Source organism: Myxocyprinus asiaticus, chromosome 7 (genome assembly GCF_019703515.2).
Source record: "Myxocyprinus asiaticus isolate MX2 ecotype Aquarium Trade chromosome 7, UBuf_Myxa_2, whole genome shotgun sequence".
In the NCBI taxonomy this organism is placed as follows: Eukaryota; Metazoa; Chordata; class Actinopteri; order Cypriniformes; family Catostomidae; genus Myxocyprinus; species Myxocyprinus asiaticus.
In genome coordinates, this window is record NC_059350.1 from 26098562 (window position 1) to 26152789 (window position 54228).

The 54228-nt window shown below is 37.3% G+C and overlaps 1 protein-coding gene across 1 annotated transcript; it reads right to left on the reverse strand.

The window, feature by feature from the left end:
- Positions 1-20530: 20530 nt before the first annotated feature.
- On the reverse strand, positions 20531-52816 carry tm9sf2 (transmembrane 9 superfamily member 2). Its single transcript, XM_051702488.1, has 17 exons — positions 52503-52816; positions 50435-50502; positions 45726-45819; positions 43447-43574; positions 43193-43322; positions 42490-42614; positions 34014-34125; positions 33424-33503; positions 32329-32437; positions 31482-31614; positions 26703-26822; positions 25571-25628; positions 24782-24941; positions 24454-24605; positions 24188-24299; positions 23827-23998; positions 20531-21550 (listed from the first exon to the last, which is right to left on the reverse strand). The coding sequence occupies exons 1-17, from the start codon at positions 52656-52658 to the stop codon at positions 21483-21485; spliced, it is 1977 nt and encodes a 658-aa protein (XP_051558448.1). The 5' UTR covers positions 52659-52816; the 3' UTR covers positions 20531-21482.
- Positions 52817-54228: the final 1412 nt, after the last annotated feature.

A 54228-nucleotide genomic window follows, 5' to 3' on the forward strand; every position in this document is an offset into this window, starting at 1 on the left:
TGAGATCATCCGATAAAGATCTCATGTTACATGAGGCGAGGAGTAAAGGAAAGCTCTCTTGGAAGAACCACAGCATTTTCTTGTTCCCAGACTTTGCGAATTTGACAAGAGAGAAACGTGAATGATTCAGGGAATGCAAGAAACTATTACATCAACAGAAGTTTTGTACTGATGTTTCTGGCCAAATTTAGAATTAGACTCTAAGTACGCCCACAGCAAGCATTATCCTACATAAAGACATTGGAGTGAGTAAGCCATTTGGTGATTTTCATGTTGCCACCTAGTGGACCTGTCTCACTGAACATAAACTCGACTGTACAAGGAAACTGAGCGCCTTTTTCATTTCGTTTTGTGCTGTTTCCACATAGTGGCTGGAGTTTGTTTTGTGTACAATCCTTTCTTCGGGACAGCTTGTGGATGAATCTGCTCGTTTTGGGTGCTTATGCCTCCTGTTGGCTGGAGTTGATTTTGTGCAATATTTCTTGCAGGACATTGGTGTGAGTTTGACTGCCCGAAGAATTGAACGGCCCATTTATTTATTTTTATTATTTTTTTGTGCTGGTTATGCTAGAGGCTGGAGCTTGTTCTGTGGAGGCACACACCTTCGAGACAATTAATTGGATGAATCTACATGTTTTTTTTTGTGTGTGTTTATTCCGCTTATGGGCGTGAGTTTCTTCTGTTGTGTAATTCTGAATTACAAATTTTTGTATAGAGGCACCGGACTAGAGCAATCTGATGGCAAAGTTGTCACGGGGACTCTTGTAGGCGTACATGGACTGTTTGAGTTTAGAGGGATGGACACCGGTTGGCACAGTTGTGCGCAGGTTAATGCACATGTTTTTCTGTTCTGGGGGAAGTTCGGGGGTTGATTGTTGCATCAATGTGGAATGTGGTTTTTATAATTTTATTTCTGACACACAATCTAATTTCTCTAATATGTCAAAATGTCAAATGTTAATATGAGTGGATTGTCTCTCTCTGTGTGGAATGTGAATGGGTTGGGGCAGCCCATAAAAAGAAGGAAGGTTATTTCTTTTCTTAAACGTAAGAAATATGATATAGTGTTTCTTCAAGAAACGCATCTTTCCCCGCAGGAAGCTGAAAAATTTGGGAAGATATGGGGTGGACATCTTTTCTTTAGTGCTGGCTCAAGTAAGAGCAGGGGAGTCATTACATTGATAAGTAAGCATCTACAATTCAAATGTCTCAAACAGATTAAAGATAAATTAGGAAGATTCATTGTTGTTTTATCAGAAAGACAGGGGCAAAGGTTGATTCTGGCTAATATTTATGCACCTAATGCTGATGATCAGGGCTTTTTTATAGATCTTGAAGGGATGTTGCAAGCCGCTGGCACCCCTCATGATATAATATTGGGAGGAGACTTTAATCTTTTGATGGATTCAGTCCTTGATCATAGTGAAGCAAAAGTGTGTAAGCCCCCTAGAGCAACACTGACACTTCACAGGATGTGTAAAAATCTTGGTCTTACAGATATTTGGAGACTTTTAAACCCATCTGGGAGAGACTATAAATTTTTTTCATCAGTTCATAAGATTTATTCTAGAATAGATTTTTTATATATATCTAAGTCCCTCATTTCATCTGTTGTTGATTGTTCTATTCATCTTAGTCTCAGATCACGCCCTGGTGAGTTTAGAGGTGTTGCTACATTGGGAGAAAAGGAAATCATATAGTTGCCACTTTAATGTATCCTTTTTGCAAAATCCTGAAGTCCAACAAATGCTAAAGGCTGAAATCAGTGTCTATATGGAGACCAACTGGTCCTCAGTATCCTCTGTGAGCATGGCTTGGGAGGCACTTAAGGCAGATCTTAGGGGTCGGATCATACAGTATGCCTCATTTATCAAAAAAACCAAAGCACAAGAACCCATGGAGTTGGAAAGGAATATTAAAAGTGCCGAGGTAGAGCTGAAGTGCCGAATGTCATCTGATGGCCTCAGAGAATTGACCTGATTGAAATACAGATATAATACCATTTTGTCGTGGAAGGTGGATTTTTGTTTATTCAGGGCAAGACAGTCATACTTTGAGTCAGGGGACAAGGCAGGGAAGCTTTTGGCTAGATATATAACGCAGAGAGAGTCTTTTTCTACCATTCCCTCAGTGAAATCTGCTGGTGGTGAAATTTTTACCTCAGCCATTGATATTAATAATGCTTTTAAAGAATTCTATCTTGATCTCTATAGTTCCACGTCTTTGTCTATGATGAGGATATTAGAAACTTTGTGGAACCATTAGAACTCCCTAAACTGATGACTAAGCAAAAAAATTCTCTTGATTCTGAGATAACCTTTGCTGCTTAATTTTTTAGATCTTATGCTACAGAACTGGCTCCACATTTGTTAGAAGTTTATACAGAATCATTAAAGAATTGAAAGCTTCCGCCAACCATGACACAAGCCCGGATCAGTCTGATTCTTAAAAAAGACAAAGATCCAAGCGAGTGTAAGAGTTATCATCCAATTTCCTTGATCGAGCTAGACATTAAAATATTGTCAAAAATTTTGGCTAACCGATTAAGTAAAGCTAATGACATCTCTTATACATATAGATCAGGTGGGGTTTATTCGGGGCAACAGCTCTTCTGATAACGTCAGGCATCTCATCAATATCATGTGGTCAGTGGCAAATTAGCAGACTCCGGTCGCGGCCATCTCACTTGATACTGAAAAGGAGTTTGATATGGTAGAATGGGATTCACTTTTTAAGATTTTGGACATATACGGATTTGGGAATACTTTTATTGAATGGATTAAGTTACTTTATAGACACCTGGTAGCGGCGGTACAAACAAATGGATTAATTTCAGATTATTTTACTCTGGATAGGGGCACCCGCAGGGTTGCCATCTTTCCCCATTATTGTTCTGTCTTGCCCTGGAACCATTAGCAGCCGCAATAAGAAGTGAAGATGATTTTCAGTGGTGGTGGCGGGAGGTGTGGCGCATAAGCTTTTGCTTTATGCTGATGATATTTTATTATTCATCTCCGACCCCACTAGATCTATGCCTTGCCTCCACAGAATTATTAATTCCTTTTCTAAGTTCTCAGGATACAGAGTTAATTGGTCTAAATCCAAAGCTTTGGCACTGACAGCGTACTGCCCAGAAACGGCTTTCCAGCCAGGCACCTTCCAGTGGCCCAAACAGGGCATAAAGTATTTGGGCATTTTATTCCAAGCAAATTTGTATGATTTAGTTAGTATGAGTTAATTTTGATCCCTTAATAAAAAGGTTTTCAAGCGATGTGGGCAGGTGGGCTTCATTACATTTTTCTATGATTGGGAAGGTTAATGTTATTAAAATGAATTGTATTCCAAAATTTAACTACCTGCTACAATCTCTCCCTGTAGATGTCCCCCTCTCTTATTTCAAGCAATTTGATAGCATAGCGAAGTCCTTCATTTGGAATGGTAAGTGTCCCAGATTACATTTCAATAAGTTACATAGGCCGATTGAAAAAGGTGGGCTAGGCCTACCCAAGATTTTTTTTTATTATTATGCATTCGGTCAGATATTTGGCTCATTGGTCGCTTCCACCTGAGAGAGCCCCTCCCTGGTTTGGTATTGAACAGGAAGTTCTTGCCCCTATTTTGCCATTGCAAAGCCTTTCTATCAAACTAATCAGAGAAGTTAAGTTACACCCCCATTATCTCGCATTTGCATGCGGAATGGACAAAAGTGTCCAGAGTATTTAACTCGGACATTTATTTAACTGTTGCCTGAGCATATGTCAGAAGCCAAAATTATGTATTAATAAGTCCCCTTTCTGCTGCTCAGACTGGATCGTGAGGGAGGTTAATACGCTCGGTGACCTATATGAGAGTGGAGAGTTGAGATCTTTTGAAAATTTGGTTCAACATTTTGGGATCCCCAGATCTCAGTTCTTTAGGTATTTACAGCTGCGCCACCTGCTTTGTACTATTTTTGGGAGTAGCATACACCCCCCTAAAGCGGCAGATACTCTGGGAGTGGTGAATACTGCTTTTGGAAAAGGTCATGAGGCATCAATGTATTACTCCCTGCTAATTCAGAGCCTGGGGGATGGAGCTTTAACTTCTATCAAGAGATTAAGGGAGAAAGAACTTGATATTGGAGGAGGGAGTGTGGGCTAGGATTCTACAAAAACATCAAGTCTGCATCTAGAGATGCAAGGGTGCGCCTTATGCAATTCAAAATTTTACATAGATTTTTATTGGACCCCCTCTTGATTGTATAGGATTGGTCTTAAAGACACACCTGCCTGCTGGCGATGCCATTCGGAGGATGGAGACACGGCCCATGTTTTTTGGTGGTGTATTGAGATCCAGGAATTCTGGTTGAAGGTTTAGAGTTTTGTATGTGACGTGGTGAGCACTCAGGTTTCGTTTTTCCCCAGACTCTGTGTTTTGGCCGATGGGGCAGTCATCAATGTGTGGAATAGTCACATAGAGAATTGGGTTCTGACCTGTGTGATGATCACCAGGCAGATTATTTTGAGGGGTTTGAGGTCAGCTGGTGCGCCCCCCCTTTCGGGAGTGGTGCACGGAGATGGGGAGGGTGGCGGCTTTTGAAGAGGTGTCATTTGGAAGGTGGGGTAACTTAGATTTGGGAAATGGGGCAATTATTTGGAGTTTTTGGAGGGCTCTCAGGGTGGGGCGTGGAGAGAGTAGTATAGATTTGGTTGAGTATGATTAATTAATACATATATTTTTGTTTGTTTGTTTGCTTTTTTCTGTATATTTACTTGTGTAAACACAGGGATGTTTGTTGGGGCGGGGTTGGGGATTGGTGGGGTGGTGGTGGTTGTGGGTTTAAATGTTGTTTGTATATATATATATATATATATATTTTTTTTTTTTCTTTATTATTGTAAGATTTAATAAAAATGTTAATTACAAAAAATAAATCATTTATCTTAGGAAAGAAAACAAAACACTATGTAACAATATAATGCTTTTTTTGTGATTTAACATTTTTTATTGATTCATACAGTAAACAAAAAAAAGCAAAACATATACTGTATACACAGAATCAACATTTAACCCCCACTATTACCCCTCCCAATCCCAACCCATCCTGACCCTCAACAAACATTCCTGTGGTTACACATGAGTGTATATATATATATATATATATATATATATATATATATATATATATATATATATACTTCCTCAAAAGCCACCACCCACCCCATCTCCATCCACCACTCCTGAAATGAGGGCGCTCCAGCTGACTTCCATCCCCTTAAAATAATTTGTCTGGCAATCATAAATCTGGTTAGGACCCAGTTTTTTTATTGATGACCACCCCATACCTAAAATACAGAGTCTGGGGCAAAATGAAATTTGAGTGCCCAATACATCACACATACAACTCTGAACCTTCAACCAAAATTCTTGTATCTTAACACACCACAAAAAACTTGGGTTGTGTCTTCATCTTCTGATTGGCATCGCCAGCAGGTGGGCATTTCTTTAAGACCAAGCCTATACAGTCTAGAGGGGGTCCAATAGAATCGATGTAAAATCTTGAATTGTATAAGGTGCACCCTTGCATCTCCAGATGCAGACTTGATGTTTTTTTAGAATCCTAGCCCACACTCCCTCCTCCAATACCAAGTTTAAATCTTTCTCCCATAATCTCTTGATAGAAGTTAAAGCTGCGTCCCCCAGTATCTGAATTAGCAGGGAGTAATACACTGATGCCTCGTGACCTTTTCCAAAAGCCACTCCCAGGGTATCTGCCACTTTAGGGGGGTGTATGCTACTCCACAAAATAGTACAGAGCAGGCGGCGCAGCTGTAAATACCTAAAGAACTGAGATCTGGGAATCCCAAAATGTTGAACCAAATTTTCAAAGGATCTCAACACTCCACTCTCATATAGGTCACCGAGTGTATTTACCTCCCTCTCAATAAACTCTGAGCAGCAGAAAGGGGACATATTAATACATAACTTTGGGTTCAGCCATATGCTCGTGAAAACATTTAAATAAATGTCCGAATTAAACACTTTGGACACTTTTGTCCATACCGAGTGCAAATGCGAGATAACGGGGTGTAACTTAACTTCTCCGATTAGTTTGATAGAAAGGATTTGCAATGGCAAAATAGGGGCAAGAACTTCCTGTTCAGTACAAAACCAGGTAGGGGCTCTCTCAGGTGGAAGTGACCAATGAGACAAATGTCTGAGACCGAATACATAATAATAAAACAAAATCTTTTGCAACTTACTGAAATGTAATTTGGGACATTTACCATTCCAAATGAAGGACTTCGCTATGCTATCAAATTGCTTGAAATAAGAGAGGGGGACATCTACAATTCATTTTAATAACATTAACCTTCACAATCATAGATAAATGTAATGAAGCCCACCTGCCCACCTCGCTTGAAAAACTTTTTACTAAAGGATCAAAATTAACTCTAACTAAATCACACAAATTTACTGGGAATAAAATACCCAAATACTTAATGCCCTGTTTGGGCCACTGGAAGGCACCTGGCTGAAAAAGCCGTTACCGGGCAGTATGCTGTCAGAACCAAAGCTTTGGATTTAGACTAATTAACTCTTAAGAATTTAGAAAAGGAATTAATAATTCTGTGGAGGCAAGGCATAGATCTAGTAGGGTCGGAGACAAATAATAAAATATTATCTGCATAAAGCAAAAGATTATTCACCACACCTCCTGCCACTACCCCTGGAAAATCCTCATCCTCCTTCCTTATCGTGGCTGCTAATGGTTCCAGGGCAAGACAAAACGATAATGGGGAAAGAGGGCAACCCTGCTGGGTGCCCCTATCCAGAGTAAAATAATCTGAAATTAATCCATTCGTTTGTACCGCCGCTACTGGGTGTATATAAAGTAACTTAATCCAACCAATAAAAGTATTCCCAAATCTGTACATTTCCAACATCTTAAAAAGATAATCCCATTCTACCATATCAAAGGCCTTTTCGGCGTCAAGTGAGATGACAGTGACTGGAGTCTGATCGTTCACCACTGACCACATGATATTGATGAAATGCCTAATGTTATCAGAAAAGCTACGGCCCCGAATAAACCCCATCTGAACTATATGTATCAGAGATGTCATAACTTTACTTAATCGGTTAGCCAAAATTTTTGACAATATTTTAACATCTAACTGGATCAGGGAAATTGGATGGTAACTCTTATACTTGCTTGGATCTTTGTCCTTTTTAAGAATCAGACTGATTACTCCACAAAACAATCTCCAGCCGCTAGGTGGAACCAGCACAAAAACAAACAGAAAAGGTGCTCAGTTTCCTTGAACAGTCAAGTGAATGTTCAGTGAGTCGGTCCACTCAGCTGCAACGTGAGTACCACAAAATAACATATTCACTCCATTGACTTTACGAAGGACATCACTTGCTGGGGACATGTGAATGTTTTATGGCCATCCTTAGCATCTATTCTCAATTTGGCCGGGAACATCAGTGCAAAAGCGACCTTCTGTTGATGTAGGAGTTTCTTGCGTTCCTTGAATTGATCACGTTTCTCTCGTGTCGAATTCGCAAAGTTTGGGAACAAGAAAATGCTGTGGTTCTTCCAAAGAAGCCTTCCTTTACTCCTCACCTCACGCAACAATAGATCTTTATCAGATGATCTCAGAAATTTGTCCAGAATTGATCGGGGCCTGTCTCTCTCATCGGATCGCCGAGCTGGAACCCTTTGAGCTCACTTGATTTCCAGCTTATGGCCTGTTATGTCAAGCAAATTCAGAAAGAGCCCAACCAGGAATTTCACCATATTCTGACCCTCTTCGGCCTCAGGAATTCCGACGATTCGGATGTTATTCTGCCGGCTACGGTTCTCCATGTCCTCCAACTTCTCCCAGACACGCAGATTATTCCCTCTCAAATGACTCCAGATAATCAATCAGTTTCTCGACATCCCCCACTCTTGTAACCACCTCAGTGAATTTCGTCTCCATGGCCGAGATCAATCGACATATTACAGCAAGATCCTCCAAGTCATCAATGACCTACGTCAGCATTGCTGACATGTTCAACATTTCTTGCCAAATTTCCCTCATTTCTCTGACCAAATCAACTCCCGGGCTCGGGGCTTGCTCAGGGGTGTCAGCTTGAGCACATAAGTGTCTTTTAATGTCACCAGAGCACAAGGACTTTGAATTCTTTGACATATTGTCCTCCTAGAACAGTTATGGTACAGAGTGTATCGAATATCACCGGTTTATGTCATTAATATCGTTAAAACTAGCAAAGTGCACAGAGCTCGCCGTTCACACGTCTGAACCTCGCATGGTGTCACGTGACCCTCAATATAATGCTTTATTAACATTTTCCAAACATAGCATTCCATAGTATAAAGATAGAAATGCACTAAAATAGCACCAATTCAAGTAACATTAAACATTTCCCATTGTCTAAGTATGAGTTAGACTAATTGAAAGAACTAGTCCCCCCATTGGTTGCATTTTTATTGCAATGGGCATTAATTCTCTTAAACTGTCATTCTCCACAATAATCAGCCGGCAGACTGTGGCTATCCGCTTTGTTACAGCAATCGTGAAATTGTACTCATGATTTGCGTTAGGGCATCAGCGGCAAGCACCGCTTTGAGCTCCACATGCAAAGCGCTTGCAGAAAAAACGTCTCATTCTGCGTTTTGGTGATAGTTAAGACTTGACTTGCTTTTTTGGTCATTAAAATGTGCCTTACATAGGCTGAAAAATACTTGATTTCTATCACAAGTCCCATGTGGGCTTGTTTTGTACATCAAAAAGGGTAAGGGCTCCTTTCTCCATCATTTTATCACAGACATGAAAGTACTGTTGTGTGTGTTTTTGTGAAGTGTGCGTCAGTGTAATGAGTCTGGGCAGACACATCGCAAAGGTTCCGCCCTTCCAACCAGTGTTTATGCTGGTTTATGCTATATTAACGGTAAATGTGTTAATTGTGATTAAGACAAATTAACGCATTAAACTTTTTTAATTAATCGCATTAATTCTGGCAGCTCTAAATTAAACTTATACATTTGTACTAAATATAAACGAATACAATTTTTTAAAAACAGAATATTTTATATAACCGAGTTGAAATATAGTGATAAACAGCAGTAATTTACTTAATATTTTGATTGAAAAAAGAAGAAAATGACTCCAGACAAAGTCCCTTGAAGGCTGCATAGGGCCCACGGTCACATTTTTGTTTGCTGTTTACACAGTCTAGTGCTGTCACAGAGACTGGTGAGATATCTCACGACATTTATTTTAGTGATATCTTTCAGGAGAAGGAACATTATCTGCATACCATTCCAAAAAAATACAAAATAAACCTTGCTTACACCACCTTTAATGTCTTTCGATTTAACACTATTTATTTACTTATTCACTTCAAAGTAGTGAGGAACAGCATTTTTTTATTTTTTTATGTAGCGGAGTAAAAAAGTCAAATATTATGCTTTTAAATATAGTGAAGTAAAAGTACAAGTTTGCTAAAATGAAAATACTCAGAAAAAGCACAAATTTACTTAAGTACAATAACAAAGTAAAAATACTTATTTACGTTACTGCCCACCACTGACAATTTGTGATGCTACACCACTGCTTATTAGAAAAAGGTAGCTCATTACTGGAAAAGCTACACAATTGTTAAAATAGCAGACTTACTTTCACACTACTGAAAAATGTAGTTAAGTAAGAAGTGTTGCTACTTTTAGTTAGTTCCTCCACAAAGCTGTCCATAACAGACCTTCAAAACATTTGTGAAAGGAAGGAGGCAATAATAAAATGGAACAGAATACAATCGAGCTTTATTTCCATAATCAATTAACTTAATGTTGACAATAATCAATAGAGATTAGATAGGCCACAGTTAAACTGGGATAGTAAAAGTGATGGATATGTGTCCTACAGCTCTTAAGAGGCTTTAAATGAAGCAGTTGATTGCAGCTTCTCTTGAGGGTGTCAAGGATCGTCAGTCACTTCAACAGAGTCTAAATCCCATCATCCACGCTTCCAACCGCCCTACAGCGTCAGTCAGAGTCAGAGTTAGTTAGAGTCACTGCATAATTAACCCCTTGCTTAAATCTAGATAGAACAGAGATTAACTGTATATACACATACACTAGCCCTATGAGGTTCTTATTCTTATTTACACTTCAGTGGCGCCATTTCTATCCAGTCACAAACTATTTGAAAGGAAAGCAAACCTATAAACCAATCCCAAGCAAAGAAAACGACTGAAGTCTTAACAAGTGGAGTCATTAGACAGGATTAAGGCACTGCAGTGTATGAAACAGGATAAAGTGGGATTAATTAACTTCAGGGGTCTAACTCTAATCTGATGTCTTCTAAAGGCCACTTCAACCTTGTTCAAAGGTGCCAGTACACACAGTCTGCACTTATTCAACACCACCAATTGTTGTAAATTGAAAGACAATGGAAGAATTCAATCTAAATGTTTTTCAACTCAAGAGATTATTCCAAAATGCAGAGACACTGTGAGCATTTGTGCATGTGGTTGAAAAAGCATCCAAATCTAACAGATGGAATGAGTCAGTCCTCTAATTAGTGAATAACCATCCATTCATAAATAAAGCAAATGAAAGAGGACGAGAGACAGAAGGGACTGATCTGAAGGAGGACCTGTACAAGCACTGGGAGGAGTGCGGAGGCTGGACAGGGTCATCTTTTCAAGGCCTTGCATTTTTACTGACTCCTGGCAAACCAAATAACCAGATTGTGTGATCCGTTATAGACACAGAGACATTGTGGGGCAAGTGAGGATTGGACACGGACACACTGGCATTCCACGGCCCTATTGTGACCTGACTGAAAGAAGACAAAGAGACACCCCGCTGATCAGAATCTGACGGGACGCCCCAAGAGACACAGGGCCACAACTGACCCTCTTTTCCAGGTGAAAAGGGGGTGAAAGAGGGAGGAAAATAAGAAAGACAGCAAGAGAGAGAGAGAGAAAAAGGGTTGAGGGGGGAAAAAGCAGAAGGGGAGTGACGAACGTCTGCGGTGTGACAGAGGGACAAAGACTCCAGAAGACCCGTGACGGGAAAAAGAGTGTGAGTGGTTGTAGTGGGTGGAGGAAAGAGAAAGAAAGAGATAAAAGAGAGAGATGGAGGACAAAAGTGTTTGGTCAGGCAGAAAAGCAAAGACACTATATGCCAGTTGGTCATTTCCAGACCAACGCGAGCTTTAGATGGAGTTATCTTAAGTGTTGAATTGTAGAACAGTGTAATATAACCTGACAAGTAGCTTTAAAACTGGAAATATTAAACTAGGATAGGAATTTGATGTTTTATAAAATCAAAAAGATTGTTGATTACAGACTAGCATGTCTTAATTAGTCATGAGTCATCCTTAATGAGTCATGTGTCACAGTCGAGTTCTGTAAATGAATAAACCTATATAAATTAGATACATCATAATAAATGTATTTAAAAAAAAATAATGGTAACACTGTACAGTTAACTCTTTAGTTAACAACATTAGTTAACATGAACTAACAAATGAACAATACTTTTACAGCATTTATTAATCTTGGTTATTGTTAATTTCAACATCGTAATACATCTTTTAAAATCAAAAGTTGTATGTTAACATTAGTTCATGCACTATGAACTAGCACAAACTAACAACTGTATTTTTATTAACTAACACTAGCAAATATAAATAAATGCTGAAAAAAATATATTGTTAATTGTTAGTTCATGATATCTAATGCATTAACTAATGTTAATGAATGGAACCTTATTGTAAAGTGTTACCATTATAATAAATGTATTAATCAAATCAAATTAAATGAATAAATATTAATAAATTGTAAAATAAAAATAAAAATCGCTGGGTGTATTCAATAATTACAAATAAAAAATAAATTCAAGCTGAATTAGTACAGTGGCAATAAAAAGTATGTGAACCCTTTGCATTTATGTATATATTTGTTTTAAAATCTGGTTTAATCTTCATCTAAATTACTATAATGAACAAACACAATCTGTTTTAACCAATAACACAAAAATAATTGTATTGTTCTTGTACACATTGAATACATCATTCAAACATTCACAGTGTAGGTTGGAAAAAAGTATGTGAACCCCTGGGTTAATGATGTTAACCTAGGTTATTTGTCTGTTTAGGACCGTGTGTGTCCTTAATAAAAATATATGTGTATATATGTATGTGTATATATATATATATATATATATATATATATATATATATATATATATATACTTTTTTCTTTTCAATATTTATCTATTTTTTATTCAATTTTAATTATTTAAGACAAATTCCTTGTATGTGTAAGCATACTTGGCAATAAAGCTCATTCTGATTCTGATTCTAAAGCTTTGATGATGTCAACAAAACCAAATTAGAGTCAGGAGTTGGCAAGACTGGCATCCAATTAATGAAAAGAGATTAGAGGTGTGGGTTAGAGCTATTTTGACTTATAAAAAAAAAGCACTCAAACATTTTGAATTTGCTATTCACAAGTACCATCTATTGATGTGGACAATGCCTTGCAAAAAAAAAAAAAAAAAGAGATCTCAGAAGACCTACAAAATTGTTGCTTTGCATAAAGCTGGAAAGAGTTGCAAAGTTATCTCAAAGAGCTTAGATATTCATATGTCCACAGATAGACAAATTGTCTATAAATGGAGATGATTTAGTACTGTGGCTACTCTCCCTTCAAGTGTCCAACCAGCCAAGATGACTCAAAGGACACTCTGCAGAATGCTCAATGAGGTAAAAAAAAAAAAAAAAAGAAAGAAAGAAAGAAAGAAAAAAAGAGATCTAGAGTGACAGCAAAAGAATTGAAGAAATCATTGGAACTGGTTAACATCTCTGTTCATGAGTCTACTATACAGAAAACGTTAAACAGGCATGTGTCCATTAGCGGTGTGCAGCGAAGCAATTATCTGTATTTGTATCTGTCTGTTCATATGACAAAATTATCAGTATCTGTCTCTGTATTTGGATAGAACCGGGTGTGGCCGGGGCTTAAACCGGAAGTGCGTTAAAACTAAATGAAATGCCCATTTGTAAGTGTTACTGTTATATTTATAGTTTCTATTGATAAAATATGCCTTGTATATGCATTTTCATAACAATAGCCTAATCATAATAATAATAATAATAATAATAATTATTATTATTATTATTATTATTATTATTATTATTATTATACAATTATTATTTAAAAAATATATTATTTTATTCTTCTTTTTTTTTTCTTTCTTACCAGATGAAGCTGAATTTGTAGGCTACATTAACTGTGGAATATGTTGTGGTGTTTCCTGGTATTTCAGATATAAATATCTGCATGAAACAGAATTTTCATTTGTCTGTGCATGTATAACAACATTATTCTGAAGGCAGGAGGTCCCAAGCAAAATGTGAAATGTCAAGCACACATTTTGCAGTGAATAATAAATACAAATTCAAACATTAAAAAAGAAATTAAAATAAAATAATTCTATCCTACAATAAGACACCATTATATAGTTAAATAATAATAATAATGTTACATTTATATAGCACCTATTTATATATACCAGAGTTCAAGCACACTTAACATTTTCAAATATAGCAGTTTAAAGAAGAAAAGAAAAGAAAAGAAAAGAAAAGACGGACTTTCAGTTTCTTCGTTTTACATAAGGAGGAATATTCCGAATAGATGAATAATCTATGGAGCATTTAAACCTATATGGAGCATTTTAAATTTTTTTCAGAATAAAGTCTTAACTGGTTAATAACCTTAATCGCTGATGTGGATATAAATGTGGTCAACTTTAAAAGACGGATAGACGAGCTCCGACGTGAAATCATCACTTCAGGTCAGTAATTTAAAATCACGCTCAAATTTAGGCTATAAATAAATACACAGAAATCACGTGTGAATTGTGTGATACAATAACATAGACATTTCAAGAAGAGGAATGTGTACATGATGTCATATCTTAGTTAATATTACACTTGACTGCAAATGGAGTCGAGACCGCGCACATCCGATCTGAGATAACAATGAGTGCATTTTCATTCATAAGGTTTACACTGTAGAACAATTGGCTGCACAGATTCAAAAATCTTTGTAATTTTGGATATGTTTATTTAAAATGTTGCTTTATCCTTGTGCTTTTTGGATAATCAGCCATACAAATATTTTTTATATTATTCGGATGAATCTGTCATTCGGTTTGAAGTCATTATTCGTGCCTTTCCGAATAAAGTATAAGGCACATCCCTAGTGTCCATGGCAGGACACCACAAAGGAAGCTGCTGTTTCCAACAAAAACATTGCTGCGTGCCTGAAGTTTGCCAAAGACCACCTTGACATTCCACAACACTACTGGGAAAATGTTTTGTGGACTGATGAAACTAAGGTTTAATTGTTTGGGAAGAACATTTACATTTATGCATTTGGCAGATGCTTTTATCCAAAGCAACTTACAGTGCCCTGATTACAGGGACAATCCCCCTGGAGCAATCTGGAGTTAAGTGCCTTGCTCAAGGACACAATGGTGGTGGCTGTGGGGATTGAACCAACAACCTTCCACTACCAATTCAGTGCTTTAGTCCACTATACCACCACATAAAGCGTATGGTGGTAAAAAGTGCACCGCATACCAGCATGAAAATATCCTCCCAACAGTGAAGTATAGTAGAAGGAGAATCTAAGGGGCTGCTTTGCTGCTTCGGGGGCCTGGACCGCTTGTCATCATCTAGGAAAAAATGAATTCACAAGTTAATCAAGATATCCTACAGGATAATTTTATGGTGGCTCTGCGCCAGCTGAAGCTCAGTAGAAGTTGGGTGATGCAGCAGGACAATGACCCTAAACTTCAAAGTAAATCCACTTCAGAATGGTTTCAAAAAAAGAAAATCCACCTTTTGGAGTGGCCTGGCCAGACCTCAGACATTAACCCAATAGAGATGCTGTGGAATGACCTCAAGAGAGCCGCTCAGAATGGTCCCAAATTCCACATACTTTTTCTTGCCACTGTATAATAAAGGTACCATGCACATTCTGAGAGATTAAACAGCCTCCAGCAAATCACCTCATCAAATTTGAGGTACCACAAAAAAGAGTGGGAGAACAACAGAGAAAAAGAGAGAGGGAGACATAAGACAGTATGAAAGAAAGAGAGACTTGGTGTCATTGGGTGACAGACATTCTTTGCATTTTAAGACCTCATCAAAGCCTCTTTAGTGCTACAGAACCGTGACAAACTTAATCATTTAATTTGGATTGGTTTTCTTAGGACACACACAAAAGGATATATAAAAAAGTATGATTTATTAATGTACATAAAAATCCATTTGTTATTAAAAACTGACATATAACCATTAGTAAAAAAACTACGATATTCCAGATGCAAAAATGTGAATTGAATTTACTTACTCTTACTTATTAATTACTGATAGCCAGAAATGGTTCATACGACTGCTTTAGCATATTGTATGTGCCAATAAATCTTCTCTGGCCTGCAGCAGAATAAAAGTGCAAAGTGGGAATTTAGACTGAAGTACAGGTTTTCATGACAGGCTGAGAAGCCAAAATAAGCACACTATGGTTTTTCAATCACAACAGGCATCTGAGTCCCTGCACAGCCAGCAGGGCGCAAAATAAAAACTGGTGTTTCCTCGACATTGGGCACTTTTAGCACTGTGGACTTCTAGAAAGTAGTCTCGTTAAAACATTTTTCAGATACTTTTTTAAATTAAGTCTCCAAATGGATATGCATCATAGAAGATTTTAGGCATTTTTTCTGAAAGTCATGAAAATACCCACCACAGTGTCATTTCCACCACATCTCAAATTCTGTATTGTGTTTCTGTTGTGGAAATGAAGGTGAAGGAAATTGCATTTTTAATGTTTTTTAAATAAAATGGCTAATTCAATTGTCATGCTAAAACAGTCAAAGCCATACATAAAAGGTATAAGAAAATACAGAAAATAACATATGAAGGCCTGGTAAAAAGTTGTTTTAATGTGACCTTCATTAAACATAAATAAATCAATAAAATAAAATAAAGTTTAAATCTGTTTATTTTAATAAAGATCAACCACTGGGACATGAAGGTGCCTGAAGTTGCAGGAAAACCCCCAATACTGACAAGTCACACTGATAAACAATCAAGTTATAAAGTATTCTTTAATATAAAGAACACCAACTATAAAGAAGACCAAAGTCTCAAAGATTTCAGCAGTCAGACACACTGCAGTGTCCAATGAGAAGATATAGGCTAAACCTTTTAATGATCAAATTATTTTCCATCACCACTCTAAAAATCTTAGTGAATAACCTGTGTGTGATTTCTGCAACACTAGCCTCACTAAACAGAATCGCTAAAGTAAAGTTGTTTTCAAACAGATATTTGAATAAACCCTTCCTCTAACATTGGTCGAAAAAACAGATAGCCCTGCCCCAAACTCATGGCCTTGGTTGAGCCGATGTTGCTGTGTCAAACTGACCGGGCCTCACAAATATTCAGAGCAATTTTGAAAAACGCTACAGCATTTACACTTTTCAGGGAAACCAACCTACTAATGGCTGACTTATAGTTATTTCTACATAGTATGACAGGATAGGAGAAAGCATTTTAACATAGAAAAAATTACACACCACCTTTAAGCTGGGAAGATACAGGGATAGTTCACCCAATAACCCCTGAAACGTTCTTTCTTCTGTGGAACATAAAATGAGATGTTAGGCAGAATGTCAGCCATAGTTGCCATTTACTTTCATTGCATTTTTTTCATACAATAAAAGTGAATGGTGACTATGTCATTCTGCCTAAAATCTCCTTTTGTGTTCCACGGTCGAAAGAAAGTCATACTGATTTTGAACAACATGAGGGTGAGTAATGATGACAGAATTTTCATTCTTGGGTGGACTGTCTCTTTAAGTTTATATACAGCCTCTTGATTCTTGATGCTATGCTTGCAAGAAAAACCCACAAAGACTCTTTTATCTTTGTTGAATGTGTTCATTAAACAATTGAGACTGGTCTTATTCACTCTTAAAGACGACAACACAGCTGACTAACACTGAGCTGTCCCAGCAGACACACTCTCAAAAGTTTTTATTCTGTCCTTAAAAGAAACCACTCAAGCCTTTGATCCAATGAATAGACTTTCCCTCATTTGGGTGTCTGAATACGAACAAGAGCCCCGAAATGAAGCGTTAAGCAAGCAGGATTAGAATAGAGGGTGATTCAGCTGTGAAAATCCCTCTTTTTAATGGCTGTTGATGAAATTTGCACTTTATAGCTGAATTAAGCGCAGTTGCGCAGGTTGTGTGACTCAGCTGAAAGCAGGAATTTGGAAAGCACTGGCTGATCTCAGATCAGGACAAAGTGGTGAAAACAGGAAAGTGATCATTCATATGGAGTGAGCTTGAAAAAGAGAGGCTGTCCACCCACACTATTTATAAAGCACAACCTCAGTCTGAAATTTTTTAGAGGAACATGCTAACAAGGAGGGATGAAGGGGAAAAATCACAGTGAAGAGTAACATTGAAAAGAAAAATCTAGAAATGCTGGTGCAGCACTATCACTGCCAAAGATTCATTTCCAAAGTGTTGAGAAAGGTGTCAATATGTTTTGAAATAATTATTCCACCCAATATTAGCAAAAAGCGGATTCATCAATAAAGAAATTAATAAATTAGGTTTTGTGCTGAATAACACACCATTTTTTAATGTTAGGTTGAATATCACACAGCGTTTGGTTACATGTCCTGCTTTTGCTACACTTTTTGTGCAAAAAGGATCAATGATGTTCTCCGTAACCTGTCATCACTCATGCTACACAGTGGATACATTTAGGAAATGGGTGTTAGTCAACTAAGTCCCCATTATGTGGATAATGGTTTGAGAGTGAACAATGTAAACATTTGCAGTTTAACAGAGTAGGCCTAAAACATATGTGATAATTTAGCCATTTGAAATTTGTCTAAGTATAGAAAGTTTAAAACACTGTCTGCCTAACATTTTGTGCAGGATATGTCTTTTTGTCAGGTGTGGAATATAGGCCAGACCTATTACGAGAAGCCATAAAACTCTCGTCTCCAGCAAATGAAAAGAAACACAACAAAAGAGAGACTGAAGCAGCCATCTGGAAGGGATAAACAAACAAGGTATGCGAGCACGCGCACACATACTGTAGGTTCTAGTGCCTTATTTTTTTCGACACTACTGATCAGAATTGAAAACAGTGCCATCTGTTGGCTACAAAAATAAAAAATATAAAAATTCTAAAGGGACAGTTCATGCATATACAGGTGCATCTCAATAAATTAGAATGTCGTGGAAAAGTTCATTTATTTCAGTAATTCAACTCAAATTGTGAAACTCGTGTATTAAGTAAATTCAATGCACACAGACTGAAGTAGTTTAAGTCTTTGGTTCTTTTAATTGTGATGATTTTAGCTCACATTTAACAAAAACCCACCAATTCACTATCTCAAAAAATTAGAAACTGTACTGTACTTTACTGTAACTCAGTAAAAATTGTTGCATGTTGCATTTATATTTTTGTTCAGTATATATATATATATATATATATATATATATATATATATATAATTTTTTTCCCCATAATTTACTCACCCTTATGTCATTCCAAACCTATATGAATGACTCAGCATGCGTTATCTAATAGAATATCAAAAGTCACTCTTTTCTATACAATGAAAGTGAATACTGACCATGGCTGTTCCTGGTCCCCATCCACATTCAAAAAATTAAAAAAAATAATAAAAAAAAGGCAGCTTGAAATTATGCTAAATATCTCCTTTCGTTGTTCCACACAAAAAAGTCATACAAACAGGGTCAGAAATTAACAGGTACTTGCTGCAACATTGCCATCGTAAGTGACAAAAATAACCCAGAAACTAAAAATGTGGCAGCCAAAAAATAAAAATAAAACAAATAAACTCTGTAATGCATTGTAACATTTGATAAAGGTCTTAGTACTCTTTTTTCATATTTTATCCAGATTTACTTTATTGAATTGATTAGATTAAAATAATTTGAAATAAAAGGATGAAAAAAAAAAAAAAGCCCCTGAAATTTAAATACAGAGGGCAAATATTGTGCCTTAAAGCAGGGGTTTTCAAACTGGGGTCAGCAAAACTTTTTAGAGAAAAACTTTTAAAAAAAAATGTTGATTATTCATTATAACAATTTCATTCCGAATTCATTCAATAAATCACGATTATTTTATTGTACTAAAAACAGGAAAAAGATTTGGCGTAGAATTTCATATATTATGAAAAAAAAATTATTTGTAAGAAATAAGGGTTGTAATTCACTATTCCTTGAAATGCTGCTTTGAAACAATAAATATATTTAAATGCCTTAAATGAATATTCCAGGTTCAATACAAGTTAAGCTCAGACAGCATTTGTGGCATAATATTGATTACCACAAATATGTATTTGTACTTGCCCCTTTTCTTTAAAAAAATAAAGCAAAAACTGGTTACTGTGAGGCACTTACAACAGAAGTGAATGGGGACAGATTTTGAGGGTTTGAAGGCAGAAATGTGAAGCTTATAATTTTATAAAAGCACTTACATGAATTCTTCTGTTAAATCTCATGCATTACTTGAACTGTAAAGTTTATATCATTTTTACGATAGTTTTAGGGTTTGTTGACATTACATCTTCATGGTAATGGAGTTGTAAAATTGGCTATATCTTTACACAGAAAAGGCTATTAAGCGATTTTATCACAATAAAATCATGTTTACACACATTGTTTACATCTTGTGGCTATACTTTTAAAACGTGTAACATTTTTGTATTGGCCCCATTCACTTCCATTGTAAATGCCTCAGTGTACCCCAAATGGTTGCTTTTATTTTTTAAAGGGAGGGACAAGTCAAAATACATTTCTGTGGTAATCAATATTATGCCACAAATGCCGTCAACTGAGCTCAACTTGTATTGAACACGGAATATTCCTTTAATGGAAAAGTAAACTTCTGCCAATGGATCAACATGAGCACAAATAAATGACAGAAGTTTAATCTTAAGGAGAATTGTCCCCTTAAACTACACAACTGGTTAACAGAATAAAAAAAAAAAAACAATACAAAAAAACAACACTTTTTAACATTTTCTATGACTTATTTATAACACTCATGGCCCACTGCATGGCTGTTGGGAGCTGTTCTGAATACTGGACCCATGTAGGCAGTGAGGTGGGATGCTACCATTGCTCAATCTCTGCCAAAATGCTCTACAGAAAATGGGCATTCTTGGAAATATCAACAAGACCAAGTATTGACACTTCCATTTCTCCAAAGTGAAATAGTGTAAGATTTTGTTTATTAAGATGCTGATGTGCCCTTGTAGAGAATATTACTCATTAGTTGCCATTTCATTTCTCAAGGCTGTACGTTCACCCCACAGTCTTTGACATAAAAAATGGTAGACCTCATAAAAGAGCAAATAAAAGGTAAATTCTAAGATCTGCTTCAAACATTAAAAGAAACGAGAAAACTGTTGGAGACAAGGTTTTATTTTTAACATGTTTATGTTTTTCTTAATGTCTCACTTCAAACTCAGAGAAGACAAAAACCAAATCTGGGTGGCCAACGAAGCTCATATAGTTTATGGATGCACACGTTTAAATGCTGTGCATATGTACAAAGGAAATCATTTCACTCCAGTTCCCTGTGTATGGACAGGACACTTTGAATTTCACAAACCTGTTCTTCACTCAAAGGAGCAAATGAGAAAAAAAAAGGTTTTCCCCTGTGATAATGAGGCACACAATGTGTTGAGGCATACACAGAGAGAGAGAGAGAGATAGATGAACAGAAACTAAGAAAAAAAAAAAAAAGAGAGCAAAATGACCAAACAGAAAACGATAAATAGACACCCCCCCCCCGACTGGTTATAAACAAGTATACGCAAGCAATAATTGTACAGTACCAACATGATGAAAAGAAAATAATTAACACTTCCCCACTCGAAATCACTTGTTTTTATCTCTATTTTCTTTATGCATTTATAGAAAATGCTATTTACAAAAACATACTTGTGACACGTCAACGATTTAATGACAAACTTGAGCTACTTATCTGTGATTTATGCATTACCCTTTCATTTGAATGTTAGGGGAAAAAAAGAAAAGAAAAAAGTAATATCTACAAAATACAAATTCCAAATCTCAATTACTTGTGTAAGTTGCAATGGTCAATGAGCATATTTGCTGTATTCAGTTCCAACTAAAGAACCTGACGTGTTGATTTCTTCAAACGTTTGAATATGCATTACTACTGCACACGTACACAGCAAAGTAAACGGAACTTGTAGTGTTGATTTAGAGTTGTTGGTGTAAAGCAGGGTCGCCATGAAAACAGATACAGTTAAACAGCGCTTAGGTCCCTCCATTTTGGGAGCTCTCATTGAGCGGAGAAGTGTTCAGTCTCATCTGAGATTGGTTTAATTTAATCCACTTTCACCACGCTGTATATCTTAGTGACAAACCAAAAGCAGGTGAAGAATCCAATTGTACCTGGAAGCAAAATATATAGAAATGATGCAGATTACTAAAACACAAAACTCAGTACATCACTACACAATATTATCTGAAGTGCAATATTATCAGCCTCCTTGCATCCAAAATGATTCTGTATGGAGACATTTTCTTGCATGCTTCGCTCAGGCCTCTATAATGGTTACCCAGTTTAAGAGAAACCTGAGAAAGTCTAGAGAAAGTTTCCAACCTGCATCTTCAATAATTCCTTGCATTACAGATGTCAAAATTACTTAGGTACAAAGTCCATACTAAATTTTAAAAGATGTAACGATACCAGTCTTTCTGCAGTACCATAAGTATTAAGTACAAACTCTATTCAGGATGTGCTCTGTCTGACTGAGAGGCAGCTTCTTTCTATGTGTGCACTTAAGAAAATGCAGATACACTGTCAAATACACTTCAAAATTCAGTTAAAATGCCCGTCTTGGTGAGGTATTAACGTAAACAGTCAGTTTCTAAAGAATGTAAACAGTGAATCTTTCAAAATATCAGATCTGTGCCACTGTCTAGTATGTCATTAATATTAATCAAACAACAAGAAAACCACTTACTGCTCTTGGCTGGATAACTTTAATAGCTTGAAATTTTTTTTATATTATTTATAGAATCATACAGTGAAGCAGAAAAAAAAAAAAACTATTTTCCATGACTGGAAAACTACATTGCAAAATTCAAGGTTTTCCAATACGTGTGGGAACCCTAGTTCTTATTTTATTACTGACTGTTTATTTGTGTTAAATAATTACTTTAGAACTTGAAACAATGTTAACTTAACAAATTAGTATTTGTTTTTGCTGTGGTATAGAAATTAATATTAAGAATCATGAAATTTCACTGGTATTTGTACCGACTTCTGAAATTTGTGGTATCGTATCTTGACAGCCTTAAGGCCCCGATATACTTTATACGAAATCGAAGAACAAACGGGTGTGATGTCATTTAAAACAAAATCTGGAAGGTGTTTTTGCATTCGTTTCAGTGGTTCGTAACAGCTCGTCTGGGCAAACTTTTAGAAAAAAATTATTTCCCGCTGCTAAACACCTTCTTACTGCCATTGGTCCATGTCATCAGTAGGTGTGACCTGGAGCTCCACCTACCTTGAGGCCAACAGCTAATTTTGTCTACATTGTTCAGTCAGTCAAGATCAGTCAACAAGAACACTCCGGCGTGCAATGTTATTAGCGAACTGGTGCAAACGTACCTACATCTGTACGATCGTCCTCTCAGAGATATTTTCCAAGACCGTGTCATGCAATTTATTTATTTTTTTGTTTAATTTAATTGTCAAATCTACTCAAATACTCTTGTGTGTCCATTCACTCATGTGCCATCTGCAGAGAAAGCCATTCACACATCTGCTCAAAGTAAGATATGCCTCATCATTCTTTTGTCTTTATTCTGCACATTAACACTTGTATACAATTATCTTTGTAGTACTATCAGTGTCATCATAAATTACAATAACAGTGTGTAACCGGTGCATATTATAGCTGCGTGTTAGTGCATTAGCGTCTTTAATTCAAAATGTAAACAAGACAAATTAATTTTCTACTGCATATATATTACTTTATATATTATCATCATCGAGTGGTTAAAACAGCTTCTTTTACGGACCTCATGAATTATTCTCATAGAAAAAGGCATAAAGTAATTTTAATGTCACATTAGTTAAGGTTTTACATGTAGCGTCCTCATATTTAAATGAACTTCTAATCACCTCCCACAGCGTTCTGCTGGGATGTCTGAATGTTTGCAAAACATTATATGGTTGCTCGGCTGTTTAGAACTTTAAACACTTTTTTTTTTTTTTAACCCCTGAATGAAGAACAAAGAAGAACTTCTCCATAAGTATATCGGGCCTTTAGTTGAAACTGTCACCTTTGGCCTGTTCAGTGTTCACTTTTGGTTGCAAGGCATTATTCTTTGTAAAGCTGCTCTGGAACAATATGTATTGTGAAATAAACTGCAATAACAATAATGAAATAAAGTACAACCCCACCAAACATTTAGATGTACATGACTAACAGCATCTATGGTTTCTTGATTACCACACCTTCTCTTCACTCAAAATCACTGATCTGACATTTAATGCAGCTGTGATAGATGAAGCATTTCTGTTTGTTTTCAAGCCCAACAAATTGTTTGTTTGTTCTTGTTCACCCCATTTAGACAAGACAAAGACAAAAACAGACATATGTATAGACACAAACACAGATCTCTCTAACCCTCTTAATGCTTAAATGCACACAGACCTGTGAAGAGGAAGAAGATGAGAGCCATAATCATGGTGTAGCCGAAGTAAAGGATAGTGCTGGCCAGTCCACTGATTTGCAACTTAGAGAAGAAGTAATGGATGGCGTAGACCAGGAAATAGACTGCTGTAAATCCACTGGTCAGAAAGGAACGCCACTGCCAGTGATAGTCCTAAGACATACACACACCGAAAACAAATAAATAAATAAAAACAATTACCCAAAATATGTCAAGTCGTTTGTTGGTCATTTGTTGAGATTACACAGACAATTGTGCAAAAAACACAAACATACAGTACGCAAACACAATGGTAAACAAGCGCATAAGAAAATAAAGTAAATATGAATTGTGTATTCTCACCTCAGCACACAGGTGGAAGTAGCAGAGGAGAATTGTGGCCTCAGAGCAGGTGATGACCAGGATGATGAAGACCAGGAAGAGAAAGCCAAACATATAGTACATCTGATGAGACCTGTAACAGCATTTCAAAAGAAATAACAACATGTTAAAAGGGGTTTGGTAAAGGCCAGGAACTAAAGGCTAAATGTAAATTAGATGATTTTCATGGTTGGGTATTCTTGGAAATGTATTAAAACTAGAGAAGTGATTTAGACATCAGTACTGACCAGATGCTGTTGAGGATGAAGAAGAGCTGGATGAAGATGCAGCCGAATGGCAGGATTCCACCCATGACGATGCCGGGAAGAGGTTTGGTGTAAAAAGACTGCTCTGGAATCTGTCTTGGGATCTGATTGGTCCGCACTGGATGTTCAATTCCCTGAAATGACACAGATTAAAAACAGCTCAATATTTATTACTTCAGCAGATGAAGAGTGAAGAAATGTAATAGGGATAACAGAAAGGGTTTGATACTGATAGGGTGACGAGAAGTAATAAGTAAAAAAAATATTGAGAAGTTCTTGGTGAGAGATTTTGACAGTAAATGAAGCTTACGTTCTTCTTAAAGCCGAAGTATGCTCCAATAAAGGTGAGAGGCACGGAGATACAGAACCACAGAGCCAGGATGGCCACCAGAGTGCCAAATGGCATGGCAGCTGATGACCCCTCACCCCACAAAATCAGATTCATTATGAAAAAATCTGCAAACACCACCCTGAAGAGTATACAAATTAAAACACATGAATACAGGCCACAATTACTCAAGCTACATGAAAAAGAAAGTCTAAAGCACTCGACTTTCTCAAGTCTTTAACCAATCTTCTAAAAGTTCAAGTTCAAAATTAAAGGTGCTGTAAGCGATTTTTTTTTTTTTTCCATGACAAGGTATGCAAAAAATGTTTGTACACCCTGAAAGATATCACTGAAATAAGTGTCATAAGATCTCAACAGTCTCTATGACAGCTCTAGACTTTCTTAACAGCAAACAAAAATGTGTCCATGGACAGTGGTCTCTGACGCTTTGACGCGTTCTCATAGTGTTGTCATTGCAGCGAATTATTAAGGCTTAATGCCATATTCCGATTTAAAATTTGTCTCTTTCGCTACGGTTGTGTTTGACAACCATGGGAACAGGCTTTGTGTAGGTTTCAGTGGTATTGGTGCTGTGTTTTGGAAAAAGGGGGCATGGGTAAATCAACGGCTCAGTCTTGTGGAAGGTAGAACGGCTAAAATCGCTTACAGAACCTTTAAGCAAGATCTGCCTTTGATTCCAATAATAAAACCGTTTAAGGAAACAAAATTCATCGATTTCTAATGAAATGATAGGTTTCTCCATTTACCCACCCTGGACACAGAAAAGCCGTCAACAGCACGTTGGTCTTCCACTTCTCCCCACCGAAGGCTGGACAAAGAGGGAGAGAGGGAGGGAGACAGAGAAAGAGAGCTCATTAGTTGACCTCATATCATCAAAGATTCAAACTTTAGTACTAAATCACAACGTTCCAGAAAGATCGAAGTAATGTAACAGTAGTGCTATCTGTTGAATAACAGGTGTTTCTCGATTTGTTTTGCAGGAGACTGACATTTATTTTAAGTGTTTGATAAGGTGCATTGTGAATCTCATTGTGAAGTAAGGACAGGAATTTGTATTTATTTTTTAAAACAAAAATCAACTGGTGGAAGTGTGTGCAAAAATATTCATCGATCCCACAGGAGTGGGGTTGATGTAATCGAATAATAGCAATCTTTTATTTTTTTTATATAAAAATATCGTGAAAATATTGCTTGCATATTGCCCAGCCCAATCTCTCTCTGACAGCCCTAATTCTACAGGAAGGTAAATCTTCAGGACCAGGACAGACTAAATCTAATGGCTGCTTCAGACTTGACTGTATCCAAAATTATCTCACCAGAGAGATATTCGCAAACATGAATTGTGGTGTATAAACAGTAAAGTACAATACAAAATATGCTCCGGTCAGAAAGAGGTCTATCTTTTTTTTTTTCCCAGTATGTCACTTCTCAAAAAGACTCCTTTATCTTTGTGTCTTCACTCCCACAAACACATTCAAAAACTACAAGCTTACAAGGATGAATATTCACAACGAGTTAACCTGCACAGTTAAGACAGATTCATGATTTAAACGTTTTTGAAAAATAGTTTGGAGAAAAAACTGACAAAAAGAACAGATGAAACATCTGTCAGATCACTGATGTTCAACAGATATCACTCAGCAGACTGATCTACAACGGATATCATAGCAGGACACGGCAGGTTGGGAAAAAGGGAACGAGGTCTCATTGTTTTCTGCACAAGCCGTTTACCACAACTAAACCAAAAAAGCAGCAGGGGTGTGTATGCCTGCCTGTTTGAGTAGAGGGCTCTTCTGACACTAATTAAATCTAACGAACTGCAGACAGCCCAAATGAAGTGAGGATCAGGAGGTGAAAGGTTGAACCCCAGGTGCGTACTTACATTTGTAATAGCGGGCGGCCACGTAACCAGCTGGGGTACCCAGCAGCACCCAAAGCACCACCGCACATGTCATCAGAGCTCCACGATTAGCAGGAGACAGGAAACCCAAACATGCAAAAACTACAGGAAGAGAGAGGGGAAACATCAAGTTCAGGGTTGCAGTTTAAGTGTTTCTAGCATTTTAGTCTGAGTGTGTCGATGTCACTCAAAAACTAAAAAAATTCTGTCAAATAAAACTTCAAAAATTTGAGGTGGAGATGCAACAAACATAAGAGCTCAAGAATCTATTTTAGACCTGTCCTCAAATCATGTCGATGAATTGTGTCAATCGCAAGGAGACAATTAACCATACAAAATATGTACATATTTAAGTACTGTAAAATATCCTGCTTATTTCACAGCTCAAAAAATATATGAGACTATATATACTGTACTTTAAAACTCAGATCTGTAGGTAGTAATGTAAAACAGAAACCAATAAGTCAAATAACTAACAATGGTTCTGTACGACAACTACATTTAAAAAGGTGCAGGGCCCTAAGAGATATAAAGGGAATCACTTAACATTATATTGGACAAATCATTGTGCCTGTGGCCAGAGTACATGTCACTTTAGGTACTTGTAGCTTTTACAGTACATCCAGAAAGTATTCACAGTGTTTCACTTTTTCCACATTTTGTTATGTTACAGCCTTATTCCAAAATGGATTAAATTCATTATTTTCCTCAAAATTCTACAAACAATACCCCATAATGACAACGTGAAAGAAGTTTGTTTGAAATCTTTGCAAATTTATAAAAAAATAAAAATAAAAAAAAAACACATGTACATAAGTATTCACAGCCTTTGCTCAATACTTTGTTGAAGCCTTTGGCACCAATTACAGCCTCAAGTCTTTTTGAGTATGATGCTTCAAGCTTGGCACACCTATTTTTGGGCAGTTTCTCGCATTATTTGCAGGACCTCTCAAGCTCCATCAGGTTGGATGGGGAGCGTCGGTGCACAGCCATTTTCAGATCTCTCCAGAGATGTTCAATCGGGTTCAAGTCTGGGCTCTGACTGGGCCACTCAAGGACATTCACAGAGTTGTCCCGTAGCCACTCCTTTGTTATCTTGCCTGTGTGCTTAGGGTCGTTGTCCTGTTGGAAAATGAACCTTTGCCCCAGTCTGAGGTCCAGAGCGCTCTGGAGCAGGTTTTCATCAAGGATGTCTCTGTACATTGCTGCATTCATCTTTCCCTCGATCCTGACTAGTCTTCCAGTTCCTGCCGCTGAAAAACATTCCCACAACATGATGCTGCCACCACCATGCTTCACTGTAGGGATGGTATTGGCCAGGTGATGAGCAGTGCCTTGTTTCCTCCAGACATGATGCTTGCCATTCAGGCCAAAGAGTTCAATCTTTGTTTCTCATGGTCCGAGTGTCCTTCAGGTGCCTTTTGGCAAACTCCAGGCGGGCTGTCATGTGCCTTTTACTGAGGAGTGGCTTCCGTCTGGCCACTCTACCATACAGGCCTGATTGGTAGAGTGCTGCAGAGATGGTTGTTCTTCTGGAATGTTCTCCTCTCTCCACAGAGAAATGCTGGAGCTCTGTCAGAGTGACCATCGGGTTCTTGGTCACCTCCCTGATGAAGGCTCTTCACCACCGATCGCTCAGTTTGGCCAGGCGGCCAGCTCTAGGAAGAGTCCTGATGGTTCCAAACTTCTTCCATTTATGGATGATGGAGGCCACTGTGCTCATTGGGACCTTCAATGCTGCAGAAATGTTTCTGTACCCTTCCCCAGATCTGTGCCTCGATACAATCCTGTCTCGGAGGTCTACAGACAATTCCTTGGACTTCATGGCTTGGTTTGTGCTCTGACATGCACTGTTAACTGTGGGACCTTATATAGACAGGTGTGTGCCTTTCCAAATCATGTCCAATCAACTGAATTTACCACAGGTGGACTCCAATCAAGTTGTAGAAACATCTCAAGGATGATCAGTGGAAACAGGATGCACCTGAGCTCAATTTTGAGTGTCATGGCAAAGGCTGTGAATACTTATGTACATGTGATTTTTTTTTTTTTCGTTTTTTATTTTTAATAAATTTGCAAAGATTTCAAACAAACTTCTTTTGCGTTGTCATTATGGGGTATTGTTGTAGAATTTTGAGGAAAATAATGAATTTAATCCATTTTGGAATAAGGCTGTAACATAACAAAATGTGGAAAAAGTGAAGCGCTGTGAATACTTTCCGGGTGCACTGTAGTTCCAATTGGTTGAAGAATGCTGACAACTAGGAACAGTTACAGGAATTGTTCACCCATAAATGAAAATTCTGTCATAATTTACGTACCCTTATATCGTTCCAATCCCATGTCATTCTTTCATATGCAGAACACAAAAGGAAATGTATTAATGTATATCTCTGTCTTTTCAATACAATGGCAAAATGATGATAAAAGTAGTCTACGTGACTCATGCGTAATTTCCCAAGTCTTCTGAAGACATATAATAGGTTTTGGTGAGAAACATAATTTTTAACAAACACAAGTGCCATTGTGCACTAAGGCTGTAAACTAAAATTCAAAATTCGAATATTTGTCGAATTATAAATTAAAAATGCGAAAACAAAAATTTTGGATGTGCGCCAAGCACGAATGACGACGTACATTCTTGGGCTAAAACAGACACAGTACAATGAACAAAACAAAATGTGGGTGTTTTGAGACATGATTTAAAGATTAAATTTCCTTATAAATTGACAAGAGTAAAAAAAAAACTGCAACGTTACTGAATGAGATGCTGAAAAAACAGCGAGACACAAGGCAACTAGGGATGTTAATTATTAATCGATAATCAATTAATTGTCATTAATAATTTCATCGATTAAGCTTATCGACCATCGATTCATTTCAGGACAAATGCATTCAGTAATCAAGCCAACATAAGTTGGCTGTCTATACAGTCATCCGCCACTAGAGGGCGCTTGCACGCTGCATGTCATGTCTTGTCTACATCACAGAAGAAGAACCGTTGAGTTGGAGCGTTTCTCTATAAATGAACATTATGTTTGCTTCTCATTTCCTAAACTGTGCATCCTTGTTTCCTCGCTTCTCATTATGGGTGCTTCTCCTCGTTTCCTCGAGCCTGTGACCCGGAAACCGATCAAAGTCCGTCATCACGAAGGATGTATCAGTTCTCTAAATGCACCGCCAGGCGGCAAGGACAGAGGAAAGAGGATGCTTACAGAGGACGCTTGAGCGAGGAAACACAAGAGCATACTATGTGGAAGACTTTTTGGCCAAAGCACTTGACGCACGTATTAATTCTCCTCCCCCTTTACATCTGACACAACGGTTTTAATTCATGCATCACCTTTGCAGTTTAAATAAGCCATAACTGACACGTACTTCAACAGTGCATCTTGAATTATTTGGATTTATTATGAATATATTAATAAATAAAGTTTCAATAATGAGGTACTGCAGCTGCGCAAAATCTGTCTTGCTTTGATTCCTCCGTCCTTGTTGCCTTTCCTTGGATCCTTTCCTCATTCCTTAAAAGGGTGGAGATAGAAAGCAAGGAAAAGGAAGCAAGGACAGGAAAAAAGGATGCACAATTTTAGAAATGAGAAGCACCCTTTGTTTACTGCACTCACCATAATAGTGTGGTAAAGTACAATATGACAACAAGCACTGTTGATCTGCTGGTCTCGTTTCATCCCAACCTACAATAATGCCAGTGATCATCAGGAAAGCATGAAGGCACATTCAGCTGACATCTTGCTAGCGCCAGAGAAACAGTATGTTTACACAGTGTAACGATTAGACTTATTTCAAATAAAAAAATAAGTCCAAACCCCCAAAAGTTAATTTTAATGAACTAATATAAGTATCTTAAGTTATTATTAACAGTAATTCATTAACAGTAATTAAACAATTCATAAATGCATACTAAGCAATATTTACATTTCTTAAGTGTATAAATTAAAATTATATTTAAACATAAGTCTACATGCACATATAATTTAGAGACCACAACGTAAGTTTTGCGGTATTAACATTAATGATTAATTGATCGTTAATTTCCACGATGATCAATTATGAAAATGTCTGAAAACTGACATCCCTAGACGTAATGGTCAAAGACGTCTGTCTAGCCTAGCGCATGCACATAGAAAAAGATGAACACCGAGTAAATTTCACTGAAAAATTACACATTTTAGGTTGTTTATCGCATGTCTTTAGAAGACTTGAAATATGAAGCATGAGTTGTATGAACTACTTTGACAATTTTGGGGTCCTTTTTTTATCTTTAAAATGAGGTACTACACACTGCCCTTTTATAGAAAAGACAGATATAGACAGACAGATAGACATTAAAATATCTCCTTTTGTGTTCGGCATAAGAAAATCATATGGGTTTGGAGTAAACGGGTGAGTAAATCCACAGAATTTTTATTTTTGGGAAATAATCCCTTTAACAAACCAGAACATCGTGAAAATTCCAACATTCTTAAAAAAAAAAAGTTAGGTACACACTGTTGTCATCATTATTATTCTTCATCTTTAATTGTCCAACATACTATTTTTATTGTCCCTCAGATGGTTAAAAGAAACCCTGTTAGTCAGGAACCTTGTGTTACTTGAAGAGCTAAAAAATGATCAATATTAACAATGAACAAAGACAGTTTTGATCTGCTATTTGTCTAGGAGGAAAAACTTAAACTCGTTCAATCCATTAGTGATTTAATTTTGATGTTATTGCTCAGAAATTGCTACCCAAACACTTACAGAGAGTAACAAAGGTCATGATGAAGATCTGTGTCCCAGAGCCCAGGAAGACAGACAGCAACATGCCTTTCCTGGGAGGCCTGAAGACATCTCCATGAACAAGCTTCCAGCCAAATTCCTCCTGAGCATCCTCCTGGAAAAGATGGAGTGGAAAAGCAAGGCTTTAACAATAGCAGGAGCTAATGGAACCCTGTCCGGAATGGGTTTGGGTCTAAAGCCCAATTACAGCAAACAAAGATCAAAGGGAAGACACCGGCTGCTGCTCAGAGCAATGATACACTGTGTCACTCTCAGTCTGCCCTTAATGAGGCTGCTGTGTGTGGAGGCGGGAGGGACCATGGGGCGAGAGAAAGAAAGAGAGAACATGTAAACGTGACGTGTATATCACACGTGACATGACTGTGCGAGACCTCGAACCCAAGATCAGGGTGATAGGAGAAATCAAGAGGAGGTGGGGCCAAGTATACCGGGAGATAAAGAGATCTGAATGGGAAGTGTGTGTGTGTTTAAGGAGACCCATGTCAAAGGTCAAGGCAGCTGTGTGTGCGCTTGTCAGTCTTAATTCATGTGACCCTCATTGTTGGCAGCAGATGATGCAGACCAAATAAACATGAATGACACACATACATTAACACACATTCTTTAAGTTATGCTCGTTAACTAACCAACCAAACACACTGGGTAATATGCACTCATACACACATGCAAACATAAACATGGCCTATTATTTGGAAGACAAAAACTGTGCTCTATTAAACACACACAAACACATACACAATACGTTATATGAGAGGAATGATCATATATACCAGACAATGACATGTGAGAGTTGTTGGGCTGAACTCACCACAGAGTCCATTTGGTTGTATCGGGCAATGTCTTTATGAAGCGTTCGGAGCATTATCATAGCAACCATCCCCGAGAGGAAGAGCACGATCACTAGAGAGTTCATGATACTGAAGAAAGAGAACATAACATCTGAGTTTTATTGGCTAGAAAACAAAATTAGTTTATTAGGATTTAGGCGCTAAGCCAAACAACTCCTTCAGCCCTTCAAATCCCCAAACTGGTTGATGAAATCGCACATATGTCCCTTTTCCAATGGAACCCAGTCTGGACCTGTTTTGTGTGTTTTCCCAACAAAAAAGGTAGATACTAATGTCCTCACCATGTAAAGTTTTCAAAACAACAATTACTCAGTCTGGCAAATCTGACAACTAATTTGCATATACTAACGCACACTTTAATGCAGATGTGACATATGTTCAGTTGACAGACATCCGGTAGACAGGCAGGCATCCCGAAACACGGGAACACCTCCAACATGTTCGCTCATCTGCAGGACAATCATGTCATGCAATTAAGCAAGATTAACTTCTGCTCGTTTTTCCAAACTGTTTTTGAAAACTGAGAGACAACTAGCTAAGTGACAACTAAGACAACAAAGAAAGTGAACTATTGTTGCCATTTGCAGATATTGTGTAGCTTGCTTTCAAGTGGCCGCAGAGTTCACTAAAACTCCGCTAGCTACAGTTTGCGTCTTATATTAATAACTAAAATGCAGTTGTAATCAGCTAATACAATGGAAATGTAGCACAATGTTGATTTCAATATTAAGTTCAAGCTGGAACGCAATGCCAACATACATCCCCCCCCACATATATTAAATTACATACAAATATTATATAACTGAATTGAATGGTTACATCAAAAGAAGTTTGTGATATCAAAGATGCAGAATTAAATTACTTTGGACTCTAAAATGTGTTTTCAAAACTCGCAAGAATCGTAAACAAAAGGCTGTGCAAAAGAACAGCACTGCGGCCAAAATGGAAGCATTTGTTAGCATCCTTCTGAATCACATCACTTTACGGATACGCATGAGCAAGTTTGCAATTCTGAACAGGGCCAAAGACTGTGTGTGTGTGAAACATGCTCTTACCTGAACCACTGAATGTTGGTGTGTGGCATAGACTCAAGAATATAATCCCATCGAGAAGCCCAGCGAATAGTTTTATCCTCCTAAAAACAGTAAATAACAGTTTTTCACAAAAACCCAGAGTACTTCAGCAGAAATAAGCCACTTTAAACATGATATTATACAAGTACGCCTCCTTGTGGGAAAAAAGGGGAACTCCACACTTAATTTGAAAGAGCAAGGAAAGGCATAAAGTTGTAAATTGTTAACATTAGTAAACATATTAGGTATCATGACCTAGCACTGAACAATGTATTTTTAGAATATTTATTCTCTTGTTAATTCACAAAAATGCAATTGTTCATTGTTAATTCATGCTAGTTCATTATGCATTAGCTAATGTTCACATATACAAGTTTTAATTTTAAAAATAAATTAGTACGTTAAATTAACATTAACCAAGATTAAGAGCTGTAAAAGTATTATTCATTGTTAGTTCATGTCAAATAATGTAGTTAACTGATGTTAATGAATACAACCTTTTATATAATATACTGTATATTATACTTTATATTCTTAATGAAAGATAGAAAAGATAGTAAAAGGGGACTGACCACAAACTTGACTGAGTAAGTATAGGGAATCTTGATGACTCCAGTAAACTTGTTGCTTAGGCTCATGGGAGGCCCTGTGCAGTCTGGGGTTTCCACGTTACCATGCTTGTAACTTTAAACAGACAAAAACATCAGACACATTTAGATATAAATGTCAATATTCTGTAATGTATTCTCTCCAAGTTGAAAACTAACATGTGACATTAAAGGTACTGTTAGTGTTTTTTATTTTTATAAAAAAAATTATACAGAAAATTTCCTTTTTCCATGAAAGATATTTATATAGGTGCCATGAAATATCTATCTCTGTGACAGCACTAGTCTCTTAACAGTGGAATAAAATTGACCCGTGGCCGCATTGGGTTTGATGGTTGCCAGTTTGAGAATGCCATTTTTCTACTGTTGCTTTTCACAACTAATGTCAAGATACCTATAAAAGGTTTTTTGGAAAGAGGGTGTCTGGTGGAAGATTAAGAATTGTTAAAATTGCTTACAACAACTTTCAATTGTTACATTTTTAATGCATTATCTATAAATGGGGAAATGGCAATAAACAACAAACTTTAGGTTGGCTTGAAAAATCCTAGTCTGAAAGTTTGCTACTTGGTTGCTTGGGTGATCTCATTTGGTTGCTAGGCAGTTATACCAGGGTTATACTCAAAAGGCTCCTTGCTAGCCTGAGTTAAATGAACCAACACGGAAGTCTCTATGATGATCTGGTGCAAAGATATGGTATTTGCAATACGGTTGCTATGGTAGGCCATCTGGTTGCTAGGCATATACCAGGGTGATACTCAAAAATCTCCTTGCTAGCCTGAGTCAAATGAGCCAACCCGGAAATCTCGACAATGATCTGGTGCAGAGATATGTGTTGACGGTGATACTAACAAGGCTCCTTGCCAGCCCGAGTAAAATGAGCCAACCCGGAAGTCTTTACAATGTTCTTGTGCAGAAATATGTGTTTTGCTACTTGGTTACTAGGGTGACCCCATCTGGTTGCTAGGAAGTTGCCAGGGTAATAATAAATAAGGCTGCTTTCTATCCCGAGTCAAATGAACCAACCTGGAATTCTCTACGATGTTCTGGTGCAGAGATATGTGTATTGCTACTTGGTTGCTAGGGTGAGCTCATTTGGTTGCTAGGCAGTTGCCAGGGTGATACTAATAAGGCTCCTTGCTAGCCTAAGGGAAATAAGCCAAACTGGAAGTCTATACGATGTTCTGGTGCAGAGATATTTTTTTTGCTACTTGGTTGCTAGGGTAAGCTCATTTGGATGCTAGGCAGTTGCCAGGGTGATATTAAACAGGCTCCTTGCTAACCTGAGTCAAATGTGCCAGTCCGAAAGTCTCTACAATGTTCTGATGCAGAGATATGTGTTTTGCAATACGGTTGCTAGGGTAAGCCCATCTGCTTGCTAGGCAGTTGCCAGGGTGATATTAAACAGGCTGCTTGCTGGCCTGAGTCAGATGACCCAACCCAGAAGTCTCTACGATGTTCTTGTGCAGAGATGTGTGTTTTGCTACTCGGTTGCTTGGGTAAGCCCTTTTGGTTGCTAGGCAGTTGACAGGGTGATACTAACAAGGCTACTAGCTGGCCTGAGTGAAATAAGCCAAACCTGAAATCTCTATGACTTTCTGATATCCTTCTTACCCAGTTTGAATGGAAGTCTATGAGTTTGGGTTGCTATGGTGCACTAAAATTGCTAGGGTGTGGCTAAGTAGTTTCCAGGATGATAAAGGCTGCTTGCTAATCTGATTCAAAAAAGCCTTGCCATAGTCTGCCTATGGGGAATTTTTGGGCCGGTTTTACCCCCCAGGTACACATCTTACCCCAATCTCATGTAATTCTCCAAAACTGCTTGCTAGGCCGAATGAAATGAGTCCACCCACATGTTTCTATGAAATTCCGATCCAAAAATACGATCAAGCAAAGTTCCGTGCAATGCAAAGTCAATGGGATTTTTTCGGGTCGTTTTTTGCCACCCAGGGGTGCACAGTACCACCCAACCCTTAGAAAAGTCATAGCACAGGTGTCCGCAATAGGCTGGTCGATTTGACACCTCATTTGTTGGTCTCCACCAAAAGATGCGGGACGAGCTAGATGCCGAAGTTTTGTACGGAAGAATAATAAGTATGTGAGATTATAATAGTGATGCTTTGCTTCGCAAAGACCACTAATAATACGTTTAAATAGTAGATCAGTAGGTTGGCTTTCTCAAGACAACCTAATTAACATAAGATAATTATTTATACAAATGCATTTTTAAAAGTTATTCCATATAGTCTCTGAATTAATGAGGTTTCACCAAACATTATGTCTCACAATAATGTTTGGTGAAACCTCATTAATTCAGAGACTATATGGAATAAATTTTAATCTATCACAAATGGATCTACAAAATGCCCAGATAATAGGGATGGGACGATATGGTTATCTCACGATTCTGTTTGATATACAATATGAGGTTCACGATATAATCTCAATTTGATAACACTTAAATGACAAAATATGACCGATTTGTTTTTTCTGAAAATATTTGAGCAAAATGCTCAAATTTCTTATAATTTCTCATCAAATTAAAGTTCTTTAATACACAATATAAATGCTAAAAGTTTAAATAATAAGAGGTGCTCTTATACCTTTTCTCTATAAGCAAAGATCACAAACAAATAAGCTTTCAAAAATAGTAGGCTATATTCAGGCTGATCAGGTGCAGAAATAGAACTGAACAAAACCTGTCCTGAAAGTGTATTTTTTTTTTCCTCCCCTTTTTCTCCCCAATTTAAAATGCCCAATTCCCAATGCGCTGTAAGTCCTCGTGGCAGCGTAATGACTCCGCAATCTCAGTTGCCTCCGTGTCCGAGACCGTCAGCCTGCACATCTTATCACGTGGCTTGTTGAGGGTGTTACCACGGAGACATAGCGCGTGTGGATGCTTCACTCCATCCACCGAGGCATCCACACACAACTAACCATGTGCCCCACCGAGAACGAACCACATTATAGCGACCACGAGGAGGTTCCCCTATGTGACTCTACCCTCCCTCGCAACTGAGCCAATTTGGTTGCTTAGGAGACCTGGCTAGAGTCACTCAGCACACCCTGGATTCGAACTCGCGATTCCAGGGATGGTAGTCAGCGTCTTTACTCGCTGAGCTACCCAGACCCTGTGAAAGTGTATATTTATATTTTAATAATTTGTTTGTAATCATTATTATAATCAAAATTTAACTTTGTAAAAATATAAAATTTTACATTATATTAATTAATGTTATACCATGAAATTGTATATATAATAATGATATGAGCTATCACTGTTTGAAATAATGTGTACAATTTACAAGTAATAACATTGAGTTTACATTCATTTGTATAAGAAACGCTAAAAGGTTACTGTCACTTTTAGGGCTCAACGAGCTGCTCAAAGTGTTTCAATTCAGCGAACATCAATGAGAATCTCTCAGTTTCTTTAGCGCATCCATGCTGAGTGAAAACATTTCTTTTAACTTTTTTATCTGACTGTAAAGAACAGAAAGGATACTAAGGGTACGTTTACACGACAACGATGTACTAAAAATGGAAAGGTTTTCCCTTTGCATTTTTGAAAAGTGTCATGTACAGACGACAACGTTGTCAAAACGATCCCCGTTCACACGGATCCGCGAAAACGACTAAAAACACTGTATTATGCATGCCAGGCCAATAGTTGGCGATGTCACTTTGTAAAGAAACTATGCGCCTGCGCACATAAGCATTCTTCCACAGAGATTTTGAGTTTATTGATAGCCGGTCGTAGTAGTGATGCAGTAAATCTACACTTAGCTGGAGAAGTGTCAATAAACTCAAAATCTTGAGCAGCACAAACACAGTCCTGTAGTCCGCCATTGTAGTTTTGAATGCTCGTGCGAATGCCTATAGACTGAACTCTCAAGATTATTCAATAAACTCTGCTCATTTTTACCACTTCATCTCCTGCCTTCTATATTCCCCCTGCTGACTCTTGGGCTGGTAGGAGAGCAAGTTAACATAACATAAGCTGTTGATGTTGACTGTTTTGGATATCAGACAGAACTCTGATATATGGATATCTTCTGATGGAGAGAGAGGTCTTGTGTACACTGGATCTAACATGCATTTTCATTGCCTCATGTTTTCATATTCTGAGCATATCACTGAATACTGTACATGGCATTACATCTCTGTCTACAGGCTATATACATAAGTGGTGGGTGAATAAATTGCAGGGTAAAGGTACATAAAATAAAATTAAGTAAATAAAATAAATAACATTTAAAATACAAATACATTTTTCCGATCTGAATCCATACATTAATTTCAAGATTTTCAAATTGCAGGTTCTGCCTACTGTACAATGTTCACACTCCATACAAAACACTCCAAATTAATAAATTGTTGATTATTGTTATTTGCACAGACACCAGTATTCATATTGATAATTATACAACTCAAACTGATGCCTATCAATCCATCATTCTTTATATAACACGTAATACGCGTGCGCATGACGTCATCATTTTCACAAGAGATGATAACGGCATCGTTTTCAAAAACATACACTTTGAAACCCATTTTTAAAAGTTTGTGTTTTCAGGCCCCAAAACACCGTTGTCATGTAAACGACCAGCCAAAACGCATAAAAAGTTTTCAGTTTTTAGTTGAAAATTTTGTCGTGTAAACGGCCCAAGGGGGCTTTCAAACTGGGCACGTTTGCTGCAGTCCGATTCCGAGTGCGATTGCTCCTGGTGCCCCCCGCAGCATTGGTCTGGTTTCACACTCACTTGATTCTGTCGAACCCCGGTCCATTTGCCTTCATCTTACGTCATCACAAACACGCTTGGAGAACACATAGCGACTCATCATACTTTTGTTTTTTTGTTATTTTGGTGCCATTATGAACAGCAGAGTGAACGACAACAGCGTATGTGTGCTTCATGGTGTAACTCATCAGATGTCCAGGGGAAGGCAGCTTGCTGAGGAGACATTTGCATCTTTGTTTACACTGCACGCTTACGCTCGTGTCCAAGGTGAAGTTATCGCCACAGTCATCTCCTATTATACGCTATATTTATAACCTATAATAGTATTTATATATAGTATTTATAAGGTGTATAGATAGATAGATGTCGTCATTGGCTAAAATGCATGCGCAGGTTACTTGAACGAGTGCGCACCTGAGTCCGAGCTGCTTTCACATTCACGCGAATCACGCTGCAGTTCCATTGCAACCGAACTCAGACCACCTCCTACAGGTAGTCTCGGGTTCGGTACCGTGGTTCGCTCACCGGTCTGCATGACAGCTTTCACATTACCAATTTTTCATGCGAACCATGCTCTGTTTCGAACTAAACTGCCAGTGTGAAAGCACCCTAAGACACAATATTCAGTGAAAGTGGAGTGCGCCTCATCTTTGATGGACACGCATTACACAGAGGAAACGATCCTCTTTAATCTCAAGCACTTTTCATCAAAACAAGACAATTTTCCAGGTTTTCCAGAACTTAAATTTCTAAAAGCTAAACTCAAGCACTTTGAGGAGCTTGTGTGAACCCTGTAAACAGTGTAAAAAAAGCCCAGTGGGGTAAATTCAAGCGATAGAGAGATTATGATGTTGATCACATGGACAGAAAACAATGTTGCAAATTTCGAAATATCGAGGTATGCCACGAGATGGTTCTTAATTTTTTTGGTTCCCGTTATATCGAAATTCGATATATTGTCTCATCCCTACCAGATAGTGTCAAATTTTCAAAGCATTTTCAAGACAATTAGAAAATAATAGAATATATTATGATGATGTTTGAGTTTTCATATATTGCCAACTGGCTGTCTAACACACTTTGAGATACACATATGACACAAGCTACACAGAAGCTACACATGTATTTTCTCAGGCACTTCTTGAGTCTAAATAGATGCACAACTTACATGATTTCAGTAGTACACCCAAATGACAATAGCCATGTCATACTGTTCATGTGTTGTACTTGCTATAGTTTACTTCCATGTTGTTTCTTCATCAAATAGCAATGTCAAATGTAGTCATTCACTTAAAATCACTTAATTTATAAAATGCATGCGTACACCAGTGATATATAGAACTGGATCGCTGATGCAATGATGTGTTCGAGCGGCCATCTTGGTATGCCAAAACTGTCATAAGCTGTGTCTCGTTTTGAAGGCTGAATGCTTTGAAGGCTGCAGTATACCGAGCATCCTCCTTTAAACAAGTCTCATTTAAACGAGATGGCCTTCGTAGGACAAATGGAAACGGAACGCAACATGGTTGCTATGACAGCATGCAACTCTTTAACAAGCGTGAGTGCTTTGAGTGAGAAGGGAACAAAGTCCCTTTAGAAGGGAATGTATGAGGTACATTTTAGGAGAGTTATAATGATGTAAAGAGAAAAGAAAATAGATTTTACAGGTGAACTTTTAGTCTAATATTTTATTTTAATTATATATTAATATAATTATACATATTATATACTCTGCACCGATCTACCAGAGGTACTTCAACTTCGGAATTAACATTACTTGCGTCTGAACATCATATCTACTGGATATCTACATATTTTTTTTTTTAGACATTTCCATTGAAGCAAAGAATTGTGGGCTGTGAGTGCCCACGAAGGATACACCTCATGCATCCTCCGAATTCCCATGAAAGAAGGTTGCATTCGAAGAGTCCTACTCGCTTTTATGAAACGAGACAGCCTCGATGACGTATGCGGCCGACAAATGCGACCTCCGGAGGACGCAGCCTTCCAAACGAGACAGCCATAGAGCATCAATGACTGACAGGCGAAAACACCCCCATTTCACTGTCTCCGACCTGCAGATATGACAGTTGCATTTCGCCCTCTAGTGACAATCATGTTTAATTTGCTCGTTCTAGATTATATTCATTATGAGGGAGAAGATATACACAGATCGCGATGCCAGAGTATTCACCTGCCCTGGTGTTCAGCCTATCAGTGCAGCTCAACAATCACCAAAGGAAGCGGCAAAACTGTACACAAGTTGTAATGCAAGTAGGAAAATCTGTAATATCTGCTTGTTTAGGGTGACAATACGTCCTTACCTCAAAAGGGACTTTAAAAAAGTCAGACCGGGATTTCTAAATCACCTTAAATGCCCGGGATTTGCTTGTTTTAATTTTAAAGTGCTCTCTGTAGTCATACACGGATAAATGTCATAAATACATGTTCGTTTGCCATTTAAACCTAGCGTATCAGTTTAATTTTCACCAACTTTGCTTTGCGTGTCTCCCTCTCTGCGCGTGACAGAGGGAGAGCGTGTGCTCTTATTCAAGTGACCGCGAGAAAATAAAAAGCACTTTTTGATGAAAACATAAAACAAGTAACTCTGAACAAACACTTAGATGTTCACAGTAAATAAGTCTGAAAATGTCTGTTTGTATCTTACCTCAGCTTCAGTTGTTTATAAACAAACACCTGTTTATTTTCAGCTGATCTGTTCACCGATGACGTTTGTTAGAGGTAGACTGTTTGATATGCATGATTTTTCTTTTTTATATATATAGATACACAACTTACTCGGGCTTTCAAGAAACAGGAAAAATTCCCGACTTTAAATATAGAAATAATTACATGTGTAGGACGTCTGCATTGTAGTGATGTACATGCAGATTTCAGATATAAAATCTGACTGAATGATTAATGTTTACTCACTGAAATTAGATGATTTCCTATTAAGTCAATAGAAACACTGGAATGTTTGGGCATAGCAATATGGCGGCACAGTGGCTTCACTGATATGACGTCATGAGCAATCCAGTTCTGTATTATATATCAGCGGTGTACACGCATATTGGATACTGATAATTCACCATTGTTGCACAGAAAATCAACGTGATATAGTATTTATTTGTATGAAGATGGTGTTCATTTGTCATGTAATAAACAAAGAAATAGATATCCTGTGATAGTAAACTTATATTGATATGAAATAATCAATAAAAAAAAAAGAGACAATTACATATATCTGGTCACTAAGGACAATTTTAACTTTTGGTAACTAAGCAATTATAAAAAATATTTTTTGTTTTGCAATTTTGGCATTTTTGTTTTTAGACTATTTATACGAGAAAGGTTGAGAAATACTAGAGGTGTGGCATAACTCCAAAAGATTGATAAGGTACAGGGGGTGGAATGAAGTTCCGGGTCAATAAAGACCTGTGGTATGCATTTAAGGATTAAGATAATTCTACTTGGTACAGTGACTGCTGTCACTGCTTGACATTTCATATCAGCTACACATATATTATGCTCTTAAATCCTGTCTTGAATGGCTAAACTGTACACTTTTCTGTTGCCTGTTTATTTATGGGGCAGAGTCACGTTTAGAACAATCTGCTGTACATTCCTTAATACAGCAAGAAGTTTTAGGGTCACTTCTGTTGAAAGTAAACAAAAATTTTTAGTGCCCGAAATACCTATTGGGCTCTAATTTAGCCGCGACCAGCCTGGCACCAGCAGCCTCGTTCTCCACCACATGATAGAAGATTGTGATGTCCACGTGGTTGAAGATGTAGAAGGTGTCTTTGTCATTGAAGTCAGCCTGCATGAAAAATGGTGTTAGAACAATCAGCTGTCTTCAAAATTACAGGTAGTATATGACTTATGACAAGGTTTTAAGTTAAAAGGAATTGTTCACACAAAAATAATTCTCTTGAAACTCAGTCACCATGTCGTTTCAAACCCATATTATTTTATTTTATTTTTTTTATTATTTTTTTGCAAAACACTAAAGGATATATTTTAAAGAATGTGGCAATTGTTGTTTCCATACAATAGCAGTGGATGGTGCCTCACTTTAAAAATACCGAAAAGTGCCATAAAATAATTGATTTTAGACATATTACAAGTCTTCTGAAGGCATACGGTCACTTTATATATTAACAGCCCGAAGTTTAACTCGCTATTCATTTTCAAATCAAATCATTGATCAAATAAAATGCCCAAATCAAATATGTCGACACATCAATATCCACTGATGTTGTATGGAAATCAGAGATCAAAATATTCCTTAAAATATCTCCTTTTGTGTTTTGCAGAAGATATAAAGCCATGAATTTGGGACGATGCATGAATATATTGCTTAAAGGTATTAAGTTTTAAGGTGTATGTTTTACTCACATTGACCACACAGGCATCTTTGGCCCGGCCTGTCTCTGTGACGTAGCAGCCAATGGGAAAGCCAGGATTACAGAACTTCTGATTGTCCTCCACATCATAACACCAGGTCACTGGCATATTATCGACAATCCTGAGAGAGACAGTTTACATTACACGGTACAGAACAACCAATTGTTGCACATAAGCTTTGAAAGCAAATAAAAGTGATGAGATGCTATGTGTTATTGCTGTTAATGTTGAAGTGATTGCCTCACCAGTGGTGTTGGTAATTAAGGAGCATGCCCTTCTTAAGGAAGTCCAGTTTGGCTTTATCCTCAGATTTTTCTGTGTTGTAAGATTTATCGCACACACTCTTGCACACCTCATTTTTCTTGAAGGAAAACTAGAAGGAAAAAACAAGCTCAGGATACTAATGCTATGATGAAATGTACCTAAATCAGCACTAAGGACAGAGAGTTAAGCCTCAGATATACTTCATACTAAATCGAAGAAAGAATGGGTATGACATCATTTAGAATAAAATCTGGCCAGAAAGAAGTGTTTGCATTCGTTTTGGTGGTTTGGAACAGCTCGCCTGGGCGAACTTTTAGAAAAACTTCTAACCGGCTACTAAACACTTTCTTGCTGCCATTGGTCCACGTCATCGGTAGGTGTAACCTGAAGCTCCACCTACTACTTTGTTTACTTTTTTCAGTCAGTATTCAACTTGAACACACCAGCGTGCAAGACCATGTCATGCGATTATTATTATTATTTTTGTTTTGTTTAATTAGTCTGCAAAAGTAAATCAACTCAAATACTCACAAGTGACCATTCAGTCATGTGCCACCTGCAGCGAAAGCCATTCTCACATCTGCTCAAAGTAAGATGTGCCTCTATCACCATTCTTTTGTATTTATTCTGAACATTAACACCTACACTGGTGGCCAAAAGTTTGGAATAATGTACAGATTTTGCTGTTTTGGAAGGAAATTGATACTTTAATTCACCAAAGTGGCATTCAACTGATTACAAAGTATAGTCAGGACATTACTGATGTAAAAAGCAGCACCATCACTATTTGAAAAGTAATTTTTGATCAAATCTAGACAGGCCCCATTTCCAGCGGCCATCACTCAAACACCTTATCCTTGAGTCATCATGCTAAATTGCTAATTTGGAACTAGAAAATCACTTGCCATTATCACAGTTGAAAGCTATATGGTTTGTCTTAAGGTCAAAATTAGGTCAAAAATGGCAAAAAAGAAACAGCTTTCTCTAGAAACTCATCAGTCAATCATTGTTTTGAGGAATGAGGGCTATACAATGCTTGAAATTGCCAAAAAACTGAAGATTTCATACAAAGGTGTACACTACAGTCTTCAAAGACAAAGGACAACTGGCTCTAACAAGGACAGAAAGAGATGTGGAAAGCCCAGATGTTCAACTAAACAAGAGGATAAGTACATCAGAGTCTCTAGTTTGAGAAATAGTCTCACACCTCACATGTCCTCAGCTGACAGCTTCATTGAATACTACCCGCTCAACACCAGTTTCACGTACAACAATAAAGAGAAGACTCAGGGGTGCAGGCCTTATGGGAAGAATTGCAAAGAAAAAGCCACTTTTGAAACAGAAAAAGAAAAGGTTAGAGTGGGCAAAGAAACACAGACATTGGACAACAGATAATTGGAAAAGAGTGTTATGGATCTTAACCCCATTGAGCTTTTATGGGATCAGTTAGACTGTACGGTGCGTGAGAAGTGCCCGACAAGACAGCCACATCTATGGCAAGTGCTTCAGGAAGTGTGGGGTGAAATGTCACCCGAGTATCTGGACAAACTGACAGCTGCCAAGGATCTGCAAAGCTGTCATTGCTGCATGTGGAGGATTTTTTGATGAGAACACTTTGAAGTAGTTTAAGAAGTTTTGAACATTTTTTTCAAATTGTAATAGTAATTTTTCATGTTATTAATGTCCTGATTATACATTGTGATCTGTTGAATGCCACTTTGCTGAATAAAAGTACCAATTTCTTTCCATTAGAGCAAACTCTGTACATTATTCCAAACTTTTGGCCGCCAGTGTATATTTGCAATAGTATCAGTGTCATCATAAATTACAATAACAAGAGTGTAATCGGCGAATATTATGGCCGCGTATAGCATTAGTGCATTAGCGTCATGAATTCAGAATCTAAACAAGAAATTAAATATTTTCTACCGCATATATACATATTACTTTAAATCATCGAGTGGTTAAAACAGCTTCTTTTACTGACCTCATGTGAATTCTACTAATAGAATGAGGCATAAAGTCATTGATAACACATTTCAATGTCACATTAGTTAAGGTTTTACATGTAGCATACTCATATTTGAATGTACTTCTAAACACCTCTCACATCGGTGTGGCCGGTGTCTGAATGTTCGCAAATACTATACCGTTGCTCGGCTGTTTAGAACATCTTTTTACCCCTGAACGAAGAAAGAATAAGAACTTCTCTGGAAGTATATCGAGGCCTTTAAAGCATGAGTGTATGTGTGTGATGTACCTTATATGGGGATGGCTCAATTCTCTCTCCAAACAGCACCTGACCCAAGTTCTCAGATGGACGTTTCTCAGCCTGATCAGCGCAAAAATCAAAACTGAAAGAGTAGAGATATGAAAAGGTAAGAAAAAGAGAGTGTAAAAAGGGTACTAAATGGTATAAATGTAAGGTAAAAAGATTTCAGGTAAAAATGCTAGGTAAAAAGATTTCAGGACATAATAAACCATCGAAACCAGAAACACAAAAAGGAATGTGCCTTAAATTTTTGTCCTAACATCACAGAATCCACCCTCAGAAACCAATTTTACAACTAATAACAGAAAGAAAACAAAATCCACTTGCAAGGCATGACTCATTTATCTAAATTGCTTTCAATGGAGGTGCTCTCTAAGAGCTCTTTTTTATTTTTTTATCCCCTTTTCTCCCAATTTGGAATGCCCAGTTCCCACTACTTAGTAGCTCCTCGTGGTGGCGTGGTTACTCACCTCAATCTGGATGGCAGAGGACAAGTCTCAGTTGCCTCCGCTTCTGAAACCGCCAATCAGCACATATTATCATATGGCTTGTTGTGCATGACACCACGGAGTCTCCGCACGTGGAGGCTCATGCTACTCTCCGTGATCCATGCACAACTTACCACGTGCCCCATTGAGAGCGAGAATCACTAATCACAACCACAAGGAGGTAGCAACCGGGCCAATTTGGTTGCTTAGGAGACCTGGCTGAAGTAACTCAGCACACCCTGGATTTGAACTCGCGACTCCAGGGGTGAAAGTCAGCATCAATACTCGCTGAGCTACCCAGGACCCCGATGGATTTATTCTTTAATAATTGATCAATTTCACTGCTGGTGATATGACTGGCATATTATCGACAATCGATAAACTGAGTGTTAAACCTTGTCTGTCACTCTTTTTTGTCTCCCTTTATTGCCATAGCAATTAATCACACCTTGCAAAATATGCTTTGGAAATGGCCATGAATAGCACACGCAGATGACTATAGATGTGTCCTATTTCCTATACAGTAGCCCATTGCTAATGTTCATCTGATAGGAAGTTAACTGATTATGAACAAATACGTTAAAGGAATATTCTGAGTTCAATACAAGTTAAGCTCAGTCGACAGTATTTGTGGCATAATGTTGATTACCACCAAAAAAAATTTGACTCGTCCTATCTTTTCTTTAAATAAAAAGCAAAAATAGAGGTTACAGTAGCTATGCTTCCATCCAAGTTGCGAATTTAATTTATGCGAAAAACCATAATATCGCAAAAACAAAGTGTGAATAAAGCCACGTTTCAATCCCATGTGTTCAAAAGAACAAAATCGTCACTTCCGGAGAAACTGTAACCATTGAGACTTTCTTCATAATAAAATACTTGTGGTCTTTTAGAGCACACAGACAAAACCATATCTGGGAGCGACAGCGTGTCACACAGTTTTGGTCGCACTGTATATGTGCGTTCCTCCTCCTGACTTTGCCATGTGGATCTAAAATATTTTTTTTTTTTTTATGTCAATATACCTGCTCTTCCACACAGTTCAAGTTTGTATTTGACTTATTTGCTCTGCAAACTCTTTGAAGGCTTTGTATTTTTTTTTAGGACTGTTATTTCAGGATGATCAGAGCAACATTTCAGATGCAATGATTGGTCCTTTGGTTAGTCCAGTTATAAATGAGTTATTCAGTCACATTACTTTTTTGATGCACATCTTGTATTCCTAATAAATTCAATAGGAGGTTATCCAGTAAATGTGTTTCTATCGTAGTTTATGTGCATTTCGTCTTACCTAATATGAGCGTATATGTTTTTATGCGCATTTTGGAGATTTTATTTGCATTTTGGTGTTTTCATCCAGCGTTTTTATGCAATATCCCAAATGCGCATAAAAATACATAGATGGAAACCCAGCTACTGAGGCCCTATTTTTCATCTATTTCTATTCATTGCTGTTTTTTATTGTTATATTATTACTGACTGTTTACTATTCTTGAATAATTACTTAAGAACTTGAAACCATTCTTCCATAATTAACATATTAGTTAGTGTTATTATTTGTTGTGGTTTTGAAGCTGGCATTGAGAATCGTCAAATTTCACTACCGACTACTGAAATTGTGGTGTTGTGATAATGTATAGCCTTTATTGTACATGGTAGATATTGCTGCAATAACATGATGAAAAATTAGATCTCACTCCATAGAAGTGTGAGCACCCCTGCTGTAAATGATAACATAAAATAATGACCATATGACAATAGCATCCTCTCCTACCCAGTGCAGTTTACATTTCTGTCACAGAGAACTGAGTTGATTGCATAGGTACACTATTAGATTGGGCATCGGTCATAATTTTAGAAAAACATATAAACTTTGACGTTACTTGGGCATGTAACTTAAATGTCCTTTTTTCTCTCTGACAAGTGAATCACCAATTTACTTGTCCGGAGGACAAGCACATGACAATGACTGATGTCGAGCCCTGCAACCAATGTGTTTGATTAAATTACTACTAGAGCACAAAACTGTTTACAAGAGCACAAAGTTCTTCATAGATCTAGCATCTTAATTTTGCTCTCAAAGTGCACGAGATTGATGCATTTAACTTTAAAATGCACAAAATTTTCTTACAGGGGACCATGCCCCCAGACCTCCCTAGAGGGTTTGAGGTCAACCCACCACAGTCTAACAAAATCCCATGGGAAACACTGTTTAATATATCAAAACGCTCATCAGCTTTAACATTTCTAGTATTATTCCAGAATCATTTTTCACAACACATGTTAAAACAGCTTATTTTCGCATATTATAGCTCATTGCTGCAGTGTTTACATTGTTGCAAAACTGTTTGATGTCATGATTCCTGGCTGACTGTACATTATCCCTCACATATAAAATAGTTTAACCTCATGCAACCCAGTGCACACACACGTGGATGTTGTATTTTGGCTTCGCTATACACAATACACCATTTAAATTAATTTAAACTGACTGATCTCAGTTCAGATGACTCATTACAATAACAAGAGTGTAATCGGCAAATATTATGGCCGTGTATAGCGTTAGCGCATTAGCGTCACAAATTCCGAATCTAAACAAGACAAATTAAACCTTTTCTACCACATATATATCGCTGTCAGTAAAGGGTTAAACTTTTGATGCACCGAGACATGTGACAAAACAGCATGGCGCCAATCACAGTGGAGTTTGTCTTTGGGATAAACGCCAACAAAACTACATCTGGTAAGAAACCTAATTAAGTTTTTACATTGAAACCTGTTTAAGTCAAATGATTAGAGTCTCTAATTTTATCTGATATGCCATTTTTCAAATTTGAGGGATTAATCGCGAAACGCCACGCTGATAAACACAAGTACACTAATGTGTACTTGAGTGCATTTTTTCCTTAGAAAACTTTTATATTTACTGTGCATTATCACATTGAGAAATGTTTCACTTTCAGAGGCTTTATATGGAGTTAGCATGAAAATAAGGTGCATTTTGAACTGTTCTGAGACAAGTGCAGACAGACACCAGACTGGAGGTTAAGCAAGGGAGCATCCTATAGCTCTATAAGCCACTCATTAATAAAATCCGACCAAAAGTTTAGTTTCAGGCTGCAGACTCAACATGTTTGGCAGACATGGGACAATGGACAATTAGTACATAGATTCAGAATTTATAATGTATAATTTTATTTTAACATGGTTGGCAGTGATTGGATGATGCTGGCCATTTCTGATGTAATGTCTGTAATGTCTCACAAACATAACACTCCTGGAAAAATCTGACGTTCTATAGCTTAGTATTATTTTAAACTACACAACTTAGTTCTGCTGTCTGCATATGCTGACATCAATTTTTAGGAAATCTACTTGGTCTAGAATTGTATTTATTTATTTTTTGCACGTTTATTAGGTGGTAATATTTACAAACAAAAAAGGGAAATGGAAAATGCACACAGCAGTCATGCTCAGGAGGTTAAAGTTTGAACTTTGTTTGATCTACAACTAATTTTCCATCTGACTAGACCCGAGTGTATTGTGTTGTTAAATACCAGAGGTCACTCTGCCCATGTGTGAACAGTATTACCACAAGTTACCTTGAGTAAAAGTAAAAAAATTTTGCTTGATTTTTGGGGTTCGAAACCACTTTTGCATAAATCTTTTTAAATGAAAGCTCTTATATGGGTAAATGTGCAGAAGAACCCCCACAGGGGTTTGAGCACACAGTAAGTGCGAAGTTAATTAATAATGCAGCACATATGGCATAATTAATGACTTCTGAGGAAGAGCAAGTCATTCCTGCTTCCATTAGATTACACCGCATGTGGTTTGACTGAAAGGCCTCTGTGTGTTAACGTAACAGCAGTCCCTCCTCAGTCCGTACACAAACATCTACATTCAAACTTTCATTGCCTCCCTCTCCATCTTCCTCATGAGCACTCTCTCTACATACCTTTCCAACACCTTTGCTCTATTTCACCCTTTTTAGCTTACCACTTATTAAAGTAAAGTTCTTTGCAAAATATAGTTAGTCATGCATAACCTGTATAAGGTTTAACTGTGACTAATACCATACACAAGCATAGCCTGGTGTAACTCTTGTGTTAAATTTATAAGTGTTTTAAGTAACATTGTTCAGTGTTATATATCAAAATGGTTTAGCACTTGTGATCCAGCAATAACATAATGTCTGGCAATACTCACGCTGTATATTCATATGGCAAAACAGACTCCACAGAATCCAGCCTGTTCACAAACAGCTCAATGACTGACTGTAAAAAAAAAAAAAAAAAGAGGAAAAACAAAGATTATGCCAATGTAGAGATGTCTACAGTGTTTTCATATTTCCGTAATAGAAGTACCACTACTTGAAGTTAATATTGTTTAATCATAATACACATTGTTTTCTGACGCATATTCATGTGCTGTATTCCTTTACCATGTGAAGGCATCCTTACAAAAAAACAACAAAAAACATGTATAAATAAATTCTTTAACACTCACTTCCCTTTGTTACTACAGTTATTGGTACAACTGTAAAATCATTCATTAATATGGGACCTCCTTCAAACAGCTTTAAAGGATAGTTCATCCAAAAAATGAAAATTCTCATATCATTTACTCACCCTCATGTCATCCCAGATGTGTGACTTTCTTTCTCCTGTAGAACACAAAGATTTTTAGAAGAATATTTCAGCTTTATAGATCCACACAATGCAAGTGAATGGTGACCAGCCCTTTCAAGATCCACAAAGCACTTAAATGCAGCATAAAAGTAATCCATACGACTGAAATGGTTTATGTGTGTCTTCAGAAGCAATCTGATAGGTGTGGGTGAGAAACATATATTTCAGTCCTTTTTTTTTTTTTTTTTTTTTTTTTACTAGAAATCTCCACTTTCACATTCTTTTGTTTTTGGCGATTCACATTATTTGTGCATATCACCACCTACTGAGCAAGGACAATTTAAAGTAAAAAAAAAAAGACTTAAATATTGATCTGTTGCCACATCCATCATATCGCTTCTGAAGACATGGATTTCACCACTGGAATTGTATGGATTCCTTTTATGCTGCCTTTATGTGCTTTTTGGACCTTCAAAGTTCTGGCCACCATTCACTTGCATTGTATGGCCTACAGAGCGGAGATATTCTTCCAAAAATCTTAGTTTGTGTTCAGCAAAAGAAAGTCATACACATCTGGTATGGCATAAGGGTGTGTAAATGATGAGAGAATTTTAGGTGAACTTTTTAAGCATTCAGAATCTTTTTTTTTTTTTATTATTATTTTCTTTTATGGCAGATTGTTTTTTTGTTTTTTTTGGATGACAGTGGTGGATCATTCTGAGTTACCACAGTTTTATTGTAATTAAGTGTAGTACTTATGATGCTGTATAGTAGTACCAAAATATCAATGTAGTAACTATTGTATACTGGCGAAAACAATTGTTACCATGGTAAATATTACACATTTTCTGATCAATGTAACTAAAATACAAGCAATCGAGCTTCAATTTACTACACAAATGTAATGGTTCAAAACCTACGTCTGACAACCAGGATGTATACTGAGTGTAAAGAGCCACCTTAGACAAAGCGACAACAGAAAGCAGGACTGTAACACCTGTTGGACTAGTTTATTAAATAAATAAATAAATAAATAAAGTAGTACTGGACACATGTCATCATGACATGTCACCATAACAACTGCATGACAACCTGTAGAAAAAAAATATATTCTCCAATCTATAAATCTCTCTATATATATTATTACACAATTGAAAAATATTGTAATGAATATGACGTCATGACATCATGTCTGAAGAGAAAATGGGATTTGTTCCATACTTTCGAAAACACTTTAATTCATCACCATGCATATGAAGATACTTTTATTGTCATTAAAACCTATTCTTCTCTACTATTGTGCACTATTACTAGCACTGCTCTAGAAATATATTATTCTGGTGTTGCGGTGCGAGGCCGATTAACTCATTGCAGGTCTTCAAATCAAACCTCAGTTTGAGAGAGTGACATATAAGAATGAAAGAGACTCTTCTCTAGCAGGCCACACAGACTGTTCAAATGAGGTTTACGGTAGAGCCAAGTTAATAAACGTATTTCTGATGTTTATAAAGCGCTTGCTCGTTCGACACTCCAATAGCATGTCGAGCTAGCATCAGCATGATAGAGACCCACTAAGAGAGAAACACAACACATCGCACACAATTTACAGAAATCATATGATTAGAGAGATACATGTGTATATTTACTTTGCAGTCGGGCACGTCGCTGCCTTTACCGCTCGCGTCTTGCTCGCAGAAGCTGACCGGGGCCAAACCAGGAAGATAGAAACTCAAGGCGTTGCGTAGCGATCCACACAAAAAAAACAGCAACAAAACAACACGGACACGGTGGAACACGACCATTTTGCTTCGACCGACTAGTTAAGGAGTAGGTAGAAGTATTTACATGCGTGAAATGAGAGATATATTTGTCAAAATTCAGACATTGGTGAAATCTAAACTGAAGAGCTAGCGGAACTGCTGCTTGCGTTGCAGCGTATTACTATCTGATTCCACAGACACGTCATCCGTCTTGCGCTGCATGATGGGATAATGGAGGACTGCGCTACTGCCGCTCGAATGCGGAAGGGAACGAAATCATGAAATATATACACGTGTTGAGATCTTATGAATGTAATGAAAGACATCAATAACATATTACATTTGTGAAGTATCATAAAAAAATAAAAACGGAAAAATGTCAGTATGTCTTAATTAGACCCTGCTAAAAACAGCGAAACCAGCCTAAACTGGTTGCCCAGCCTGGTCAGTTGGCAGGTTTTAGAAGGTCAGCTAAACCACTTGAGCACCAGCTTGGCCAGACTAGGAGACCAGCTTAAACCATGTAATCATGTTATGATGGCGTCAGACGTTTTTTTTTTTCAGCAGGGTGACGTTTTAATATCTCAAACTCTTTAAGTATAGCACCCATTCTTTAAATGTTATGTATTATGTCAATGTTAAAATACTTTCTTCTATCCCAGCTTAATAATGCGGCAAGTAAGCCATCAGTAGGTTAATTCACCCCATAATTGTAAACACTCTGGCATTGAAAGCATTGCTCTGTTTTGTGCGAGCATCCCAAACCAGGCAGATATAGGAACATGGTTAAGTTCGGAATGGCATACTATCATACTACTCTTACCATATTTGCTGTATAAAAATATGGCAGAAATAGTAAGAATAGCATGCCATTCTAAACTCTGGCTCAACCTAGGCTAGAACTCCTTGGATATAAAGGACAATTCCGGGTTCAATACAAGCTAAATCGACAGCATTTGTGGCATAATTGATTACCACAGAAGAAATCAGTTAAGACTCATACCTCCTTAACTTTATATTAAAAAAAAGGTTACAGTTAGGCACTTACAATGAAAGTGAATGGGGCCAATTTTTGGAGGGTTTAAAGTCAGAAATGTGAAGTTCATAATTTAATCAAATTAATTCTTGTTAAAACTATTATTAGAGTTGTAAAGTTGTTTAAATGATCATTTTTGCAGTCATTTTAGGGTTTCATTGTTGCATCGTCATGGCAACGAAGTTATATCCAATATTACAACTTTACACAGAAAAGGTTAGAAAGTAATTTTATCCCACTAAAATCATGTTAACACATACTGTTTACATCTTGAGGCTATACTTTTAAAACAGTGAGTATTTTAACGTTTACAGATTGGCCCCATTCACTTACATTGTAAGTGCCTCGCTGGATCCCAGATTTCGTTTTTTTTTTTTTTTTAATAAAGGAGGAACGAGACAAAATACATTTTTGTGGCAATCAACATGATGCCACAAATGCTGTCAATTGAATTTAACTTGTATTGAAGCCAGAATATTCCTTTAACCAACGGCGTGGTGCACAGCTATCTGATTGTCCAACCAATGGTAGACGGAGGAGTTCTTGTTTGAAGAGGAAATTATTTTTGCAATTCTG

Coding starts and splice junctions, on each gene's coding strand:
- tm9sf2 (XM_051702488.1), bottom strand. CDS start 52,658: ATGGTCGTGTTCCACCGTGTCCGTGTTGTTTTGTTGCTGTTTTTTTTG. Junction 42,615..43,192: donor AAGATGCCTGTGTGGTCAAT/GTGAGTAAAACA, acceptor TTTTTCATGCAG/GCTGACTTCAATGACAAAGA. Junction 34,126..42,489: donor GCTAAATTAGAGCCCAATAG/GTATTTCGGGCA, acceptor GTCTGTTTAAAG/TTACAAGCATGGTAACGTGG.